This window comes from Glycine max, chromosome 13 (assembly GCF_000004515.6).
Source record: "Glycine max cultivar Williams 82 chromosome 13, Glycine_max_v4.0, whole genome shotgun sequence".
Classification (NCBI taxonomy): domain Eukaryota; kingdom Viridiplantae; phylum Streptophyta; class Magnoliopsida; order Fabales; family Fabaceae; genus Glycine; species Glycine max.
The window spans coordinates 12,239,870-12,311,958 of NC_038249.2; the positions used below are offsets into that span (position 1 = coordinate 12,239,870).

The window sequence follows — 72,089 nt, forward strand, 5'->3', positions numbered from 1 at the left end:
TCAACTTGGAAACTAATCTTGTGCTACAACAATTGCAACAAGATCCACTATCCACAATGAGAGAACAAGTTTTATCTAAAATTTTGCATCTTGTATGAAAGATGTTCTCTCTTTGGGATTGAGATAGATCACAAGATTGACCTCCAAGGAGCCTTCTAACCATTAAGAGGTCACCTTTTTCATGGGGGTAGACTTCCTCACTAGACTCTTCACCCCTTACTTCATCTTCACTTCCACTAGAGGAAGGGCAAGAAGTAGTCTCCTCATGACTACTATAAATGTCTTGACCCCTCATGATCATGGTTTTCTTTGTGGGGCATTGAGAGGCAATGTGACCTCTCCCAAGATATTTGAAGCATTTAATGTTGCTAGTCCTTTCTTGGGAACTAGTCTTAGGGGTGTATTTCTCTATGGTCTTACCCTTATCTTCCTTGGGTTTTGAAGGTGCAGCCCCCAAAATTCCATGGGCTTGGTCCTTCCTTGGATAAGAGTGAGAGCCATAAGATTTTGAAGAAGACTTTCTTTTAAGTTGTTGCTCCACTCTTATACAAAGTTGGACTAGCTCATCTAGGTCCATATATGGAAGGAGTTCAACCTTGTCCCTCACTTCCATATTAAGCCCACTAAGGAACCTAGCTATGCTTGTTGTTTCCTCCTCCCTAAGTCCAGCTCTTAAAAGGAGTAGTTCCATTTGTTGTCTATATTCTTCAACACTCATACTCCCTTGTCTAAGCCTTTGGAGCTTGTCCATAAGCTCCCTTTCATAGTAGGAAGGAATGTGCCTCTTCCTAAGGGCACTCTTAAGATCATTCCAATACTCTACTGGAGGATCCCCATGAATGCTTCGTTCCCTAACAAGGGAAGTCCACCAATAGAGGGCATACCCTTGAAAGCTAAGGGTAGCCAATGGAACTTTCTCTCTTCGCTAATATGATGGCAAGCAAAGAGTTGTTCAACCTTCATTTCCCAATCTAAGTAAGCCTCAACATTATCTTTTCCATGGAAATATGGGAGGCTAATGTTAACCTCTTGAGGCCTTTTATCCTTTTCTTTTCTTTGGGAGTGATGTTTAGTATGTGAACTATGGTGCCCTCTATAATAGTCGCTAAGTTCTTCACTTAAACTCTTGCAAGAGTCATGACTACTATAGGAGGCATGTTTTTCTCTTTTCATTTCTTTTATTATTTTTCTTCTTTCTTCCTCTCTTATTTTCTCTCTTTTTTTTCTTTCCACAACTTAAGGGATCTCAACTCATCTAATATCTTATACAAGGGGTCCTTAGGAGTAGAACCCTCACCATTAACACTAGATGAAGAATGAAGACTCATGTTGGTTCCTAAGTTATGGTTCTTTCTTGTTGGGGGTTTGAAAACAAAAGGTAAAAGAAACTATGGTTGAAACTAGCCAAAATAAACAGTAAAAGAGGTGTGAAAGATAAGGTAAAAACTAATTGGTAAAAGGCAAGCTATCTAGGCGGTTTGACAATGTAGGGTAAAGGAAATAAGCTATGAAAGTAAGCAAAAAATTAAAGTTCAAGAAGTGCAAACTAGGCGGATCCTACGAGTGTTTGGATGACCTCATTTAATGATGGAAGCTTGCTTGTGGAGCTTCTATAGAGGCTGGATCTTTGAGCTTCAATGAGGTCCTTTAATGGTGATTTTCCACCATGGAGATGCAGCGGAAAACAAAGGAGAAGAGGTAAGAGGCGGCGTCATCCACTAGGGAATAAGCCATGGAAGAAGGAGCTTCACCACCAAGATGAGCCTTGGATAAGAAGCTTGGAGAGGATGCTTCAATGGAGGAAAAGAAAAAGGGAGAGAAAGAGAGAGGGGGGAGCACGAAATTGAAGGAAGAAAAAGGGAGAGAAGTTGAACTTTGAGTTGTGTCTCACAAGACTCTCATTCATCAAAGTTACAACAAGTGTTACACATGCTTCTATTTATAGACTAGGTAGCTTCCTTGAGAAGCTTTCTTGAGAAAACTTCCTTGAGAAGCTTCTTTGAGAAAACTTCCTTGAGAAGCTAGAGCTTAGCTACACACACCCCTCTCATAACTAAGTTCACCTCCTTGAGAAGCTTCTTTTGAGAAAACTTCCTTGAGAAGCTAGAGCTTAGCTACACACACCCCTCTCATAACTAAGTTCACCTCCTTGAGAAGCTTCCTAAAGAAGCTAGAGCTTAGCTACACATACCTCTCTAATAGCTAAGCTCATCTCCTTGAGATGAGAAGCTAGAGCTTAGCTACACACCCCCTATAATAGCTAAGCTCACCCCCATGACAAAAAAACATGAAAATACAAAAAAAGTCCTTACTACAAAGACTACTCAAAATGCCCCGAAATACAAGGCTAAAACCCTATACTACTAGAATGGCCAAAATACAAGGCCCAAACGAAGGAAAAACCTATTCTAATATTTACAAAGATAAGCGGGCTCATACTTAGCCCATTGGCTTGAAATCTACCCTAAGGCTCATGAGAACCCTAGGGCCTTCCCTTGGATCTCTAGCCCAATCTACTTGGAGTCTTCTACCCAATGCCCTTGCGGGGTAGGATTGCATTAGCTGTCTTACTGGTTTAGCTTCATCCTCTAAATTTATTCAATGCATACATGTGGATGGGCTAATACCAGGAATGTCCGCCAGGGTCCAGCCTATAGCCTTCTTATGCTTCTTGAGAACAAATAACAACTTCTCCTCTTGCTCATCAGCAAGGGAGGCAGATATAATTACTGGAAAACTTTTGCTATCATCCAAGTAAGCGTATTTTAAATTTGATGGCAGAGGCTTCAATTCTGGTATGGCCGACTGGATAGTGGTAGAAGGAGATGGTTTCTCAGCCTGTACCTCATAAAGAAAGTCAGAGGTATGTGTACTTCCTGAAACATGGTTAGTTCTATCTGACTCTATAAAATCAATCTCAAGAGGTAAAACATCACCAGACATGCAATCAATATCAATTTCAGATTCACTCTTAGCATCAAGTACAGATTCAGACATATGATCAAGTACAATTTCAGACTCAATGCATGAAGAGTGAGAGGCATGCAGATTAGAATAATGATCAATCATGTATTCATCAACAACATGGTCAATTATTTCAGCACGAAATACAGAAAGATCTTCAGATGGGTGTTTCATAGCATCCATAATATTAAAATGAACAGTTATATCACCAAACTCCATAGATAGTGTGCCTGCATATACATCTATCTTAGTTCTAGCAGTTTTCATAAAGGGTCTGCCTAGAATGATGGGAACTGATCCTTGAGAAAATCCCTCCTCCATATTCAAAATATAAAAATCAACAGGGAAGATCAGTTCACCAACTCTAACTAAGACATCCTCTATGAAACCAGCAGGATAGGCAACACTTCTATTAGCTAAATGAATTACCACATCAGTTGACTGCAAGGGACCTAGAGATAGAGAATTAAAAATAGATAGAGGCATAACACTAACAGAAGCTCCTAAATCTAGCATGACATTGTCAAACTTACTATTCCCTATAATACAAGGTATGCTGAATGTACCTGGATCTTTACATTTTTCAGGGATTTGGGGAACAGATTTACCAATCAATGCGGAGACATTTCTGCCCATGCTAATTCATTCACTTCCTTTAAGCTTCCGCTTATTAGTGCACAGCTCCTTCAAGAATTTAGCATATCTTGGAATTTGCTTTATTGCATCCAGCAGAGGTATGTTTACCTCTACTTTTCTAAATGTTTCCAAGATCTCTTTCTCTGCCTCTTCCATTTTTTTGTTGGGAACTGCTCTTGGAGGGAATGGAAGAGGGATATGCTGCTTCTGCAAATAAGAATTACCAATGGAAGATTCACCTGCACAGAAATTGGTAGGTAACTTACTCTTTAAATTTTTGTCATCATCTTTTTCTGGAGTAGAGTGAAGTTGGGCAGGTGAATTTGCGGACGAGGAAGGTGCTACTGGTTGAGGTCCTTGACACTGCTTTCCCGACCTCATTGAAATAACACTCACATTTTTGGGATTCTGGACAGATTGAGAAGGCAGCTTGTCAGAATTCAATGACTGTTGTTTATTTAACTGTGTGGCCAATTGTCCCATCTGGTTAGTTAAGCTCTGAATGGAGGCTCTGGTCTCTTGTTGAAACTGCATGTTCTACATAGTCATTTGCCTCACAAGTTCTTCGAGGGAAGGTTGCAGAGGAGTCTTAATTGTTTGCTGTTTCTAGGGATGTTGCTGTTGTTGGATTGGTGGAGGAATGTATGGTCTGCTTGGGCCAACAACATTTTGGAAGGAAGGAGCAGGCTGTTGTTATTGTTGTTGAGGGCTAGAACATCTGAGATTAGGGTGATTCCTCCATCCGGGATTGTATCTATTGCTGGAGAGGTCATAATTGTTCTGTTGTGGTTGATTTTGCTGCTGAGGTTGAGGAGGTCTGTTGTAAACATTTGCAGCATAAGCTTCAGGCTGCTCAATTGCTCCAGGTTGCTGCATGGAAGTGCAAAGGTCTGTGTGGTGGTCGGTAGAGGAGCATAAACCACAAACTCTTGCAACAGGTACAAATTTCTGATTCAAGGCTAGCTGGGTTACCAGGTTAACTAAGGCATCTAGTTTACCTTCAAGCTTCTTGGTTTCAGCTGCTGAAGATGAATTCGTGGCAACTTCATGCACTCCTCTAATGACTATAACATCATTTCTGGACCTAAACTGTAGGGAGTTGGAAGCCTTCTTCTTAATTAAATTTGTGGCTTCAGTAGGGGTCATGTCTCCAAGGGCTCCACCACTGGCAGCATCTATCATACTTTTGTCCATGTTGCTGAGTCCTTCATAAAAATATTGGAGAAGAAGTTGCTCCGAAATCTGATGGTGAGGGAAACTGGCACATAGTTTTTTAAATCTCTCCCAGTATTCATACAAGCTCTCTCCACTGAGTTGTCTAATACCTAAAATATCTTTTTTGATGGTCGTGGTCCTGGAAGCAGGGAAAATGTTTTCTAATAATACTCTCTTGAGGTTATCCCAGCTCGTGATGGACCTTGGAGCAAGGTAACACAGCCAGTCCTTTGCCACTCCTTCTAAAGAATGAGGAAAAGCCTTCAAAAATATGTGATCCTCTTGGACATATGGGGGTTTCATGGTGGAGCAGACAATATGAAATTCTTTCAGATGTTTGTGCGGGTCTTCACCTGCAAGGCCATGAAACTTTGGAAGAAAATGGATCAATCCAGTTTTAAGAACATATGGGACATCCTCATCAGGGAATTGGATGCAGAAGCTTTCGTAGGCGAAATCAGGTGCAGCCATTTTCCTTAGAGTCCTCTCACGGGGTGGAGGTTGTGCCATGTTCTCAGAATGTTCAAAATCAGAATGCTCAAAATTATAATGCTCAAAATCAGGATGTTCAAAATCACCAATAATAGAATGCACAGACTCACCAGTAATGGAATGCTCAGGATGATCAAAAGGTAAAAAATGATGCCTAACTAATCTATGAAATGTCATATCTATCTCAGGATCAAAGGGTTGTAAGTCAGATGGATTGCCTCTAGTCATACACTACATTCAGCATGCACAACTAGTTGCCTTCTCATGTAAATAAAGGTGTAGGTTTGAACTACAGCTACCCTCAAATGATATCCAAATGACTTGAAATTTTGTGAGCAACCTTATAAAATGATGAGAAGATAGCACATAAAATTTCAAACCAAAATTCAAAGTCTAACTATGAAAGCTAAAAATGGTAGGTTAAGAAAAATAAGTGAATAAAACTTGAAAAATAAAAAACTTTTGACAGAATCACTTTTTTTGGACGATGGAGACCTCAGCCGGCCTACATATATGATAATTGCGATTCTGATAACCAGAGCAAAAGTTATGGCCGTTTGAAGTTTTGACAAAAATCAAATTTGCTACTTTTTTGGAACTTTCAAATCTGACCAAACTAAAGGCTCTAGCTATTTTTCCCACAAAATATAGATTAAAAGAAGTTACCACAAAAAAATTCAGCCAAAAATAACAATTCTAGCTACTAAAACAAAAAATCCAAAATAATTCAGCAAGGGTGGTCGCTAAAATCCGTCGCTACATGATTTCCACTACTACTCTGTTTTGCCGCAAGCAAAAGTGGTTGCTAAATCTGTCGCAAAACACTATTCACAACAAAACACCCAAAACTGAAACATGGGAAGCGCTTAATAGAAAAACTAAAACAGAGCACACACTAAACAAAATACCAAGACACTAAACAACACTAACACATACACTAACACAACACTAACAATTAAACATAAAACACGAAAGAATTAAACACTAACACAACACTAGCTATTAGGAACCTTTGGACATTGCTCCCCGGCAACAACGCTAAATTTGATCGAGGTCGTACCCAAATCAAATAAACATGAAAATGTAGTAACTAGGAAGTGATCCAAGGTCGTTTCCCAACGAGCAATGATAAACCAAATGTTCATAATATACTTGCAGTAACAGTAACGATTGGGGGGGGGTTGTTTGTTTTGTGAAATAAAGAACAAGCGAACTAGAATATGAAATTAATAGTATTAAAAATGGGTTGTCTCCTCTGATTCAGAAGCCACTCTCTTGTCCTAGGTTATGGAAAATTCGTCCCTAACAGTTAACCACTTAATCCAACCCTATTTCAATTTACTAAGCGAAAACCAACTTAGGGCTGTCAATACGTGATTAGGCAACACATACACCAATTAACCCTTTGTCCATTAAGCATGAACGCAAGTTAGGCTTAGAGGTAATTAATCGAACACGAAGCGCACACAGATTAATATTAACGAATGTGGGTTAATTGGTGAAGGGAAAACTGCCAGGAAGCTACATTATAAACAGAACCTCGAAGAGAGTTGAGCTTCGTCCTCAGAAGGAAACAACACCAGAAAACTTAGCCTTCCATAGATTCAATAAAAGAAGAAAATGTAAATGAAAATAAAAGCAGAAATGTAAATGAAGCAGAAACGTAAATGAAGCAGAAACGTAAATGAAGCAGAAACTTAAATGAAGCAGAATGTAAATGAAAGCAGAAGAAGAAACAAGGACGAAATTGTAATTAGAAGCAGAAAATAGAAAATTGCATTACATGAACAGTAGCATTCGAACAGAAAAACGTAAAACATAAACCCTATGCTCTGAATAATAGTCTAACAGAATAGCCTTTCACGAATCCCAAGGCTGCTATTTAAAAGAGTCACTCAAAGTCACTAGGCCCTATTACATTATTCTTACCCAAAACGAAATAAACACTGAACTACATAAAATAAAATTGCAATCTCCTAATTAGAAATTAACTAAGGTAAGCGCTGCTTTATTTGCCCTCTTCAAGTCCATAACCAAAATCCGGATTAAGCCCAATGTTTCATTAATTCCTGAAATTAGATTTAAAAACATCAAATTAGCTAAATGAGCCCAAATAATAAAACTGCCTAATTAATTTGACAATTAAGACTAATTAGTAATTAAAATTATGCAAAAAAGGTTTAAAAAATAGAAGAAAATGATGGCGCATCACTTACAAAATTTTAAGTAATTTGGATATCATTTAATGGTAGCTGTAGTTCAAACCTACACTGTTACTTGCATAAGAAGGCAATTAGTTGTGCATGCTGAATGTAGTGTATGACTAGAGGCAATCCATCTGACTTACAACCCTTGGATCCTGAGATAGATAGGACATTTCATAGATTAGTTAGGCATCATTTTGTACCTTTTGAGCATCCTGAGCATTCTGTTATTGGTGAGTCTGAGCATTCTGTGGTTGGTAATTTTGAACATCCTGATTTTGAGCATTATAGTTTTGAACATTCTGAGAACATGGCACAACCTCCACCCCGTGAGAGGACTCTAAGGGAAATGGCTGCACCTGATTTCACCTACGAAAGCTTGTGCATCCAATACCCTGATGAGGATGTCCCATATGTTCTTAAAACTGGACTGATCCATTTGCTTCCAAAGTTTCATGGCCTTGCAGGTGAAGACCCGCACAAACATCTGAAAGAATTCCATATTGTCTACTCCACCATGAAACCCCCAGATGTCCAGGAAGATCACATATTTTTGAAGGCTTTTCCTTATTCTTTAGAGGGAGTGGCAAAGGACTGGCTATATTACCTTGCTCCAAGGTCCATCACGAGCTGGGATGACCTCAAGAGAGTATTCTTAGAAAAAAAATTCCCTGCTTCTAGGACCACGACCATAAGAAAGGATAATTCAGGCATTAGGCAACTCAGTGGAGAGAGCATATGTGAATACTGGGAGAGATTTAAAAAACTATGTGCCAGTTGCCCTCACCACCAGATTTCTGAGCAGCTTCTTCTCCAATATTTTTATGAAGGACTCAGTAACATGGAGAGAAGTATGATTGATGCTGCCAGTGGTGGAGCCCTTGGAGACATGACCCCTGCTGAAGCCAGAAATTTAATTGAGAAGATGGCTTCCAACTCCCAACAGTTTAGTGCCAGAAATGATGTTATTGTCATTAGAGGAGTGCATGAAGTAGCCTTGAATTCATCTTCATCAGTTGAAACTAAGAAGCCTGAGGGTAAACTAGATGCCTTGGTTAACCTGGTAACCCAGCTGGCCTTGAATCAGAAGTTTGTACCTGTTGCAAGACTCTGTGGTTTATGCTCCTCTGCCAACCACCACACAGACCTTTGCCCTTCTGTGCAGTAATCTGAAGCAATTGAATAGCCTGAAGCTTATGCTGCAAACATCTACAATAGAACTCCTCAACCTCAGTAGCAAAATCAGCCACAACAGAACAACTATGACCTCTCCAGCAACAGGTACAATCCCGGGTGGAGGAATCATCCCAACCTTAGATGGTCGAGTCCTTCACAACAGCAGCAACAACAACAACCTTATTTTCAAAATGCTGCTGGCCCAAGTAGACCATACGTTCCTCCACCAATCCAGCACCAGCAACAACAGCAACAACCCCAAATGACTATGAGGAAAAAACTATGCAAAACATGCAGTTTCAACAAGAGACCAGAACCTCCATTCAGAGCTTAACTAATCAGATGGGACAACTGGCTACACAGTTAAATCAACAACAGTCCCAAAATTTTGACAGATTACCTTCTCAATCTGTCTAGAATCCCAAAAATGAGGGTGTCATTACATTGAGGTCAGGAAAGCAGTGTCAAGGACCTCAACCAGTAGCATCTTCCTCATCCGCAAATGAACCTGCCCAACTTCACTCTACTCCAGAAAAAGATGATGACAAAAATTTAAAAAGTAAGTTACCTAACAATTTCTATGCAGGTGAATCTTCCACTGGTAATCCTGATTAACAGAAGCAGCATATCCCTCTTCCATTCCCTCCAAGAGCAATTTCCAACAAAAAAAAATGGAAGAGGCAGAGAAGGAGATCTTGGAAACATTTAGAAAAGTAGAGGTAAACATACCTCTGCTGGATGCAATAAAGCAAATTCCAAGATATGCTAAATTCTTGAAGGAGTTGTGCACTAATAAGCGGAAGCTTAAAGGAAGTGAAAGAATTAGTATGGCCAGAAATGTCTCCACATTGATTGGTAAATCTGTTCCCCAAATCCATGAAAAATGTAAAGATCCAGGTACATTCAACATACCTTGTATTATAGGGAACAATAAGTTTGACAATGCCATGCTAGATTTAGGAGCTTCTGTTAGTGTCATGCCTCTGTCTATTTTTAATTCTCTATCTCTTGGTCCTTTGCAGTCAACTAATGCGGTAATTCATTTAGCTAATAGAAGTGTTGCCTATCCTGCTGGTTTCATAGAGGATGTCTTTGTTAGAGTTGGTGAACTGATTTTCCCTGTTGATTTTTATATTTTGAATATGTAGGATGGATTTTCTCAAGGATCAGTTCCCATCATTCTAGGCAGACCCTTTATGAAAACTGCTAGAACTAAGATAGATGTATATGCAGGCACACTATCTATGGAGTTTGGTGATATAACTATTCATTTTAATATTCTTGATGCTATGAAACACCCATCTGAAGATCTTTCTGTATTTCACGCTGAAATAATTGACCATATTGTTGATGAATACATGACTGATCATCATTCTAATTTGCATGCCTGTCACTCTTCATGCATTGAATCTGAATTTGTACTTGATCATATGGCTGAATTTGATGCTGAGAGTGAATCTAAAATTGATATTGATTACATGTCTGGTGATGTTTTACCTCTTGAGATTGATTTTCTAGAGTCAGATAGAACTAACCATGTTTCAGGAAGTACACATACCTCTGACTTTCTTTATGAGGTACAGGCTGAGAAACCATCTTTTTCTACCATTATCCAGCCGCCCACACTAGAATTGAAGCCTCAGCCATCAAATTTAAAATATGCTTACTTGGATGATACAAAAGTTTTCCAGTAATTATATCTGCCTCCCTTGCTGATGAGCAAGAGGAGAAGCTGTTATTAGTTCTCAAGAAGCATAAGAAGGCTATAGACTGGACCCTGTCGGACATTCCTAGTATTAGCCCATCCACATGTATGCATCAGATAAATTTAGAGGATGAGGCTAAACCAGCAAGACAGCCATAGAGAAGACTCAACCCTGTGATTCTTGATGTAGTGAAGAAGGAGGTAACCAAGCTTTTGCAAGCTGGAATCATTTACCCTATCTCCGACAGCCAATGGGTGAGTCCCGTCCAGGTAGTCCCGAAGAAAACTGGCCTCACCGTGATAAAAAATGAGAAGGAGGAGTTGATTCCTACTCGGGTGTAGAATAGTTAGAGAGTCTGCATTGACTATAGGAGGCTAAACCAGGTTACCAAAAAGGATCATTTTCCCCTGCCATTCATTGACCAGAAGCTTGAATGCCTGGCAGGTAAATCTCACTACTGTTTCCTTGATGGTTTTTCTGGTTATATGCAAATCACTATTGCTCCTGAGGATCAAGAAAATACCACATTCACCTGCCCCTTTGACAGTTTTGCCTATTGGAGGATGCCTTTCGGCCTGTGCAATGCCCTTGGTACCTTCCAGCGGTGCATGATCAGTATTTTTAGTTATTTTTTAGAATATTGCATAGAGGTGTTTATGGATGATTTCACTGTATATGGATCCTCTTTTGATATTTGTTTGGATAGTCTGGAAAAGGTTTTGAATAGATGCACTGAAACTAACCTTGTTCTAAATTTTGAAAAATGTCATTTTATGGTTGAGCAAGGTATAGTTTTAGGCCACATTATTTCCAATAAGGACATTGAAGTAGATCCTGCAAAAATTTCTGTTATTTCACAATTTCCTTACCCCTCTTGCGTGCGAGAGGTGCGATCTTTTCTTGGTCATGCAGGATTCTACATGCGCTTTATAAGAGATTTTAGCAAAGTAGCCCTTTCACTATCCAACTTGTTGCAAAAGGAGGTGGAGTTTGAATTTAATGATAAATGCAAAGAGGCTTTTGATTGCCTCAAAAGAGCACTGACTACCACCCCCATCATCCAAGCACCCGACTAGACAACCCCTTTTGAGCTTATGTGTGATGCATTAAATTATGCATTGAGGGCTGTCCTTGCTCAGAAAATTGATAAATTGCCTAGGGTGATATATTATGCTTCTAGGACTTTAGATGCTGCCTAAGCGAGTTATACTACTACTGAGAAAAAGCTACTAGCCATAGTTTTTGCTCTTGAAAGATTTCGTTCTTATATGCTTGGTACTCGCATTATTGTTTATACTGACCATGCAGCTCTAAAGTACTTGTTAAAGAAGGCTGATTCAAAGCCTTGATTGATTTGATGGATGCTCTGGCTCCAAGAGTTTGACTTGGAGATCCGTGATAGGAGTGGAGCACAAAATTTAGTTGTTGATCATTTGAGTTGGATCGAGCGTGTGTCTGATGAGGATTCACCCATTCAGGATGATTTCCCGGATGATCATTTGTATATACTGTATAGTATTTCTGATTCTCTTTCTACTCTCTGGTTTGCTAACATTGTCAATTATTTAGTTGCTTCATTTTTTCCTCCCTTAGCATCTAAAGCTCAAAAAGATAAAATTAAAAGTGATGCTAAGCATTTTATTTGGGATGGCCCCTACTTGTGGAAATTGTGCAGTGATCAGGTCATTAAACGATGCATTCCAGATCATGAGACTGACTCAATCCTGCGGTTCTGTCATTCTTCCGCACCGGGAGGTCATCTGGGTGTTCAAAGGACAGCTCGCAAAATGCTTGACTGTGGCTTTTATTGGCCCACCATCTTTAAAGATGCGTGGAAGATTTGTAGCACTTGTGAGCAGTGTTAGAGAGCAGGAAGTGCATTTACATGGCGACAACAAATGTCTCAGCAACCTATGCTATTCTGTTAGGTGTTTGATGTCTGGGGCATAGATTTCATGGGCCCTTTTCCTGTCTCTTTTGGTTATGTTTACATTTTCTTTGCAGTTGATTATGTTTCAAAATGGGTGGTAGCCAAGCCCACTAGAACTAATGATGCTAAGGTTGTTGCAGATTTTGTCAGATCTAATCTATTTTGCAGGTTTGGAGTACCTAAAGCAATCGTTAGTGATCAAGGAACCCATTTTTGCAACAAATCAATGCATGCCTTGCTTAAAAAGTACGGGGTTGTACACAGGGTATCCACACCATACCACCCCCAAACCAATGGACAGGCAAAAATTTCTAACAGGGAGATCAAGAGAATTTTAGAGAAGATTGTGCAGCCAAGCTGGAAAGATTGGAGTACCAGGCTTGATGATGCTCTTTGGGCACATCAGACTGCCTACAAAGCACCCATAGGAATGTCTCCTTATCGGGTTGTCTTTTGAAAGACATGTCATCTTCTAGTGGAGATTAAGCACAAAGCATACTGGGCAGTGAAGACCTGCAACTTCTCTATGGATCAAGCTGGTGAGGAAAGAAAGTTGCAACTGAGTGAGTTAGATGAGATCCTCCTAGAAGCGTATGAAAATGCCAAGTTCTACAAAGAAAAGACCAAGAAGTTCCATGATAGCATGATAATTAAGAAGGACTTCATGGTTGGGCAAAAAGTGTTATTGTATAATTCTAGGCTTGGACTCATGAGTGGTAAGTTGAGGTCTAAGTGGATTGGTCCTTTCGTTGTTACTAATGTTTTTCCTTATGGTACAGTTGAGATCAAAAGCGACTCCACAAACAAGAGCTTCAAGGTCAATGGACACCAACTTAATCCATTCCTCACAAAGCCTTCTTTAGTGGACGTAGTGGTGGAAGAGACTTCCTTACTCCACCCTACTCTTCCTCCACCATGACTTAGGGAGTTTTTCTTTTCCTATCTCCTTCTTTACTTTTATTACATTTGTCCGATTCTATTTGATGGTTTAATTGATTTTAATCTTTTACTTGTGCTGCATTGAGGACAATGTGTTGTTTAAGTATGGGGGGAGTGTTCTTTGGTTTTGCTAGTTTTGTTAGTTTTGTTAATTTTGTTAGTTGTGTTAAATTTGTTAATTTTGTTAGTTTTGTTGGGTTTCTAGTTTAATATTTTAGGTCAATTATGTTTGCATGTACAACTTTGCATATTTTTCTTTGAATTATAGGATATGTTCAAGTAATGGGTAATTGTTTTGAAAATAAAAGTCACTTGACATTTTGTGATTTGAAGTCCTTGTTTTTCCTCTACATGTCATGATAGTTTTGAAAGCTCAATTTGGAAGTGATAAGTTTACCTTTGTGAGAATTTGAGCCATCATCATAATCATTTGGTGTGTTTTGCCCCATTGATTGCTTGCACAATAGCCTTGGCTTGATTCTTGTTGATGCTTCCTAATTCACATGCATATTTGGAAATGATTTAGGCAATTTTGTTCTTATAAGCCTCTAGCCAAATGGACTTACCTTGAATTAATCCCTTTGATAGCCCTTTGAGCCTATGTTTCCCTTTCTTTGTTTTGAAGCTCATTACAAGCCTTAAGTGAAAAACCATGATCTCACCTTAACCTTAAGGAATTTTGGAGCTTTGGAATTGTTTTAGGAATAAGTGTGGGGGGTTTTGTAGGATAACATATTTCGTTGGCTATGCTTCATGATGTATTTTGGGCCATACTTGATGTACATTGTATACTGGTTAAATGCTGGACATACTGAATGATATGCTATTTCTCAAATGCTACAGTGAAAAAAAAATTTAGTTGAATCAATTCGAAAAAAGAAAAAGAAAAGCAATAAAGTTGAGTGAATAAGATCTTAAATGGAAAAATAATGATGAGACTCTTGGCTCTACTCTTTGCGTTTAAATTTTATCTTTAGGTTTTCTTATTTTTTTCTTAATATGCACTTATTCCCCATTGCTCCTCTATTCCTTTGGGATTTAGCTACTTATTCCATATTTTTCCTACCTTGTCCTTGGCCCCATTACAACCTTAAAAGACCTTTTGATCCTCATGTGCTTATGTTTATGGGTTGATTGTCAATTTTAGAATCTTGCCAAGTTTATGTGGTGTTGGTTTTCATGGGTGCTTTGAGGGTAAATAGTAGCCTAGACACTTGAGAGATAGAGTGTATATCTTGTGAGGCTTTATCACTTTTCATTCTTGAGTTGATTAACTATTTTGCCATGATTGGGTTGCTTGGATGATTTTCATGAATGTCTTAACTCTTTGGATCTCTTTTATGTTAGATGTTACCTTTTTTTTTTCATTCCTTGAGATTCATTGAGAAATATGTAATTGTTGTTGTGTCTGTTTGTTTCTCTTTAATGTCTGAATTTGTCCCTTGCTTTGTTTTTTTTTTTATTTTGCCCAGGAGTGCAAAAGGCTAAGTGTGAGGGGATTTGATGTGTCATCATTTTCTCATATTTCTTAACCCTTTTTTGTCACCATTTTAATTACTAATTAGCCTTAATTGTTAAATTAATTATGCAGTTTTATCATTTGGGCCTACTGGATTAATTTTGTGTTTTTAATTTAATTTCAGGAGAATTATAAGCAATTGGGCTTGAATCCAGAATTGGGCTTGGACTTGAAGAGAGAAGACTATTTTATTCTACCAAATTTTATCTTATCTAGATATTATTTAGATTTGATCTCATCTAGATATTATTTCATCTAGATCTTATCTTATCTTATCTAGATTTTATTTTATTTATGGGCTTGGATTTAAAACAGATTTGTAAGCTTTGGGGCTAAAAACTATATAACAGCACCAAGGTTCTAGTTGAGTCTCTTCTCTCTCTCCTCTCCTCTCTCTCTTTTCTGTTTTAGTTTTAGAGTGCTACTCTCAATTCGTTTTATTTTCTTTTCGTTTTGGAGAATAATTCTAGTTTTCTTCGTTTCTACTACAATTTCGTTTTCTATTGATTAATGGAAGGCTAAGTCTCCAACATTATTTTCTCTTGAGGATCAAGCACAACTCTCTTTGAGGTTCTATTATTACCATTAAATTATGATCAATTTTTCCTCTTCACCAATTACTCTGTATTTGTTGCTATTAATTCATGCATGCTTAGTACTTGATTAATTGTCTCTGCGCTTAATTTACGTTCATGCTTAATGATCATTTATGATTAATTGGTGTATGTGTTGCTTAATCACATAATGAATGCCTTATGTTAAATTTCGCTTAGTAATTTAATTTAGGGTTGGATTAAGTGGTTGAACTGATAAAGGATAAACTCTCGTAACCTAGGATAAGAGACTTACTTGTGAATCAAGGGGAAGCAACGTGTTTTAATTATGATATTTTCTCATTCACATATATTTGCTGTTTAATTTACAAAAGCAAACAACCCCCCCCCCCCAATTCGTTACTATTTTCCTACTATTTGTTATGAACGTTTGGTTGACCATTGCTTGTTGGGAGACGACCTAGGATCACTTCCTAGATACTGCATTTTTAATGTTTATTTGATTCGGGTACGGCCTCGATCAGTGGGGCATTGAGAAGTAATGTGTCCTCTTCCAAGACATTTAAAGCATTTTATAGAGCTACTTTTCTCTTGCATACTATCCTTAAGGGGTTGCTTTTCTATTGTCTTCCCCTTATCATCTTTGGGCTTAACAGGTGCTGCCCCTAAGATGCCTAGACCATGGTCTTTCTTTGGATAAGAGTGAGAGCCATAAGATTTTGAAGTAAACTTTCTTTTAAGTTGTTGCTATACCCTTATTTCCCAATCTAAGTAAGCCTCTACATTGTCCTTCCCATGGAAGTATGGGAGGTTAATGTTAGCCTCCTGAGGCTTTCTTTCCTTTTCTCTCCTATGGGAGTGAGGTCTAAGATGTGACATATTCCTTCCTTAATAATAGTCATGAAGTTCTTCACTTAGGCTCTTACAAGAGTCATGACTACTATAGGTGGCATGTTTTTCTTTTCTCGACTCTTTTAGTATTTTCCTTCTTTCTTCTTCCCTTATTTTTTCTCTCTCATCTTGATTTATTTCTACCCTTTCCTTTCCTTTTTCTTTTCTTTTTATTTTTTCTTTCCATAACTTGAGGGAACTCAACTCATCTAAGATTCTAGATAGAGGGTCCTTATGACTAGTACCCTCACCATTAACACTAGATGAATGATGACTCATGTTGGTTCATAAGTTATGGTTCTTTCTTGTTGGGGGTTTGCAAAAAGGTAAAATCTAGGGTTCCAAAAGAACTCAAGATAAGTGAGATAAGCAAGAAGAAAGTATTATGCAATAACAAGAAAAACTATGTGTGACTAGTAAAGAAAATAAGCTATGAAAGTAAGCAAGAAATTAAAGTGCAAGAAATGTAAACTAGGCGGATCCTAGGAGTGTATGGATGACCACATTTAAGGTTCCCAACAAAACACTCACTATACTAAGGGAAAATTGCCTAAAATTATTACACACAAATGGAAGTTTGGTAACCTATTGGAGGCTCCCAACAAACTTCCAATGAAAGACCTTTTTGTTACAAAACTTGAAAGCAATGAAGGTAAGTAAATTGTGAATTACAAAATTACAAAACGGTCCTCAATTTTGGGGGTTGTTCTCTCTTTGGTGATTCACTCAATTTGGACTGCTTCTTAGTCCAATAGCTCTTAAGGTGGTTAGCCCCTCGCTTCTTGACTCAAATTCTTCAAGGGATGCCACCAATCCTCCTTTCCAATTCCCTATATGGCAACACACAAACAAGGAAACAAAGAGACAAACAATAAACAAAGACCAGAAAATGAAATAAAAGTTAAACCAAAAGAGTTCAAACAAGACAAATTTTCAAGGATTATTCAACAATTAAGCAATGAAAAGCACACAAAAGCAAGCTAGGACTCAAAGAGAAACCTAGAATGGCTCTAGAGTAGAGTAAAAAAAACTAAAACAATAAGACTCAAGAAACCTCTAGTTTTGGCACTTGTTTTCACACTGATTTTCAATTGAAATTTAAGAACTAAGATTGGTATAAAATAGGCACAATTATAGAACAAAATTCGAGCCAAAACAACAAGCACACTTCCTTTTCACTTTTTTTTCCTGGACACTGATTTTCCTGCCAACTTGTTTGATTTTTCATATTTTTTCCTTTTATCCAAATCACTTGGTTATATTTAAAAAAAAAATTCCATATGCCTAAAAAATTAAGTAAAATTTTCAGTTCAAAATTCAAAGTGACTAATTCGCAGTAATTTTTATAGGTTCATATGTTCAAGCTGCCAACACCAACGATTTCAACCTAGAAATCAAGAGTAGTGTTTATGTTGCTTAAGGCTTGGATAATTTCAATTTGTGTTTGCTTATGCTCAAATGTCTTGAATAACACAATTCAAGAGAGCTTAAGACTTATTTTGATTCACAAATCCAGCCACAACTCAGCACCACAGCTCAATTTCTTCATAGGCATCATTTAGGAAACTTAGAAAACAAAACAAAGTTCAACAACATGACTACTTCTAGGAATTGATTTAGAACATGTTATGAACTAAATAACATGCATGGATTAGACTCAAAATTCTAAAGATAGGCTAATAATGACAAGAATACATGAACAAATGTATCTAGAATTCAATCAACAAAATCAAAATTCAACACAAACTTAGAACATAATGTGACAGTTATTATAACTAAACATGACTCTAAGACAACATGGAATAAGTGATTTACACTTAGATTTTTGTGTTTTTTTTTCTAATCAATATTTTGGAAGAAAATTTAGATCTAAAGGTTTAGCACAAGAAGATTGTGACTGAAAAATGATAGAACCTAAAATCAACACAAAAACATGATTCAGGAGTAGATCTATAAAATTTGAACCATAGAAATGCAAGAACAAGTGTAGATCTAAGATTTAATCAGTTTATTTTTTTTGAATCTACTCTAAACAGAACCAAACCACAAGACAATGGAGGGTATACATGGAGAATAAGATGGAGAACAAAGAATTAAATTGAATTTGATCGAACAAAAAGATAGAGGAAGCAAAAGAACATCACCTAGATGAAGATGCTTCGATATCTCATGATGTAGCTCCATGTGGAGCTTGTAGGCCTTGGATCTTCTTCAACAATGGAGTCCTTTGCTTCTTGAGGTTTATAATGGTAGTGAAATGAAGAAGGAAGAAAGATGATTGGAGACATCACTTCAAGAAGAAGATGAGTCAAGAAGAAGCTCACCACTATAGGAAGACATGAATAAGAGCTTAAAGGTAGAAGAAGATGAGTGGAGAGAGAGGGAGAGAAGGAGCACGAAATTTTGTGCCTCAAATGAGGTCTGAACTTTGAAGTGTAATTATCAAATGATCAAAGTTGAAAAAAATGCACACACATGGCCTTTATTTATAGCCTAAGCGTCACACAAAATTGGAGGGAAATTTGAATTTCTATTCAAATTTCACTTGAATTTGAAATTGAATTTCAGGAGCCAAATTTTGGAGCTAAAATTTCACTAATTATGATTACTGAATTTTATCTATGGTTCAGCCCACTAATCCAAAATAAAGTCCAAGATTCTCCACTTAGTGTGCTTAGGTGTCATGAGGCATGTAAAGCATGAAGGACATGCACAAAGTGTGACTATATGATGTGGCAATAGGGTGTAGCAAGCAAATGCTCACCTCCCCCTCTAAAATTTAATTGGATTGGGCTTCTCCCAATTCAATTAAATTTATTTTCCAACACACACATCAAATATTCACTGAATGCATGTGAAATTACAAAACTACCCCTAATAGAAAAACTAGTCTAGGTGCCCTAAAATACAAGGGCTGAAAAATCCTACATTTCTATGATACCCTACCTACATTATGGAGCCCTAAATACAAGGCCCAAAAATAATGAAACTTTAATCTAATATGTGCAAAGATAAGTGGGCTCATACTTAGCCCATGTGCCTGAAATCTACCCTAAGGCTCATGAGAACCCTAGGGCCTTCATTGCTTAGCCCAATCTTCTTGGAGTCTTCTATCCAATGCCCTTGGGGGTAGGATTGCATCATTACTTTAGTGAGAAACTTTATGGTGCCACTCTTAACTACCTCACATATGATGAGGAGCTTTATGCCTTAGTTAGAGCCCTCCAAACTTGGGAACATTACCTTGTTTCCAAGGAGTTTGTTATTCATAGTGATCATGAATCACTTAAGTACATTAGAGGGCAATGCAAATTAAACAAGAGGCATGCAAAATGGGTAGATTTCCTAGAGCAATTTCCATATGTTATCAAATACAAAAAGGGAAAGACCAATGTGGTTGTAGATGCTCTTTCTAGGAGACACACATTGCTTTCTTCCCTTGGAGCTCAAATTTTAGGATTTGATAACATAAGGGAATTGTATGTTTCTGATGAGTACTTCTCTCCCATTTATGCTTGCTGTGGGCACAAGGCCCAAGATGGATTCTACATTACGAAGGGGTATTTGTTCAAGGAAGGAAGGCTTTGTATACCCCAAGGATCCATTAGAAAGTTGTTGGTCAAAGAGAGCCATGAGGGTGGCTAATGGGGCATTTTGGAATTGATAAGACTCTTGTCTTCCTCAAGGAAAAATTCTTTTGGCCCATATGAAAAAAGATGTCCATAGGTATTGCACTAGGTGTGTGGCTTGTTTACAAGCCAAGTCTAGGGTGATGCCTTATGGGCTATTGCTCGCATTTTGGTACTACTTGTTTTTAGGGATGTGAAATCTAACCAGCAAGTGCACCGGGTCATCAAGTAAATAATTAAAATGGTGTGAACCGAGTATTGAACTCAGGGAACTTGTTTTACTTGGCAAAGCATCATTCAGTAAATAGGCATTTGCGTAAAGAATTGATTATCATAAAGTAAAAACAGAAGTAATTCTATTCTAAGTAAAAGCAGTAATTGTGAGCAAGTGAGTGTGAAAACAGATATGTAAAAGCGTTGGGTCCTTCTACTGAGGGATACTTGATGCAATTAGGGTTTTTCTCTACTTGAAATTATTTATGAGTTCTATGCTGAAGGCACAAATACTAAACACCGATGTCTCGCAAGTTTGGCCTAATTCAAATTAAACTTTGTTCTCAGATGTCTCTTGTTGAACTTAGCCTAACCGAACATCATTACAATTACAGCATGATAAAAACTAAATTACCACACTCCATGTCCGGTAGTTCGATAACCTAGCCTTGCCCTATCCAGTTCTAAGGATGCAGTACATTTTAAAATGCTACAACTCCTAACCTTACACACAAATGGGAGATCAAGCCACAAGCATGCATAACATAATGTCATACCCTAATTTCGTCCGGGGACCATCTGTTGTTGGGATGCGACCCTCGTTTGACCACTTCGAGGTATTTGGCACCCATCGTTAGGCAATTTGTGAAGTTCTGAGACATGCCGGAAGCCAAAAGAAAAGCGTTGTAGCACAATCCGTGAAGTTCCGTGACATGCCGAAAATTAAAAGGAAGTGTTAGTGCGCAATCCGTAAAGTTCCGTAACGTTTCGGAAGGCAAAAAAGGGATGATTACGTAATCCGTAAGGTTCTGCAACATTACGGGAAGAAAACAAGTATCGTTACGAAATTCGTAAGTTTCCGTAACTTTACGGAAAAAGAATCACCAAAAATAGGTAGGGGTGTATTTAGTAAAAATGGGGGTTCAAATGGCAACCAGGCCCACTTGGGCCTTCCAGGATGTTCCTCCAGAAGGCGGTTGCTTCAGGAGGAAGCAACCTAGCTCGCCTGGGCGAGCTGGGTGGCAAGCATCTCCTTCCTTTTCCTATAAATAGGGGAAGGAGGGAAGAACAAAAATGTTCAACCCTCCTGGTATCTGAGATTCACTTAAAATTAGTGAGAAAAATTGTTTCCGTGAAGAAAATCCAAGCCGAGGCGCTTCCGTAACGTTTCCGTGGGTGATTTCGCGAAGATTTTCAACCGTTCTTCGACGTTCTTTGTTCGTTCTTCGTCGTTCTTCGGTCTTCAACCGGTAAGTTCCCGAAATCGAACTTTTCAATTCATTCTATGTACCCTTAGTGGTCCTCATTTGTTTTCATGCGCTTTTATTTTCATTTCATTTACTTTCCGTACCCCCTTTTGACGTGCTTTAGTCATTTACTTAAGTCATTTTCTCCCCTAATCAAAAATAAAATAAATTTCCACCGATCATTTGAATTGTAACATCCATTAATTTCTGTTAAAATGAAATCCGACCGTTCGGTCATGCCGTAACCACATTGGAAACCAAAAAGAGGTAAAATAATAATATAATAATAAAAAATATCTTTTAGTAAAATAAATCAAAAAAATCAATCGGACGTTTTTCTTTAGGATTTCTCTTTCTTAATCGAATCGACTAATAACCAAAGTGAAACTAAGGCTAAAATCAATTCATAAACCAAACTTTTGTCATCGCCTAAAAAAGCCATTTTCAAAGGTCCAACGCCTTGAAATGGTCTTTTCCGCTTTTATTGGTTAAGTGTAGATTTCTAAAAAGCCTAAAATCAATATGTAACTTTGTTACCTCTTTCAAAAATAAAGAAATCATTAATGGTCCAATGCCTTAATGTTTTCTCACTCTTCAAAAGAATCGAAAGATTGTCTAATGGTCCAACGCCTTAAATGACCTTTCATTCAATAAAAACATATCTTGCAAAAAAGGATAAAAAAATAACTTAACCAAAAGGCTTTGTTCACAAAAGAACTACGTAGGTCTGATTTCCTTATCACAATTGAGGAATACGTAGGAGCAAAGGGAAACACCCTTGTCGACCACAAAAAAAATAAAAACATAAAAAGGCATAAAAAGAAATAAGAACATAAAAAGGGAAAAGAATATAAATTGAAGTCATATTTGCACATTTGATTAAAGGCTGTCGTCTCTTGTGACGGATGCGTGGGGGTGCTAATACCTTCCCCGTGCATAAATACAACTCCTGAACCTTTCACTTAGAATTCGTAGATCACGTCTTTTCCGGTTTTTCCGACGTTTTCCTCAAATAAACATTGGTGGCGACTCCGCACGTATTCCTTTCTTGGAACACGCACCCGCGAGTCACGCGTCGCCCTCTCGCCGAAGGGTAGGTTGCGACAGTTGGCGACTCCACTGGGGACTTTTTTTAGATAGTTAGGCCATTTAATCTTGTGCAAATGTTTCATCATGACTTTCTCCTTTGTTGGTTTCCCTTTATTTTTCTTACGTTCTTTGTATATAACTCTTTGATGCTTTTTAGTGTGTTTTAAAATGTATGCATGAGGTAAATATTTATTCATTTGATGCACACAAACACCAACATTATTTGCACACACTGGGATTTGAAAAAGGGCCCTATACCCGGGTTCATGGGAACATAAGGAGTGGAGGTGAATCTGTGATCATGCTAGGTCTCCGACTTGCTTGATTACAGTGAACCCTCATCTAGAGTTTTTCTCTTTGATAACATATTGCTGCTAGTAGTCCCTACTGCTGCAATATGTTCTTCGAAGGGGATGATACCTCTAGAGACCATCAAGAGAGATACGACCACCTTGGGAAATATCACTAAAAGCCCTATTAGCTCCCTCCCTTGTAGGTCCCTAAAATAGGGGCACGGAGCAAACACGCTGCATGTCATTTTCCACACTGCCATGCATAAGTGTCATGTACCCTTTTTCTTATATTTGTTTGTGAACATTCACGTCTTGTGCCTTTCGCATATGCATCATGCACGGGTTCTGTCTTGATCCCCTCTCTTTGGCAAACCAACGGAGGGTCCGTGTCACCTTCTTAAATACATATGTTGGGCACTGTGCTACCCCGAGACGTTGTATCTAAAAAGGAGACAATTTCCCGGGCTCCCGCATTCATAAATTGCATCTTTGTTTTATGCATTTTTTCATGCATTCATCCATTCCACCCATGATAGATTCGGAGTTTTGATTCGCACTAGATTTTGTTTCACTTTAGTAAAACATGGGATTAAGTCAAACGCCTTTGCTTAAAAAGAGGTTCTATCAAGTCAAGGTCAAGAGCCTAGGAATCACCAGTTTAAAAGAGCTAGGGCAGCTGATGGGTCAGCTCTAGCGGCAAGCTTTTCGTAAAGCTTACGGTAAAATCTGGGACCTAGCCATGGTAGAAGTCTCCACAGAGGCCATTGCCTCCCTCGCCCAGTATTATGATCAGCTGTTGAGGTGCTTCAGCTTCGGGGACTTCCAGCTATCACCTATGGTAGAAGAATTTGAAGAGATCCTAGGATGCCCTCTAGGGGGAAGGAAACCATACCTCTTCTTAGGGTTCTATCCCTCATTAGCTAAAATTTCCAAGATAGTCCAAATCTCGGCGCAAGAATTAGACCGCCAAAAGCAAGTCGAAAATGGGGTGGTTGGAATACCGAGAAAATGTTTGGAGGCAAAAGCAAGAATCTTGGTAGGTAAAGGAGAATGGGCCTTGTTCATAGACATTCTCGCACTGTTGATCTTTGGAGGAGTCCTCTTTCCAAATGTGGATGGGTTGGTGGACCTAGCAGCGATTGACGCTTTTCTTGCCTATCATGACCACAAGGAAAGCCCGGTCGTTGCTATGCTAGCCGACCTCTATGACATCTTTGACCGAAGATGTGAGAAGAGCAATACGAGGATTGTCTGCTATACTCCCACTCTTTATGTATGGTTGTTTTCACACCTTTTTTGCCAAGAGGTGAGGCATGCCTCCCCGTTAGAAAGCCACTGTTCATGCACAGAGAAAGGAAGGGCGAATTGGGACCAACTCTTAGCAAACAGAGAAAGAGCATCTGTCAACTGGTTCCCTCGATGGAAAGAAGGAAGAACCGGAGTTCTTATCTCGTGCGGAGGATTTCTGAATGTTCCCTTGATAGGGACAAGGGGTTGCATCAATTACAATCCCGTTCTTGCGATAAGGCAACTTGGCTACCCGATGAGAGGGGCACCACTAGAGGAAGAGTTCGCACCTGTCATTTCACGAGGGTTCAGTGAGACCAACGTGGAGACGCTTCGAAAGGTCCGCAAAGCATGGGAAGTGGTACAAAAGAAGGACAAAAAGCTCAGAGGCAGTAACAATGGGCCCATTGGTGGCTACCGTGAGTGGTTGAAAGCCCACGTGCAAGGTTTGGATTGGCTCCCAAGTCTGAGAACCGCTAAAAGGGAGGAAGTTGAGGCACCAGAGGAAGACGAAGAGGTGCAGGCTCTTAAGATAGAACTCGAGCAAGCTCAAATAGTCAAAGAAAGGTTCAAATCAGTGGCTCTTAGGATCCGAAAGGAGAATGCCGAACTGAGAGATGTAAATGTAGCTACCACCAAGGCCTTGGAACAAGAGACCAAGAGGGCTCGTAGGGAAGAGCACGGCCAGAACAAGTTCCGAGGGGCTCTGTGGGGTAGTAACAACGAACTTAAACTCCGGAGGGAGGAAAGGGACCAATCACGAGTAGACAGTTTGATCTTGAAAGATGAGTTGAAGGTTTGCTCAAGGTCCAAAAGAAACTTGTCTCAACGGTTATGCGAAACAGAGACCAACATGTTAGCTATCATCAGCAAGTACCAAGAAGAACTAAATCTAGCTACGGCCCACGAGTATAGAGTGGTGGATGAGTATGCCCAAATGTACGCGGAAAAGGAGGCTAGAGGAAGGGTGATCGACTCGTTACATCAAGAGGCAACCATGTAGATGGACCGATTTGCTCTTACCTTGAACGAGAGTCAAGAACTTCCCCGATTGCTAGCCAAGGCCAAAGCAATGGCAAACACCTACTCCGCCCCCGAGGAGATCCACGAACTTCTCGGCTATTGTCAGCATATGATAGATTTAATGGCCCATATAATTAGAAAACGCTAGGAAGCTTGTATGGTCGCTCAGATCTTGACTAGATATAACTTTCTGAATAAAATGAGTTGATCCCATATTTCTACTCCAAAGTTAGCGCGAATCAAATCACTTCTGCATTTTATCTCTAGCATACATTCATTGTTCTTTACCTACTCCTCACATTTGGGTTTTTTTAAGGAAAAACACCATAACTAAACGTGCCACAAGGCATCCCTATCGCACCAGATCCAAATCTAGAACGATGGGTGACCAAGAGGAGACACAGGAACAGATGAAAGCCGACATGTCGGCTTTGAAAGAACAAATGACTTCTACGATGGAGGCCATGCTAGGAATGAGGCAACTCATGGAGAAAAACATGGCCACCACTGCCGAAGCAGACCCAACTCTCCTAGCTACTGTGCACCATCCTCGCCCAAACGCAGTAGGACGAAAGAAGAGTACACAGGGGCACAACAGCAACCCCCGTTTGGGATACAATCGGATGGCTTACCCTTATGGATTACCGCCCAATTACATGCCGCCAATCATGCACGATGACGCGGGTCATGTCTCTTCCCCCATCCTTGAAAGGGAGCCTTCTCAACAGCCCCACGAGGCCCATGAAGATCATCAAGAGCATGTCCAAGGGGATGTTGATTTCTATCACCCGATCCCCGTCGAGGGGCCGACACCCAACACATTGCCTCAGCACAACCTCACAGCGCAGCTAGTATTCTTGTCCACGGAAGGACCACCCCCGGCGGCCGAAGAAAGAAGGAAACTCCATCTCCTTGAGGAGAGATTGAGGGCTGTTGAAGGCTTTGGTGACTATCCATTCACGGACATGACGTATCTTTGCTTGGTACCGGATGTTGTTATCCCCCCAAAATTTAAGGTGCCAGACTTCGACAAGTATAAAGGGACGACTTGTCCCAAGAACCATCTCTAGATGTATTGTCACAAGATGGGCGCGCACTCTAGGGATGAGAAGCTATTAATACACTTTTTCCAAGATAGCTTGGCCAGAGCCGCGGTTGTTTGGTACACTAATCTGGAAGCTTCCCGCATTCATACTTGGAAGGACCTGATTACTGCTTTCCTAAGGCAATATCAGTATAATTCTGATATAGCTCCCGATCGCACTCAGCTATAGAATATGTTCAAGAAGGAAGGTGAGACCTTTAAAGAATACGCACAGCGGTGGAGAGACCTGGCAGCACAAGTGGCCTCTCCCATGGTCGAAAGGGAGATGATCACCATGATGGTAGACACCTTGCCAATGTTTTACTATGAGAAGTTGGTAGGTTACATGCCGTCCAGCTTCGCGGACCTAGTATTCGCTGGGGAAAGAATCGAAGTAGGGTTGAAAAGAGGGAAGTTCGATTACGTTTCCTCCATAAGTGCCAATGTTAAAAGAATCGGAGCAACTGGGGCAAAAAGGAAGGAGGGAGATGCCCACGCCGTCACTTCGGCGCCCGCATGGGTCAAACCCCCGCAGACATCTCATGGTACACATCAGTATGCCAGGAATTCCTCCAGTTCAACACCCGTACAGCCTAGGGCGCCCGCCCCCATCCAGAGGGAGGCCCCCCAAGCTCCGGCTCCAACCACGACTAGCCCGGCTGGCAATGCCCACTTTAGCGCCAGTTCCAACACAATGAGGAACTATCCCCCGAGGCCAATTCCAGAATTCACCCCACTCCCAATGACGTACGAGGACCTCTTACCGTCCCTCATCACCAACCAACTGGCCGTAATAACTCCCAGGAAGATCTTCCAACCCCTTTTCCCAAAGTGGTATGATCCTAACGCCACTTGCGCGTACCATGGGAAAACCCCAGGCCACTCCATCGAAAAATGTCTGGCCCTTAAATACAAGGTCCAGCATTTGATAGACGCCGGATGACTAACATTTCAAGAGGATCAGCCCAATGTGAAAACTAACCTGCTCGCTAATCATAGAGGGGGAGCGGTTAATGCCATTGAGTCAGATAGGCTGCACAGGTCTAAGCCTTTAAGGGATGTAGCGACCCCTAGGAGGTTTATCTATGAGGCCCTACAAAAGGGGGGTGTCATTCCCCACGGTGGGCATGAAGAGGATTCTTGTCTGTTGTATCCCGGCGAGCTACATAACATGGAAACATGTTTGGCAGTGGAGGACCTTTTGCAAAGGATGATAGATCAAGGTCGACTGGAAGTCGGCAATGAGGGAAGGGAAGAGCAGCATATATGTATGCAGTCCGCGGATGAGAGAAGTTTCGGAAGGCCTAAACCTTTGGTGATATACTTCACCAAGGGTGCAGCTTCACAAAAGCCCCGATACCCCTTGACAGCTAAACTTGTCCCTTTCCCATACCAAAACAGCCACGCAATCCCATGGAGGTACACACCTCCGAACAAAAGGGAAGAAGAAGCCACCGACATCAGTTCGTTGTCGGCCAAGGTAACCAATATCACGGGGCTGAGCGGTGTGACCCGCAGCGGTTGCATGTTTGCGCCCCCTGGCCTACCAATTCAACCCGCAAACATTAAGGGGAAGGCAAAGGTAGTGGAAGAAAAAGATGATAAAATGCCCCTCACTCCTAATGAGGATATTCCGGTAAAGGGTCTTCCAGATAAAAGGGATGGTTATGGCAAGAAGGAGGTGTCGCTAGAGGAAGCCAACGAGTTTCTCCGCATAATTCAGCAGAGCGAGTTCAAGGTTATTGAGCAGCTCAACAAAACCCCAGCTAGGGTCTCGCTGTTTGAATTACTCATGAGCTCGGAGACTCATCAGGATTTGCTAGTAAAGGTTTTGAATGAAGCCCATGTGGCCCAAGATATCTCTATAGAAGGCTTTGGAGGGCTCGTCAATAATATCACCACCAACAACTATCTCGCCTTCGCCGAAGAAGAAATCCCTGCCGAGGGGAGAGGGCATAACAGGGCTTTACATGTATCAGTCAAGTGCATGGACCACGTCGTAGCCAAGGTGCTTATCGATAACGGTTACAATTTAAACGTAATTCCCAAGAGCACTTTGGAGAAATTACCGTTTAATGCTTCCCATCTAAAGCCAAGTTTCATGGTAGTCCGCGCCTTCGACGGCACCCGTCGAGAGGTTAGGGGAGAGATCGACCTCCCTGTACAGATAGGCCCCCATACCTATTAGGTTACCTTTCAAATAATGGACATTAACCCCGCTTACAGCTGCCTGTTGGGGCGCCCATGGATCCATTCGGTGGGAGTCGTTCCCTCTACACTCCACCAAAAATTGAAGTTCGTAGTGGAAGGGCATTTGATTATCGTATCGGGCGAGGAAGACATCTTGGTGAATTGCCCGTCCTCTATGCCATATGTGGAAGTCGTGGAGGAGTCATTGGAAACGGCCTTCCAGTCTTTTGAGGTGGTTAGCATTGCCTCTGTAGATTCCTTCTCTGGGCAACCTTGCTTGTCCGATGCGGTAGTAATGATGGCCCGAGTGATGTTGGGGAATGGTTACGAGCCCGGAATGGGTTTAGGCAAGGACAACGGTGGCATAACCAGCTTGATAAGCGCTAAAGGAAACCATAGGATGTTTGGGTTAGGCTATAAACCCACACAAGCGGACATAAAGAAAGGCATTACAGGAAGGAAGAGCGGAGGTCAAGGCTCGCGACTGGGACAAGAAGTCAAAGGAGGCCCGCCCTGCCACATCAGTAGGAGCTTTATAAGCGCGGGTCTAGGACACGAAGGCCAAGTCGTTGCGATATGTGAAGATGATTCGCCAAGTGGGTCGGAGTTGGTATGACCATTCCCTCCTGGTTTCTGACTAGGAAATTGGCGAGTGGAAGAACGCCCGGGCATTTACGCAACAAGCATAATGTAACCCTTTGTGGCTTTTAAACTCTACAGTTGGGCCTAGGATTTAGAGTTTTCTTTTGTTAAGGCTTTATGTCTTTTGTTCCTAGAATTATAAAATAAAAGATCTTTCTTCATTTGTTCCTACGTCTCTACCCATTCTCATCCATTTGCATGTTTATTTCTTTATGTTTAACGCTAGATCCGATGACGAGTCCCTCGAAGGTACTAATACCTAGGACCCGACCATCGATTTCGAGCAAGAAACAAATCAAACGGAGGATAAAAAGGACGAGGATGTGGGACTTCCCCCGGAGTTGGAGAAGATAGTCGCCCATGAGGACCAAGAAATGGGGCCTCATCAAGAAGAGACAGAACTAGTGAACTTAGGAACCGACAGTTGGAAAAAGGAAGTAAAGATAGGCACGGGTATGACCACACCCATCCGTGAAGAATTGACAGCCCTGCTGAAAGACTACCAAGACATCTTTGCTTGGTCGTACCAAGATATGCCTGGTTTGAGTTCTGACATTGTACAACACCGATTACCTCTAAATCTCGAGCGTCCCCCGGTAAAACAAAAACTGAGGAGGATGAAACCCGAGACATCCTTGAAAATAAAAGAAGAGGTGAAGAAACAATTTGACACTGGTTTTCTGGCAGTCGCTCGGTACCCAGAATGGGTTGCCAACATTGTACCAGTCCCTAAGAAGGATGGGAAGGTGCGAATGTGTGTGAATTATCGGGATTTGAATCGAGCCAGTCCCAAAGACAATTTTCCTTTACCGCACATCGATATCCTCGTGGATAATACGGCCAATTTCGCTTTGTTTTCCTTTATGGACGGATTCTCCGGTTACAATCAGATAAAAATGGCGCCGGAGGATATGGAAAAGACTACCTTCGTCACCCTATGGGGGACGTTCTGCTACAAGGTGATGTCCTTTGGACTCAAGAATGCTGGGGCAACTTATCAACGGGCTATGGTAGCTTTGTTCTACGATATGATGCACCAAGAGATCGAGGTCTATGTGGACGACATAATTGCCAAATCTAAAACTGAGGAGGAACACCTTGTCAACCTGCGGAAGTTGTTCGAAAGGCTTAGGAAGTATCAATTGAGGTTGAACCCCGCTAAGTGCACTTTTGGGGTCAAATTAGGGAAATTGCTAGGTTTCATCGTAAGCCAGAAAGGGAAAGAGGTGGACCCCGAAAAGGTGAAGGCCATCCTTGAGATGCCAGAACCCCGTACCGAGAGGCAAGTCCGAGGTTTCCTGGGACATTTGAATTATATTGCCAGATTCATATCACAGCTCACTGCTATTTGTGAACCGTTGTTCAAACTCTTACGCAAAAACCAAACCATCCGTTGGAATGAGGATTGTCAAGAGGCATTTGGGAGGATCAAAAAGTGTCTCATGAATCCTCCTATGCTTATGCCACCGGTACCCGGAAGGCCTCTCATCTTGTATATGACGATTTTGGACGAGTCGATGGGATGTATACTGGGGCAACATGACGAGTCCGGGAAGAAAGAGCGCGTTGTCTACTACTTGAGTAAGAAGTTCACGACCTGTGAAATGAATTACTCCCTTCTCGAAAGAACGTGTTGTGATTTAGTCTAGGCATCCCACCGTCTAAGACAATACATGCTGAGCCATACCACCTGGTTGATATCCAAGATGGACCCAGTTAAGTACATCTTTGAAAAGCCAGCTCTCACAGGACGGATCTCCCGGTGGCAAGTCTTGCTATCCGAGTTTGATATAGTTTACGTCACCCAAAAGGCGATAAAAGGAAGCGCCTTAGCAGATTATTTGGCTCAGCAGCCTCTCAACGACTATCAACCCATGCATCCCGAATTCCCGGATGAGGACATCATGGCATTGTTTGAGGAAAAACTAGACGAGAACCGGGACAAATGGACCGTATGGTTTGATGCAGCGTCAAATGTTCTAGGCCATGGCATTGGAGCAGTATTGGTCTCTCCAGACAATCAATGTATACCTTTCACAGTCAGGCTGAGGTTTGACTGCACCAACAATATGGCTGAGTATGAAGCATGTGCCCTGGCCGTCCAGGCAGCGATTGACTCCAATGTCAAGCTACTCAAGGTGTACGGGGACTCAGCGTTGGTGATCCACCAGCTGAGAGGGGAATGGGAAACTAGAGACCCCAAGCTGATACCCTACAAAGCCTATATCAAGGAGTTGGTTAATTCCTTTGATGAGATCTCCTTCCATCATGTTCCCCGGGAGGAAAATCAAATGGCGGATGCGCTTGCTACTTTGGCGTCCATGTTCTAGCTAACACCGCACGGGGATCTACCATACATTGAGTTCTAGTGTCGTGGCAAACCCGCACATTGTTGCTAGGTGGAAGAGGAACGGGACGGTAAGCCTTGGTATTTCGATATCAAGCGATATGTCGAAAGCAAAGAGTACCCATCGGAGGCTTCCGACAATGATAAAAGGACATTGAGGAGATTGGTGGCCGGTTTCTTCATGAGTGGGAGCATATTATATAAAAGAAACCACGACATAACTCTCCTGCGATGCGTGGATGCCAAAGAGGCGAACCACATGATCGAGGAAGTCCACGAGGGTTCGTTTGGAACGCACGCCAATGGGCATGCTATGGCCAGGAAGATCCTAAGAGCAGGTTATTACTGGCTCACCATGGAAAGTGATTGCTGCATCCATGTAAGGAAATGCCATAAATGTCAAGCGTTTGCGGACAATGTCAATGCTCCGCCACATCCTCTGAATGTCATGTCCTCTCCTTGGCCTTTTTCCATGTGGGGGATAGACGTCATAGGGGCCATCGAACCCAGGGCTTCGAACGGTCATCACTTCATTCTCGTGGCAATAGATTATTTCACCAAATGGGTCGAAGCGGCTTCCTACACCAATGTCACGAGGAGTGTAGTGGTCAGATTCATCAAGAGGGAGCTGATTTGTCGGTACGGACTCCCTAGGAAAATCATTACCGACAATGGTACCAATCTGAATAACAAGATGATGCAGGAAATCTACACGGATTTCAAAATCCAACATCACAATTCCATGCCCTACCAACCAAAAATGAACGGAGCTGTGGAAGCAGCCAATAAGAATATTAAGAAAATCATTCAGAAGATGACAGTATCATACAAAGATTGGCATGAAATGTTGCCTTTTGCCTTGCATGGATACCGAACTTCGGTACGAACTTCTACTGGGGCAACACCGTATTCCTTGGTTTATGGAACGGAAGCGGTACTCCCATTTGAAGTAGAGATCCCTTCTCAGAGGATACTAGCAGAATTAGGTTTAGAAGAATCGGAGTGGGCTCAAACACGCTACGACCAACTCAACCTTATTGAAGGTAAGCGCTTGACTGCAATGAGCCATGGGCACCTGTATCAACAAAGAATGAAGAATGCGTTCGACAAGAAGGTGCGCTTGCGCAAGTTCCATGAGAGGGACCTTGTGCTAAAAAAGATGTCCCACGCTGTTAAAGATAATCGAGGGAAGTGGGCCCCGAACTACGAAGGACCTTTCATTGTGAAAAGGGCTTTTTCCGGAGGGGCCCTGGTGCTTACCAACATGGATGGCGAGGAGCTGCCTTTACCCGTGAATTCCGATGTTGTCAAGCGATACTATGCTTAGAATCTGGGGCAATTGAGGATATCGCTGCATGTTCTTTTATTTTTTGTGTATTCTTCTTGGTTTCCCCCAGGGATTCCCGTCTACTGTATATTTCTCGTCACAGTCTTTTAAAAGAAGAGAACATGAGTTTGAGGTTTCAGTCCTCACTTCGTGCTTTAAAACCATGTGCAGTTTATGGTAACCTGAGCCTTTTTCGCTCAGTCCACGGGATGCCCCAAAGCGCTTAATTAAAACTGAACCTAAACCAGCTTTCACTAAAAATTTGTTGCGTTTGAAAACATTCATGCATTCGCATACACATGCATATTTTGTCATAACAGGGGCAGAATCAACTGGCCATGGTCAGATGCCAGGATGAAGTTGGAGGCCGAAACCCATCAAGGTAAAACGGTAATGCGGCCACGGTTTACCACGCAATGTTATTTCCTACTTTTAGGTATTTAGGGACGGACACAAGTAGAGGCTAGGGTCACGACCGATGGGTCGTTGTCCCTTGCCTAGCTCTGGACAAATGGAAAGCGCCGCTGCAGTGCAGCCTAGTATCTTTTAAAGTATTGGATATCTGCCCTGAGTGAGTTCGAGTAAGCGAACATTGCCCGTAGAAGGTCATACTTATGTCTCCCCTAAAAAAATGTAGGTTAGCTTGCCTGGGCGAGCACCCCTGCACCTGTAAATATAAGAAAACGAGGGAGGGGAGTTTTCTGCACCCCAAAAACTCCCCCCCCCCCCCCTGTGTCTTTAAAGTAAATATTGGATATCTGCCCTGAGTGGGTTCGAGTAAGCGAACGCTGCCCGTAGAAGGCCATACTTATGTCTCCCCTAAAAAAAAAGTGTAGGTTAGCTCGCCTTAGCTTGCTGGGCAGCCCACATTTTTGGTACCATTTTCTCTTGTAGCGTTCATCAATCAGAATTGCCCCCCCAAAAATTTTGCCCCCCCCCCCCATTCAAAAGCAAGACCCCCAGATTTCACGAGTTTGCAGCCCTAGGGTCACCATTTTTCGCGTTTTTGATTCTGTTTTGCACTATTATTCATCTCCAACAAGTAAGTACCTCATTCTTGGGCTCTCTAGCTTTCCATTGATGTATTTTGGTACTCTAAGTTGCATGTATTTGCTCAAAAACGTGAGGGATTTATCCTTGAATTGTTGCTTGTTTTTGTTGAATTGAGGGGTTGTAAGGGATGGCCTTAGGCCTAGGGTGCATTCTGAAGTAATGGGGCATGACACATTGGCCCCATTCTCTTGATATTCATGCCTAAACATGCGCCTACCAAGTGCTCGATGAAATGCCTCAACGACATATGAGCATGGTTTTGTGAACTTTGGACTGTGGGGCTGATTTATATGTATGAGGACAGCACGTAAAGGATAAAATAAGTGTCCGAATGCGATTCTAGGCCTAGGAACCCAAGCTTTTAATTTCAATACAAAGGAGCATGACTTACGCCTAGGAATCTAAGTTTTGGTATTGAATGTAAAAAGGCATGAATATTAGGACATGTTTGAGAGGTTTTTTATTTGAATTTAAATTGGCTGCCTCATGAGGAATACCTTGCACCTAGGTAGCATGGAAAATACCTTTCAATGGTATGTATATATGTGAATATATGGCATAAATACACCTTGCAAAGTGTGAATGTATAGCAAATAATGTATTTCAAAAATTTGTATATGTAAGATAGGTAGCGTAAAAAATGCCTTTCAAAATATGTATATTTGTGGGTAGGTAGCATAAGGAGGCTTTCGAAAAAATGTACCTATGGCGAAAATGGCACGAGAATGCTTCCCCAAATGAATATATGATGTGGAATTGCCTCTCAAGTGTAGATAGATGGCATGAAAACTCATTTTCAAATAAATGCAAGTGTGTGCATGATGTGAGATTGGCTATCCAATGTGCGTATATGTATAAATAAATGTGAATGAAACAACAAAATTTTAATGTTAATAAAATACTTCAAATGTGCGTAGGTAATTTTTGGTAGCAAAATACTTTGAATATGGACATGTGTAATTTTGACACAATACCTTGAGCATGCGTATATGTATTCTTTTCAAAAAAAAATATATGTGTGGTAACTAAAATGTTTTGAATATCCTTGTATGTTGATATAAATAGTAGGATATTTTACGCATATGCACATTCATAAATGTTTTACATTAAGGAAATGTGTGCACAAGTTTGTTCTAAATCGGAAAGATTAGCATGTCGTTTTTGCTTTAAAATAAGCGTTTTCTTGTAAACTAAATTTCCAAATGTTTGTCCCCGCAGGAAATGGCTCCGAGAAAGCTTTCCGCAAAAATATCTAGGAGGGACGCCGCGGCTGAAGGGACCAGCGCCGCTCCCGAGTTTGATAGCCACCGTTTCAGGAGCGCCGAACATCAGCAGCGTTTCGAGGCCATCAAAGGATGGTCGTTCCACCGAGAGAGACGTGTCCAGCTCAGGGACGATGAGTACACTGACTTTCAGGAAGAGATAGCTCGCTGGCGCTGGACATCGTTGGTCACTCCCATGGCTAAGTTTGACCCAGATATAGTCCTAGAATTTTATGCTAATGCTTGGCCCACAGAAGAGGGAGTGCGGGACATGCAATCATGGGGGAGGGGGCAGTGGATTCCCTTTGATGCAGATGCCCTCAGCCAATTCCTGGGTGACCCGCTGGTGTTAGAAGAAGGCCAGGAGTGTGAGTTTAGTCAGAGAAGGAACAGGGCCGACGGATTTGATGAAGAGGCCATTGCCCAGCTATTATGTATACCGGGTCAGGATTTTGCCCGGCCCGCTGCAGGGAGGCGGGGGCGGATCATGCGCACCAGTATGACCACCTTGACACAGATGTGGATGACGTTGCTGCTCAGCAATGTCCTGCCCAGTGATCATAACTCCGACCTTCCGCTGCCGAAGTGTCAGCTGGTGTATGCCATCCTGACACGGATGAGCGTCCATGTGGCTTAGTTGATTGCTTACGCTATTTATTTATTTGCAGGTATGCCACCCACCAGGCACCCTCTAGACCCGGATAAGTCTAACAGGGCCTTGGGGTTTCCAGCATTAATCGTGGGCCTCTGCTGATCATTCGGGGTTCCCGTCACACCTAGTAAGGTGATCCGACCGCCGATCACCCGGGCTTTCATTGAGAAGTATTGCACTCCTAGGCAGGCGCAGAGGAATGCACCACAGGCCGCAGACGCACCACCACCACCTCATCAGGCAGATCCCGCTGGGTCATTAGGCACGGAGCGTTATTTACGACACTTGGTTCGCCAGCAGGCGGCCAACCACCGGGGGCAGGTGCAGATACATGACTGCCTCTACCAGCTCAGCCTGAGTCAGCAGGGCCAGGGTTTCGCTCCTTTCGCATGCCCTACTCCAGATCAGTTTAGGGCTGAGGTCGCATGGCCTGGAGATTGGCCCGAGGACCAGACGGAAGAGGCACCTGCAGTAGCTCCCGACGATGCAGAGGACGCCCACATGGATGAGGAGATGACAGACTTGCTCAGCTTCTTGGGAGGAAGCGGAGCCACGTGACCGAGGTCACCGCATTTTTTGACATTACTGTTTTTTGATTAGTTTGCTATTTACGTTTTTCTATTATTGTCTATATTGTTGTTGACATTATTGTCTTCTGTTTTTGTTCATATGGTTAATAACATTACTATCATTATTGTTCATTTCTGTTAGAAATTTTCGGCGTTATGGCTCTCAGTTATTTCGTCACCATTTTGCGACTTACCATTTTCGTGCGTTTCTCATTCACCTTGTGGTTAGATGTAAGTAGGTAGTGTGCGCCCTCGTCCGCACGACCTTTTCAGAGAGAAGAAGAGAAAAAAAGAAAGAAGAGAGAGGAAATGAACAAATGATAAATAACTTAAAAAAGAAAAAAAGAGCAAAAGGAAAAGAGAGCAAGTAAGGAAAGAAAAAGAAGGAAAGAAAAAAGAAAATAATAAGAATAAAAAGTTGTCTAGCTAAAAAACAACATGCTCGTGAAAAGAGATAATTTCCAACTTTTATTTGAAGGAAAAAATTTGCTCATCATAGCTAGTTTTTGAAAAAAAAATGTGTGTATACACCTGGAGGGTGAATGCTGTGAAAATTTTCCCGAATGCCCAAAATGGACTCGGATGAATGCACAAATTGATAAAATAACATATTTTGGAAACACTGGGTTGACTAAAATAGAGAAAATAAATTATGAGCCCTAGCATCACATGACCAAAATTTTTCGACATTTGAGTGTCCACATAGGTGCATGCATGACTAGTTTTGCATAAAATTTCCAAATCATCATTATTGCATTTTTGTCATGGAAATAATGTGGGACATCCCCTTTTATCCTGGGACCAAACCAAACCCTGACATATATCAAGTCCAGCTGTGCTACAAGCCTTGAGCCAAAATCTCAACTCACCATAAACCTTGCCCTCAAAAGAAAACAAAAAAAGAAAAGAAAAGAAAAGAAAAGAAAGTTCTTGATCAAAGAATCGGAAGAAAGCAAAAAGAGAAAATTCTCAATCAAAGATTGAGAGAAAGAAAAAGAAAAAATAAAGGAAAGAAAATTCCCGATCAAGGATCGAAAGAAAAAGAAATATGCAGAAAGGTCTTTTGGACCAGACAACATCTGAACAAATACAGAGTTACTACCAAAAAAAAAAGAAAGGAAACCACGACCTGAAGTGGTCCTCTCCCTTTGATTGCCAACCAAAATCATGTGTGTCAGCGACTTTTTCGCCCCGCACTAAACAAAAACAGAAAAGGTAAAGGCCAAAAACATTCAAAGCCAAAATTCCCACAAAAAAACAACACCATTCCCAAGAAAAATTCCTACTGATCCATGACCACACATGTAATCTTTGATTTGATAGGAAATGATTTGCAAGATCAAGTCATGGCATATCTATGGTTTGGAATTAGGATGAAACACTTACCTATGTGAGATCAATACACTTTGAGTGATTTTCTTCTATTTTTGTTGAACCCAGTGTTTCCTCTAAATGGTCATTTAGAAACGAAATGCTAACATCCAAAATCTCATTTGTGGTTATGAGAAGATTTCATCAGCATACTCCCCTTCCCCGGTAGACACATTGTTTTTCATCCGAAAAGCATATGGTGCTCTGATTAGTTGGAAGTTTTCTCTCTTTACTAAAGCATGTTCGCATTTTAGTGAAGAAAACACCGAGACTATTTTTAGTCTCACAAGTTATCTAGAACTACGTAGGTCTGAGTTCCTCATTGAGGATACGTAGGAGCAAGAGCCTCGCTTTTGTCGACCGCCCCACAATCTCTGTCATACTGACCTTGGAGTCATGCGACAAGCAGAAATACCCAAGCGGTTATCCGTATAAACTTTTTTCTATCTATAAGACTCAAAGCATGATAGCACGCAGAGACTAACGTCGTCTTCTGCGCCTTTTGTCATCCAGAGGCGGCGGGCCCGATGACATGCGGGAACCATTTGGTCCCGCACTTTTAAAATACTTTTGCTATCTATAAGACTCAAAGCATGATAGCACGCAGAGACTAATGTCGTCTTCTGTGCCTTTTGTCATCCAGAGGCGGCGGGCCCGATGACATGCGAGAACCATTTGGTCCCGCACTTTTAAAATACTTTTGCTATCTATAAGACTCAAAGCATGATAGCACGTAGAGACTAACGTCGTCTTCTGCGCCTTTTGTCATCCAGAGGCGGCGGGTCTGATGACATGCGGTTATCCGCACGCTCGCAAATTGGGTGATAAACGCGCATAGACGAATTCTGCGCCCTTTATCATTCAGAACCAGCGAGTTGAGTGGTTAATGCGCATAGACGAATTCTGCGCCCTTTGCCATTCAGATTTCGCAAATTGGGTGATAAATGCGCATAGAAGAATTCTACGCCCTTTATCATTCAGGAACAACAAGTTGGGTGGTAAACACGCAAAGACGAATTTTGCGCCCTTTATCATTCAAGAGCAGCGAGTCGAGTGGTAAACGCGCATACACGAATTCTGCGCCCTTTGCCATTCAGATTTCGCAAATTGGGTGATAAACGCGCATAGATGAATTATGCACCCTTTATCATTCAGGAACAACAAGTTGGGTGGTAAACGCGCAGAGACAGATTTTGCGCCCTTTGTCATTCAGATTTCTCAAGTTGGGTGATAAACGCGCAGAGACAAATTCTGCGCCCTTTGTCATTCGGGGACAGTAAGTCGAGAGGTGGGCGAAGACAAATTATGGTCATTCCGCGCACCTTTTCGCCATCCAGAGGCTGTCGTGTCCGGTGGCACGCAGAGACAAATTATGGTCATTCTGTGTCTCGCCGCCCAGGCTCGATCGTGTCCAACAAAATGCAGAGACAAATTATGGTCATTCTGCGTCTTGTATCAACCAAGAGGAACAAATTCGACAGTATCAGGATGATGTGCCAGTACTGATCATTTTCAAATTTTTGCAGGTTCCACTGGCAGGGAGGTTCACTGGCCGAATGGTGTTTCGCTCGAACAAAATTAGTGTCTTATCTTTACTTCCCTTTTATCTCTAATAAAAGACAAGGAAATAGGGGCAACTGTCATACCCTAATTTCGTCCAGGGACCATCTGTTGTTGGGATGCGACCCTCGTTTGACCACTTCGGGGTATTTGGCACCCATCGTTAGGCAATTTGTGAAGTTCCGAGACATGCCAGAAGCCAAAAGAAAAGCGTTGTAGCACAATCCGTGAAGTTCAGTGACATGCCAAAAATTAAAAGGAAGTGTTAGTGCACAATCCGTAAAGTTCCGTAACGTTCCGGATGGCAAAAAAGAGATGATTACGTAATCCGTAAGGTTCTGCAACATTACGGAAAGAAAACAAGTATCGTTACGAAATTCGTAAGTTTCCGTAACTTTACAGAAAAAGAATCACCAAAAAAAGGTAAGGGGTGTATTTAGTAAAAATGGGGGTTCAAATAGCAACCAGGCCCACTTGGGCCTTCCAGGATGTTCCTCCAGAAGGCGGTTGCTTCTGGAGGAAGCAACCTAGCTCGCCTGGGCGAGCTTGGTGGCAAGCATCTCCTTCCTTTTCCTATAAATAGGGGAAGGAGGGAAGAACAAAAATGTTCAACTGTCCTTAAAATTAGTGAGAAAAATTGTTTTCGTGAAGAAAATCCAAGCCAAGGCGCTTCCGTAACGTTTCCGTGGGTGATTTCGCGAAGATTTTCAACCGTTCTTCGACGTTCTTCGGTCTTCAACCGGTAAGTTCCCAAAATCAAACTTTTCAATTCATTCTATGTACCCTTAGTGGTCCTCATTTGTTTCACGTGCTTTTATTTTCATTTCATTTACTTTTCATACCCCCTTTTGATGTGCTTTAGTCATTTACTTAAGTCATTTTCTCCCCTAATCAAAAATAACATAAATTTCCCCCGATCATTTGAATTGTAACATCCGTTAATTTCTGTTAAAATGAAATCCGACCGTTCGGTCATGCCGTAACCACGTTGGAAACCAAAAAGAGGTAAAATAATAATATAATAATCAAAAATATATTTTAGTAAAATAAATCAAAAAAATCAATCGGACGTTTTTCTTTGGGATTTCTCTTTCTTAATCGAATCGACTAATAACCAAAGTGAAACTAAGGCTAAAATCAATTCATAAACCAAACTTTTGTCATCGCCTAAAAAAGCCATTTTCAAAGGTCCAACGCCTTGAAATGGTCTTTTCCACTTTTATTGGTTAAGTGTATATTTCTAAAAAGTCTAAAATCAATATGTAACTTTGTTATCTCTTTCAAAAATAAAGAAATCATTAATGGTCCAATGCCTTAATGTTTTCTCACTCTTCAAAAGAATCGAAAGATTGTCTAATGGTCCAACGCCTTAAATGATCTTTCATTTAATAAAAACATATCTTGCAAAAAAGGATAAAAAAATAACTTAACCAAAACGCTTTGTTCACAAAAGAACTACGTAGGTCTGATTTCCTTATCACAATTGAGGAATACGTAGGAGCAAAGGGAAACACCCTTATCGATAAAAAAAAAAAAACATAAAAAGACATAAGAACGTAAAAAGGGAAAAGAATATAAATTGAAGTCATATTTGCACATTTAATTAAAAGTTTCCATCTCTTGAGACGGACGCGTGGGGTGCTAATACCTTCCCCGTGCGTAAACACAACTCCCGAACCTTTCACTTAGAATTCGTAGATCACGTCTTTTCCGGTTTTTCCGACATTTTCCTCAAATAAACGTTGGTGGCGACTCCGCGCGTATTCCTTTCTTGGAACACGCACACGCGAGTCACGCGTCGCCCTCCCGCCGAAGGGTAGGTTGTGACACATAAGCACAGGCAGAAACATTGAACACATAAAAACAACTTCAAATAGATAGTAATAATATTTACATCAAGCACTCAGTGGAATTTCCCAACAAAGGATTCTAACCCTCCATTACAAGGGAGTACCTTTCACAAATAGGAGAAGGGTTTCAGAGAAAATACCAGATTACAAAGCGGTGGGGATGTCTCCTCCACCTCTAGGAACCTAGAAATCACTCCTAAACCTAAAATTTACCTAAAAATTAGGGCTTTTTTCTTCCTTGCTCAGCTTTTCCTCTGTTCTTCATTTAGCACTAGGCTCACATAGTCTATTCAGACCTTTTTTATCATTCTCTGCAATTCAGGCTTAAAAAAGGCTTTTTGTCCACAAAGGCGCCCTTAGCGCGAGTAAGTGAAATTTGGCTTAGCGCCATTCTCGCGCTAAGCGCAGAAGAGACAATCTTCTCGTTAAACGCATTAAGCGCGTGGTGACATGGTAGACTCTCTTCAATATTCATCTCACTCGCTAAGCGGCTGATGTCTCACTTAGCGGTTGAGTCTCACAAAGCGCATGGTCCAGGCTTAGCGAGACAACAGCTTTTGCACCTTCAAATTTTTCTCCTTTTTACATGAAATTGAAGTGAAATTTACATTAAGTTCATATGGAAAGCTTCTACTGAGCAAATATAAAAACTAAACAAGAAATATTTACAATCCTACCAAAAAGAACCATATATTGGGAGAAATATATACATTTTTGAAAACTTTTCTATACAAAAGTTAGTCATAAAAGACGACTAACAGCTATACACACCCGTTCCCATTCCATTTGCACACTCGGTAGATATAAAGTATGGACTTTGTCCTTGGGCTTCCTAGGACCCAGAGGGGTGTAGACTTTATCTTTGTGGTGATGGATAGGTTTAGCAAGATGGCATATTTCATACCATACCACAAGGTAGATCATGCTAGTCACATCTTAAGATTTTTTTTTTAGAGAAGTTGTGAGGCTTCATGGTTTGTCTAAGACTATTGTGCATGATAGAGATGCTAAGTTCCTTAGCTATTTTTGGAAACTTTATGGGCTAAGCTAGGAACTAAACTCCTTTTCTCCACCACTTGTCACCCATAGATTGATGGGCGGACAGAGGTAGTGAATAGATCTTTATCCACATTGTTAAGGGCTCTCTAAAAAGGCAATCACAAGTCTTGGGATGAGTACCTTCCTCATGTGGAGTTTGCCTATAATAGGGGGGTTCATAGATGTGTGTTTGTTGGGAGAGAAATTTAATTGAATTGGGAGAATCCCAATCCAATTAAATTTTGGACCATCCTAAGGGGGAGGTGAGCATTTGCTTGCTACACTTCATTGTCACATCATACACTCTGTGCATATCCTTCATGCTTTACATGCATCATGACACCTAAGCACACTTAGTGGAGAATCTTGAACTTGATCTAGGATTAATGGGCTGAACCATAGCTAAAATTCACTAATCATAATTAGTGAAATTTTGGCTCCAAATTTGGCTCCACATATTCAAATTCCAATTCAAGTAAAATTTTAATAGAAACTCAAATTTCCCTCCAATATTGTGTGACACTTAGGCTATAAATAAAGGCCTTTGTGTGCATTTTTTTCAACTTTGATCATTTGAGAATTACACTTCAAAGTTCAGACCTCATTTGAGGCATAAAATTTCGTGCTCCTTCTCTCCTTCTCCCTCCACTCATCTTCACCTACCTTCAAGCTCTTATCCATGGCTTCTTATGGTAGTGAGCTTGTTCTTGACTCATCTTCCCCTTGAAGTGGCATCTCCAATCATCTTTTTTCCTTCTCCATTCCGCAACCATTGATCTTCAAGAAGTAAAGGACTCCATTGATGAAGAAGAGTGTCAAATCATATCATCATCATCATTAAGTAGAGTTGTATACGAATGTATGTATGGAATGCACTACTTCTTCCTAATACAATGCAATATGCAATGCACTACTTCTTCTTAATGCAATGTTTCTCCCCCTTTTGGCATAACAAGGCCAAAAAGTCACAACTACTTGTAGAGTAAAAAAACAAATATATGATGCGAATAGGAAAAAGATCAAAGCATTTCATTCATAGAAAAACATTACTACTAATATAAGAAAGCATAACTACTTAATCAAACATCATAAAACAAGTGATCAAAGACCCAAAAATATAATTAAACATAATCAGAAAGGACAATCAGAAAGAAAAAGCAAGCACTTAAAACACAACCAAGCTTCTTCCCACCAAGGTTAAGGAGATTGCTAAGGGTTAGCCTAGTCTCAATGTTTTCCAGACGAACTATGAACTTCAGTTGAGTGCTCTTGATTGAGGTGAAGCATATCGTCCATCTTCTGAATTATAAGTGACTCAAAAGGACTTCATTGATGTGCAGGCTCTTGTGGAGCTTCAACTTTAGCATCTTCTTCCATTTGGTCAAAGTTTCTAGCTACCGGCTCTCCAGCCATTATCCATTCATGATCAATAAACCTCATTCTAAGCTTCTTGAGATGCCTTTCGGTAATCCCACTAAACACTTTGGTAAATTCCACAACTCATTAAAGACATGAACATTTAAGTAGTCAATGAATCTTAAGGCAAGCACAACATAAGGAAATTCATAATCCACCAGGCAGCAATTCTTTAACATAATGTCTTCAATCAATAGTACCCAGTTCATCTTGATACCTAATTTCAAACCATAAATAATCTATAGACCATCATTTGTTTCTTGAGCATGATTGCTTAACCTCGAAGTGAGAATGTAGGTGATAAGGTAAACCAACATTCTGTCTTCTACAGTCAGTCCACCAACTCCTAAGTGATTCCTCAAGTTCCTAGCTAAATCAAGAAGCATTCCCCTATAAGTCTGCATCATGCTATACCCATCAAGATTTTCATCAAACTTACAGACTCCACCCATGTCCAAACTAACTACTTCCTTCCACACAACAGCATCAATGACCATATCTACTCTATTTACAATAGAGAAGAGGTTACCTTCAAGGTCAGCATGTGCACAAGAGTAGAAAACCTTGACTAGCTCCAGATAAAAAGTTTTTTTCATCTGCACCAGCTTTGACAATCCTTGTGCTTCCAGCAAATTAGGAAATTTGAACCCTTGTTGAGAGAACCATTCCAAGTCCAAATACTTGGGGATCCTCACATTTTTTATAGCATATATCATCTTGTAGCCATTCTTCTTGCTTTCATCGGTGAACCATGTGTCTAAATAGTTGAGAGCAGCCTATGAGTATTCACCTTGCTTCCTCTTCGAGTTTTTTGCTTTCTTCTATGCTCTTTAAGGATTGCTCACCATCTTAAAGATGAGTTTGAGAGCAGAAGATGTTTGGGTTCAAAGAAGGGTGGTACCAGGAGGTTTTAGAGGAGGTGTTGGTGTGATTTGTGGATAGGTTTGGGCTAGCTTATCAAGAGAGGCTGAGGCGCTTTGGTTGGTTGAGATGGGTGGCGGGAGTAAATGCAGAAATAATGGTGGTAATCGATTACACACAAAAAACACGCAAGTAATCGATTAAAATTACATAGTAATCAATTAAATTGGCCCTTGTTTTCACCCAAAGCCAAAAGCTTATATAAGTAATCGATTAAAATGCAGGTGTAATCGATTAAATATGCTAGAAAAACTCCCCCTGAGGCCTTTCTAATCGATTAAAACATAAGGTAATAAATTAAAATAGAACACAAAGCCAAAAGAAGCCATAAACCACAACATGTAATCGATTAAGACAAAGCACTAATTGATTACAATAGAGAACCTTAAACCATAACACCACAAAAGCAAGTATGGTGATCGATTAAAATATGGGGTAGTCGATTAAGGCAGAAAGATTCAAAAACTGGTAACCACACAACAACACAGTGTAATCGATTAACATGATAGAGTAATCGATTAAAATACACGAAATGACAAAGTAAAACATGTATTTTTTTTATAAAAAACAATATTCAACCACATATCAACATATCAACATACTAAGGTATTGAAGAAAATAACAGACATAGAGAGCATATATAGCAAGCTACATGTACTAAAGCATAAGATCATTCAATACTAGATCCATCTAAGATACCTAGTTCATTCCTAATAAAGAAAAACCTATCTCTAGCAAGAGGTTTAGTAAAGATGTCAACTAGTTGATGTTCACTATCAACAAACTCAATGCAGCAATCATCTTTTGATACATGATCTCTAAGAAAATGATGTCTTATCTCTATATGTTTGGTTCTAGAATTCATGATAAGATTTTTAAACATATTAATAGCACTTGTGTTGTCACATTTCAAGGGAATGTGATCAAGGATTACTCCAAAATCTTCCAGCTATATTTTATCCAGAGACTTTGGGCACAACAACTTCTAAATATATTATGCTTCTATAGTGGATAGTGCTACACAAGCTTGTTTCTCACAGTTCCAAGATATAAGAGAGCTTCATAAGAGATGGCATGTCCCACTTTTGCTTTTCCTATCTAGCTTGCATGCACAAAGTCAGAATCTGAAAAGCCAATTAGATTTAAGGAGGTACCTTTGGGATAACACATGTGGCATCCCTAACTTAATGACTGTTTTAATAGTAATAAATTAAATAGCAGAAACCATGGAAATTTTTTTTTGCACTGTTATTTATTTCACGATAATTAATTTCAGAAGGAAAATTATCACTATAGAGTCCTGAGTGGCCAGTTCACAACTCTATTCGGATTCATTTCTTTCTGATCACTCATAACCTCCAAACTATTTTTCTTTTTCTAAAAAAAATACCAGCCATCATTTTAGGTCATCACGTGAGAAATAATAAGGTGCGTTCGGTAAACTCTTTTCAAATAAAGTTCATTAACATTCTTTTTCAAATAACAAGATAAAACATAATTGTTTTCATCATCGAAAACTGTCCAAAACATGGGAGTTTGCAAAATAGTATAGTGACATCCAGAGCAAAGGTAATAATTGTGGTGGCTTCAACCACAATATATACAATCATCAAAATTTCTATACAAGAGGTCTACCCACCCAAAAATCAAAAGAGTAAACCTAGTTGCCTGAACTAGATACACCCACCCACAAAAGTATATACGCTTAATCTAAGGAGTCATCTACTGTGATGAAGAGTCGTCGCTATTCGCCATCCCTCCAGGACCACTCTCCTTTGTAGAGTCTGCCTTAGGTGTTGGCATAATATCCTCTGGAGAATCAACATCAGGAAGTGGGTCCTCATCATCCTCTGGTAAGTCAGGGGCATCCATAGCAGGTTCAGGAGATAACTCCTCTAGGTCCCCTTCAGGATCCTCTTCGGAGGATGACACCTCTATCAATTGAACGGGCTCAACTAGTCGATATGGGGTAGGCGCAGGTAGTATCCACTCCACAGGCTGCTGAAGTGTGCATGCGGGTTGCTCTGGATGTACAAGCGATGTAGCAGTGAGTCGAACTGTGCCACAGAATTGGCACCTCTCGTAGCCCTTGAGGGTCTCCCAAACACCCTCTAGGCATTCCATCACGACGCGATCACGAATCAGCTGCGCTGCCATCGCGATCTACAAGAGAGAAAAGAAAGGGGTAAACTCTTTCACAAGAAATCTAACTACACAGGCAAACAATACAATGCGACCTATGACTACTGCATATAGTCAAAATGTCTTTTTCAAGAGATTTACTCTCTGGTAATCGATTACCAGTGGCCAAAAACGATTTACAACAGCCATTACAAATTGGAATTTAAATTTTACACTGTGTAATCGATTACACATAAATGGTAATCGATTACCAGCAGTTACTGAACGTTTTGATTCAAATTTTAAAACATGTAATCGATTACACAAGTCTTGTAATCGATTACCAGAGGGAATTTTTTTAAGATAATTATTTCCAAGATAGTTAGCTGGCCAACTGCCACGCAAGCCTCCCTGCCTCGTGGACTTTTGCTCCTTTATTGGTTGACTGCCAGGAGCTCGCCTGCTGAGGTACATCACAGGTTCTCACTGGCTGATTATGCCTGGGTTGGGTCGAGATTGGTCAAGCTTGGTTTTGGGAAATAACACCCCATCTAGCGTCCCCAAGGTCTCCTGACCCCCACGACATATCCTCAGGTACCACTCTGTGGTCAACTAATAAAATTTGGAAGACTGACTCTTCCATACTTTCTCACACAAGGTTTATTGGATTATGGGGCACCCATCATATGTGGTACTAGGTGGCGGTCGGGCGATGGCGCAAAGCAAATATTCCATTTCCACAAGCCCAGGCATAATCACACCATCCCCAGTTGCCCACCTTTAATTTGAGCTCATGTACGCGTACGTAGTTCTTCTCCTCATTCCTCTCAGTACCGGGTTCCCATCAATCCCTCAAAGCCTTAACATTGTCAACCACCGCAATGCATCATCTCTTATAGTTGTAGTCTCCTCCGGTTTCTCTCTCGGATTACTCTCAACCTCACCGTCAATCAATTCAATACACACATCAACAAGACTTAATAGTGTCCTTGGGAACCAATACAATTCAATTTGAAATGAAACTACCATGAAAAAAAACCAGATTGGAATCAGAAATTTTTACACAGGATTCACTCAAATTTCAATGGGTTTTTCGTACAAACATACTTCAGTAAAGTCCCCATCCCCAATTCAATAACCGTTGGATCTCATTTAAATTTTAACTGAAGGTTCTTAATGCAGAAATCTAAGTTTTGACCGTTGGAATCTGCGAAAAAATGTCTAAAACGCGAGATATAAATTTTTTTTCCGCAATAGTGAAAACTGGTACTGCACAATCAAATTTTCTGCATAATTTTACAGCTTTTCTGCATAATTTTGCAGATTTTTAAAATCTAACTTATATACATCCAATTCCACTCAAATTTGATCCTACAAGTCCGAAGCCATGTATAAATCATGTTCAAACTAATTACAAACCTCAAACAAAGATAAATCAAAATATAGGTATCCAAAACCAACAAAATTTAGTGAGTTTTCAAGGTTTGAAAGGTGAAAATTAGAATTGGGTGATTTTGGGGTAAACTCTCATCTTCATCAAGTCTATAACATTGAATTAGACTTGCTCAAACTGATTTTAGAGTAAAATCTCCACCTATTCAAAATTGGACCTCTCAACACTCAATTTACACTATAAATGACTCTCTTTTCACATTTGCTACTAATTTTTCTCATTTGCTCTCACTAAGCTTCCCTACAAGTCCTAATTGACATTGTAAACTAGAATCAACTCACTTCAAACTCAGATTTCCACTAACACCAAATTTGACCTTCTAAACCTCAAAATCTCACACTTTTCCACCTGCAACACTACCTTCCTCACATTTAACTCTAAGCTAACTCTACCAATCTTCTCTACCAGTTTACTAACTGCATTTTAAGCATACATATACATCAAAACATCATTATTTAACCATCAATCAACATGGGCAGTTTTGCTTAAATTAAACATATCAAGTTTTAGCATGATTTACAACAATTTCCTTCACAAACAACTACCTAAATGCGATAACCTAGTAGAACTACCCATTATAGCTCCCAAGAACCCAACACCCTCAGATTTCAAGTGAGGAGAAGTCCACCCGTACCTGGAATTGAAGGTCCCTTGATGTAGAGGTAGGTTCCTAGGCTCCAAAAATAGCTTTAGCTTGAAATTTTGTGTGGAATTGAAGAAGAATTTGAAGCTTGAAGAAGGCTAACAACGGTGATGGAGGAGCAACAAGAAAACATAGGGGAAGAAGGAGAAGAGGCTTGAAATTTCTGGAGGAAAGAGAGAGAAGGTTTTGCTTTTAATATTTTTTTTCTTTTTTCTTTTTCTTTTCCTTTTTAATTGCATTTCCACATGCAATTTTGTGATTGGAGCAATAGGGGCCCACCTTTAATTTGACTTTGACCACGTGCTCATCCATAAGAGAAGAAAAATATGGACCTTTTTTGGATGCTGAAATCTTGCCTCGATTTGCATGTCGTCTCCCCGATTCCAGTTCTTCGCGTTTCTCTACAACCGTCGAGGCCCGATTTCAGAATGAGGCCCTGAGCATGGTTCAGAGGTTGGTTTTGTTTAATTATTAGTTGCACGCAAAATGATAATTTTTAGACTAATTAATTGTAAATTAATCCATAACCGTCCAGTTACGGGTTACTCTTCGTTAATTAGTCTAACCCGCGTATTTTCCCCCAATGTACATATTTCTACCAAGAATATATATATATATATATATATATATATATATATATATATATATATATATATATATACACTGAATAATATATATTTATTAATTATTTAAATGTAATATTTACAAAAATTCTAGGTAGAAATTCCAGGATGTCACAACACAAATCAACATTGGTTGTGCCCTTAAGGTACTTAATGATCCTTTTAATAACTATTAAGTAAGATTCCTTAGGGTTAGCTTAATACCTTGAACACATGTAAACACTAAGCATAATATCTAGTCGGCTTGCAGTTAAGTAAAGAAATGAGCCAATCATACCTCTATACTTTGATTCATCAACTGATTTACCTTTTTCATCTAAGTCAAGATAAGTGGATATTGTCATTGGTGTTGATGCTTCTTTGCACTTTTCCATGCTAAATTTCTTAATTAGTTCTGTATAGTATTTTGTTTGACATAGGAAGGTTCCATGTTTCATTTGCTTGACTTAAAGTCCAAGGAAGAAGTTCAAATCTCCCATCATAGACATCTCAAATTCTTTCTGCATAGAACTGGAAAATTCCTTACACAAAGTTTCATTAGTGGCACCAAAAATTATATCATCAACATAAATTTGCATAATCAAAAACTCATTGTTTAATCTCTTGATAAACAATGTTTTGCCAACTTGACCTCTTACAAAAGACTGTTCAATTAAGAAATTGCTCAATCTTTAATACCAAGATCTAGGTGCTTGTTTCAAACCATACAGAGCCTTTTTCAGCTTGTAAACATGATTAGGGTGTTTGAAGTCTACAAAACCTGGAGGCTGGTCTACATATATCTCTTCTTCAATGTATCAATTGACAAAAGTGCCCATCACATCTATTTGTAATAACCAGAAATCCATAGTACATGCAAAAGCAAGCAACAACCTAATGGCTTCCAACCTTGCAATAGGTGCATAGGTTTCATCATATTCAATGCCTTCCTCTTGGTTCTATCCTTTTGCAACCAATTTGGCCTTGTTCCTATGATGCCTGATTCATCAAGTTTGTTTCAAAACACCCATTTGGTTCCTATTAAATTATGAGAGGCAGGTTTAGGAACTAAATCTCACACTTCATTCCTTTTAAAATGATTTAATTCTTCATGCATATCTAGCAACTAATGTTCATCATACAAAGATTCATGTATGTTTTTTTGGTTCAATTTGAGAAACAGAAGTCATGTTATTGCATAAAATCTTGAGTCTAGATCAAGTAGATACTCCCTTTGATATTTTGCCAATAGTGTTGTCCAAGGAGAGGTCTTTTTGAGTTCTCCATTCTCTTGGGAGGTCTTTAGGAGGTGTGACAGTGATTTATTTGCTTTGTTCTAGCTCTCCAGCTTTGGTTTGATCTTTAAATGCAGTATCCTTATCCTGAAAACCCGCATCTTCATTTTCTAAAGAATTTTCTTGAACAATAGAGTTAGTTTCATCACACACAACATGTATAGATTCTTCTACACACAAAGTTCTCCTATTAAACACTCTATGTGCTTTGCTTTGCAATGAATAAGCAAGAAAAATAGTCTCATCAGCTTTTGCATCAAATTTGCTAAGAGATTCATTTCCATTGTTTAAAACAATAAAACATTTACATCCAAAAACCCTTAAATGAGATATATTTGGTTTTATTCCTTTGTAAAGATCATAAGGAGTTTTCTTTAGAATAGATCTTATAAGAACCTTATTTAAAGTATAGCAAATAGTACTCAAAGCATAAGTCCAAAAGTCCTTTGGTAGCTTTATTTCATTTAGAAGTGTTCTAGCTCGATCTATTTTTCCTTTCCACAACACCATTTTGTTGAGGTGTTCTTGGGATAGAAAATTTTGGTGAATTCCATTTTCTTCACAAAACTTTTCAAAATACTCATTTTGAAATTCACCTCCATGATCACTTCTAATTGAAACAATGTTAAGACCTTTCTCATTTGAATAACCTTGGCAAGTTTGCAAAAATCATCAAAAGCTTCATTTTTGGTTTTCAAAAACAAAGTCCAAGTAAATCTTGAATAATCATCTATAATTACTAAGCCATAGATGTTAGATATTATTTTACCTATGTGAACAACCTCAGCAAATATAGCTTCACAAATGAGAAAATAATTCATGTTGAATTCAATTTTGAAGCCTTTGTCACATAGTTGACTTATGCTCAAGAGGTTGTGCTTGACTCCATTAACATATAGAACATTTTTTATTTGAGTCTTGTGCTGATTTCCAATGTTTCCTTCTCCCATAATTCTTCCTGTGACACAAAGTCAGTAAGTCTGGACTTGTCACCCATCATGTGCCTAGAGCAGCCACTATCCAAGTACTATAGTGAGTCTCTTGCTTTTAGGCACACCTACAAGAAAAAATCAATTAGAGAGAGGTGGTACCCAATTAAGGTTGGATCCAATGGGATTAATTTCCATAATTAAATCTTTAAGAATCCAAAAATATTTACCTCTAGGAACGTCAAATCTTCTAACATAGCATTTATAAGATGTGTGTCCTCTTTTCATGAAATAATGACAAGTCTTTGCTTTAGGCTTAGAATGCACTATGTTTTTATTTTTGGAGACTTTGTTTAGGTTCATCTTCTTAGAGGATGCAAACTAGCCTTATCGGTAGTATGCTTTTGCATACTGCGCAAGTGACTATGATCACTTTTTCCTTTGTTCATTTTTCTAAAAAGATCTTTAAGATAGAAAAGCTCAATTTGTAACTTCATGCATTCTTCATAGTGATCCTTTTTTAATTTTTCATACTCAATTTGCAAAGATTTGTAATCATCCATATTAAGAGAAGTAGAAGCACAAACACAACCAGTGGTTTTATAGCTAGAAACAAGTTTTTCATTTTCTTATCTCAATTTATCCAACACACTTTATGTTGAAGCCAATTTGGTGATATGAAATTTTAGATCACTTCTCAACTTATTGTTTGAAACAGCAAGCCTTTGCGCTTTTTCTTGCATTTCATTAAATGTTTCCCACACTTCTTTGAATTCAGAATTCACCTCAGTTTCTTCAATGGTTGAGGATTCATCCATTGAATCTGTCATCAAGAACACATTTGCAACTTCTTCTTCACTAGAAGAGTCGAAGGATGTGGATGCAATATCCTCACAAGCTATGTAGGCTTTTTTTGTTTTCTATTCTTCTTTCCTTTCTTTTCAACAAGTCTAAGGTAGATAGGACATTCAGATTTGATATGACCTTGCTTCCCATATTCGAAGCATGTGAAGGTGTTGTTGTTGCTTTCTACCTTCTTTGAAGGTTTAGAGAATTTTCTATCATTGGATCTTTTGAGAAATTTTCCAAACTTCTTTACCATCAAGCTTAAATTTTCTGCATCTTCGTCATCACTAGAGCTTTCTTTTTAATCTTCCTTTGAAGAACTAACTTTGAGTGCAATGCCTTTTCTTTTCTTTTTTGTTTCTTCTGTGTGAGATTGTTGAATTAACTCATGTTCATATGCAAGCAATTTTTCAAAGAGAGCTTCCATCGACATTGATGCTAAGTCCTTGGATTCCTTGGTCGGTGTGATCTTTGGTTCCCAAATTCTTGTAAGACAGTTGAGGATTTTGATGTTTAGCTCATCATCTTCAAACATTTTTCCAAGATCAAGGTGATTCACAATATAGGTGAATCTTGTTTGAAGTTCTAAAATGATTTCTCCATTCTTTATTCGAAAAGCTTCATATTCGGATACAAGAGTCTTCTTTTTTGCTCTTCTTACATCCGTAGTGCCTTTATGAGTGACTTCAAACATTTTTCATATTTCCTTTGCACTTTTGCAGCTTGCAGTACGAAAAAATTCATTAGAAGATAAACTAGAAGTTAAAATGTTTTTAGCTTTTTGATCATCTTGCACTTTTCTTTTCTCATCATCTTTCATCTCATCTCATTCCTTGGGCACCAATTCACCATTCACTTCAAACATTTTTCCAAGATCAAGAAGGTGATTCACAATATAGGTGAATCTTGTTTGAAGTTCTAAAATGGTTTCTCCATTCTTTATTCAAAAAGCTTCATATTTGGATACAAGAGTCTTATTTTTTGCTTTTCTTACATCCGTAGTGCCTTTATGAGTGACTTCAAGCATTTTTCATATTTCCTTTGCACTTTTGCAGCTTGCAGTACGAAAAAATTCATCAGAAGATAAACTATAAATTAAAATGTTTTTAGTTTTTTTGATCATCTTGCACTTTTCTTTTCTCATCATTTTTCATCTCATCCCATTCCTTGGGCACCAGTTCACCATTCACTTCTTTAGATGGTATAAAAGTTCCTTTAACAATAGCATTCCATGCATCGAGATTAATTGACTAAATAAAGATTTCCATTCTTTTTTGCCCAAACGAAAAATGTTCTCCCTCAAAAAATAGAGGTCGGTTGAGAGATGCACCCTCTTTGAACGTGATTTGTTTAGAGCCCATTTTAGAAAAATTGTGACCTTGAGCAACTTTCATGATGTAGCTCTGATACCAAATGAAAAAAAAATGATGGAACCCACAAACCAAGAGGGGGTAAATTGGTTTTAAATCAAATAAAAAATAGTTTTGAAAAACTTTCTTTCCCAAGGATCGTATCACAAATTTTTGTTAAAACCAATATTTAATCAATCACCCTTAACACAAAATCCTTTTTTTAAAGTTCTTATTCAAAAAGATAATTTCTTTAACCTTCATCAAATTGATCAAGAATATAATGAAAAAGAAAGATAAGATCAAGAGAAGATATACACCAATTTTTATACTAGTTCACTCTCTTTCTCTAGAGAAGCTACTCCTATTATCTAATCCAAACCGAATTAGATTTTCACTATGCATATAGAATTCTTACAAGTAATTACAATCAATCTTAGTTCCTACCCCAGAAAAAGAGACCAAGGTACCTAACCCTAGGGTCCTTTGTGAATAAGAGCCTAAGAGAAACCTACAATTAGCCCAAACTAGAAAAACTTATTTTAGCATGCCTTCAGAAATTCATGCATATGCTAACAACATGTAAAACACATGAAAAACTTGAGTCAAAGAGAGACCCAACATGATCAATCACATGCAAAAACCTTTGCTTGAGTGAATGAGTGTCTTCTTGATCTCACAAGTAATTCACAACTCATTTTTTACCATGAGAGCTTTAGAAAAAACAAAGTTTAGAAGTTGTGAGTCGAACATTTATTCTAAGCACTTTTTCTTCTCTTTTTTTTTCATAAAAGTGAGAACACAAGGTGGTTATTTACAGAGAAAAAAGTTGTAACCGTTTGTAATCGATTAAATATCCAGTCTAATCAATTATTTCGAAGAAGTAATCGATTAAATTATCATTTCAATCGATTAAAGTGTTATTTCCAATATCTAGAAAACTTTCAAGAACAATATAATCTATTAGATTCTTGATGTAATTGATTAAAGTGTTGTTGATCACTTCTGGGAACACATTTAAGAACGAAGTAATAGATTACGATCACCTAGTAATCGATTAAAGTAGAGACTCATGAAAAACCAAACATGGTCTCAACTGAACTATGTAATCGATTACGGTTAATTGGTAATCGATTAAATCGAAACTAGAATCTTTCTGCAAGCTACAAACACTTGTGTAATCGATTACGATCTGCCTTGTAATCGATTAAAACAGAGAGTTTTTTGCACTAAAGAAGTTTCTAACTTTGGAAATAATCTTCCTACCTCTACATGATGATGCATGATGTACATATGAAAAGATAGAGACTAAGATGCAACAATCAATACAAATGTCACCCAAAGAGTTGGGCATGTAAAAAAATAAAACTTTTTCAAGCTCCAAAGTTTAGTCTTCATGTTGCTCCCCCTATCTCTAACATCTACTTAAACATTACATTGATCCAAAAGATTATCAATATTGTCCTGAATATTTATATATTTATTAGTATAAAACTACATATCATGGTGAGTTGCTATGTGTACAATTTCCTGAACATTTAAAGTGTGTTTCTATTTTAATATTCTGCATATGCTTGTTGCATTCAACTTAGGTTATCTTCTAGATGGTGATAATTCTAATGCTTTACTTTGTGTCATTAATATATCTTTGAATTGCCATATTTGCCAATTTTCCATCAATGTTTTGAATTATCTATGACTCTTTGAAGCTTCACTGGCTTCAGTCAAACCTTAAGCATCTCAACTTTAATTTTTTGTGATTTAAAAAAAAAACATTCTAAGATGTGACATTCCAAGACGGTTTCTAACTAGAAATTATCTTAGAATCTACAAAATTTAAGACGATTTTCAGTCAAAATCATCTTAAAATGTCATGTTTCTATGAAAATTGTCTTAGAATCTACAGAACTGAAAATGGTTTTCGTCTTTCACTGAAAAACGTCTTAGAATGTCACTTTTCTAAGAAAACAGTCTTAGAATCAACAGAAATGAGCAAAAATCATCTTCAAAATGTGACATTCATAAACGATTTCTGATTGAAAATCATCTTAGAAAATAACATACGAAGACGGTTCAAAAACCGTCGTGGAAAGTATTCACTTTCCACGACTACGGTTTCAAAAACAGTTTGGGAACTGTTGTTGAAAATGTTTTTTCTAGTAGTGATGTATAAAAAAATTTCCATGACGACGATTTCAAAAAAAAAATTTCTAGTAGATTAAATCCTAAAAAATATGTATAAAAAATTGTTGGGATGAAACAATCCACTTATAAGTGTCAATAAATCTTATGAAAGAGATAAAATATTTTGGTGACCAAACTAAATACTACTTTAGACTTATAAAAAGGAAAAAATATGTTTAATGGATTCAAATATAAACAAATTTTAATTATTTACACTCTGATGCAATCCTCCCAAGGAGGGGATCCATCACTAGAGTCATGGCTAGGAGACTCTAGGAAGATTGGGCTGAGTATGAACTCACTTATTTTTGTACATATTAGATTAGGATTTCATTATTGTTTTGAGACATATATTTAGGGCTTCATAGTGTAGGGAGGATACCCCACAAGTTTAAGGTATCTTAGTAATATAGGATTTTTCAGCCCTTGTATTTTAGGGCACCTAGACTAGTTTTTGTATTATGATAGTTTTGTTATTTCACATGCATTAAGTGCACTATTTGATGTGTGTGTTGGGAGAGCCTAGTCCAATTAAATTTCAGACCAACCTAATGGGGAGGTGAGCATTTGCTTGTTACACCTCATTGTCACATCATATAGTTACACTTTGTGTATGTTATTCATGTTTTACAAGCCTTGTGACACCGAAACACACTTAGTAGAGAATCTTGGATTTGATCTTAGATTAGTGGGCTCAATCATTGCTGAAATTCACTAATCATAATTAGTGAAATTTTGACTCCAAATTTGGCTCCACAAATTCAAATTCAAATTCAAGTGAAATTAAGTTATAAATAGAGGCATTGTGTGAGCATTTTGCAACTTTGATGATTTGAGAAATTAAACTTCAAAGTTCATATCTCATTGTTCCTCTTTTCTCTCAAAATTTCGTGTCCCTCTCTCCTTCTCCCTCCACTCATCTTCTCCTACCTTCAAGTTCTTATCCATAACTTCCTATGGTGGTGAGTTTGTTTTTAACTCATTTTTTCCTTGAAATTGCATCTCCAATTACCTTTAATGATATTATCTATTTAATGATATTATCTAAAAAATATCCTTCAACTAACTGAAATTTTATTTTTAATGATTCTTTTTTATTCTTGAAATCAAGTTCTAATTTAGGAAAAAGTTCATTTATATTTGAAATGTGATTAATATAATTAAATGATGTTGACTAATTTTCTTATATTTGAGTCTAAATGGAATAGTTCTTTTTTTAAAAGAAAAAAAAGTCCAGATTTAGTTAAAAGATGAGATTTCAATAATTGAATTTCGTTGAAAACTCTAAAGGCTATGCGAGAGCCTTTCAATTTTCAAACACTTAAATTGGCTAACCACTTTAATGTCTATATTTAAATGAGAAAATATAGGTGAAAACATTAAAACAATTGTCCTTTTAAAAAAAGCATTAAAACAATTGCGAAAACGCTTTACCAAATTTTGTCGAAATTCGAAACCTAAACTAATTAAATTGGTAATTAATGCTTATTAAGGTAATTATATACGCAGGGCATTAGAGATGAGAAAAATTGCATTGATGAAAAGGAAAATAATTCAAAAGATGTTTGGTTAGAAGTTTGTATACCTAATTAAACTATATTTAGTATCTACTGTATCGTGGATTAATACGGTGTTGTGGCTGCATGTCATATGAGTTTGTTTGGCAACAGACTGTAAAACCTACAATAGGTATAGGTGGGCAGGCAAAGAAAGAAAAAATACATGTTCATTTTTATTTCATTTTATATTGTTTTTTTTTTTCATTTTGTTCTTTCTCGTTCTTTTACTTTTGTATTGTTTTCTAATATATTTAATAATTATTTAATATGATGTTAACATTAATATTGTTTTGGTTATGCATAATGTACAATGTTTTATACTAAAATAAATAGTAAAATTCACTTGAACTTTTTGTAATTGCCTAATCAAAAGCATCAATTTTAAAATATTAAAATAGTGGTTGATTTAATTGTCACTTAAATCATTGAGAGTCGTCATATCAAAGCACTTAAATTTTATAATAGTCGTTGATATGATTTTATTTTTATCTGTTTATCGTATTTAAATTAATTTTATATATTATTTTGTATGTATTTTCATCCTATCTACTATGATTATTATTATTATTATTATTATTATTATTATTATTATTATTAGTTAATGTTTTGATCATTATCATTCAACTATTTCATACATGTTTTTATATTTCTCCTTTTTTGCTATATTATAAATAAATAGTATATACATTTTTACCCTTTCTCATTTTTAGCAACAAAAAACCAATAATTAACTTGACTTATACTTTATATCTTCAACTTATAATATTATGTTTTTAACATGACATGAAAAAGATCTTATTATAGGCTATGTTTAGAGTAGTAGTCCAGTAGTAGTAGGTTCACTCAAGTGTGTTTCAAATTATTTTCTCAATGCATATGCAATACTTAAAAAAATATAATTAAATTGATGCAAAAACCTCACTATGGTATTTTACAGGAAAAATTATGTTAAAAAGTACATAATTTACAATACTAAATAAGTTTAATAAATAAAAGTATACAAATAACACAATAAAAATAATATTATTATTATTCTTTATATTTATCATACATAATAAATATTTATTAATCTTTAAGATCTAAATTTATACGGATAAAAAATCCTAATGTCATATAATTTATCATTGTGAAAAAATATTATTATTTTTATTATTAAAAAATTAATGTCATAGTTGTAAAGCATTGACTAATACAATAGTTATAATTATTAAATAATATTATCTTTCCAAATTCATTAAAAGAGAAAACAAAAGTAACATATAAAAAGTAAAATGTAATTAATAATATAAAAAAAATTAGGAGTACATACAAATAATAATTCTTATATAGATAAATAATTCTAATAATAAATAAATTAGAACATATAAATTCTCAAATATATAAAAAATACAGATAAATAAAATTAAAAGTAACATGTAATTAAATTAAAATCAAAGAAAAAATAGTAATAGTAATAGTAAAAACTAATTCTCTTATAAAAAAAAACCTAAAAAAATATCTTCAAAATAATTAGAATATTAATTTAAAATAAATTTTAAATTTTTACAACAAAATTATTTAAAAATTATTAACTATAAACACTCAAAATTTAACTACATATAAACATATTATTCACAATGAAAAAAAATGAAAAATAAAATTTAAATAATTAGACATTTATTTATTTATTATATATTTTTTAATTTATACATCTCATACAAGTCTTACTTCGTTATTACTTGGTGAAAGAACAATCAATTTTTTGAAAATAGGCTTAATATTTTTTAAAACATCCCCTCAATAAAAAAATATAATCAATTATCTTTCTAGATATTAATATATAATATTTAATATCTTACTAAATATTTTAAAAAATATATTTATTTATGTGTATATATTTTCAATATGTAAATACTATATATATATATATATATATATATATATATATATATATATATATATATATATATATATATATATATATATATATATATAAGAGATCAAATTATACCCGTGTAACTTTGCCAACTATTACACCATTTTATAATCAACTAAATAATGTTTTCGTAAAATTTACTATTGAATTGAAAGTTTTTTTAAAAGAGATTACACATGCAAAATTTCATATTAATCCAAAATCATTTACTGCCTCGTTCGTATAGATTAAAATAGACATAATATATACATTTAAAAATATACTAAATATGAATCATTTGATTACTTTCTTGTTGTTGTTCAATTTTGGTAAAATTTTACACAAACGATCTTAGTAATATGAAAATATAATTCAACGGTTATATCAATAAAACTGACATTTTATATCAAGTTATAAAAATAATATAATAATTGTCAAAGTTATATCAGTGTAATTCGACCAGTGCGATATTTGAAATCTAGTGTATAAATAAACTTCACTAAATCAAGTATTAACAATTGATCAAAGATTTAATTTTGTAACAACCATTAGATTATTATTTTTTTATTTGTAAAGGAAACTTCACTTGAACAAATATTAGTCATTAATCAAAGATTCAATTCCATAATAGTGGTTAGATTATTATTTTTTTTTGTTTATGACAATTGTATTTAATAAAAAATTAAATTTCTCACATTAATGAGGTTAAATATATAATTTTGATAATTAAAAAATATCTTTTATATTTTATATATTAAGTAATAACATGTTATTTCTAATATAATTATAGTAATTAAATATTAATTTTAATCATTTTGATATTACATAGTAAAATTAAAATTATATTACTACCTATGCACATTTTTAAATTAGTTACTTTAAGACATATTGGACAAAAAATAATAATTTTTAACAATTGTATCATATTTACTTTTTTAACAATTGTATTTATGGAAGAATTAAGTTGCTTACATTAATTCTATTTAATAAAAATGTGATAATTAAAAAATAATTTGATAATTTTGATATTAAGTAATAACATGCTATTTATTATATAATTTTAATGATTGAATGTTAATTTGAATAAATTTGATATTAAGTAATAATATTAGATGTTATATTATTACTTATATTTTATATGTTAGTTATTCTAGAGAGTTTAATAGTGATGCACTAGTAGTATAAAATAATTTTTTTGTGTCATTCAATCACAAATAACTATTGGCTTGTCTTTTAAAATACTTTTGTAAAAGTAATTGAATTAACCATATATGATAGTTTGCGATTGAAGAACATTATAAAATTATTTTATATTTTCAATGCGTATCATAGTCTTTTATCTCTATTTTAAAATATAATACTTTTTTATTATTTATAATAATATTTTTTATTTTTCAATTAAAAAACAGTAATATATGAAAATTAAAATGTAGTGATATTAAAAAAATAGTAATAGATATGATTTTGTCACTTGAATCATTAAAAGTGACAGCCTCAAAACCTGAATTAACCATATATGGTAGTTTGCAATGGTAGAACATTATAAAATTATTTTATATTTTTAATGCATAGTCTTTTATCTCTATTCTAAAATATAAAACTTTTTTTATTATTTATAATAATATTTTTTCTTTTTAAATTAAAAAGCAATAATCCATGAAAATTAAAATGTAGTGATTATTGTGCTATTTTATGTTTTGATTATTATTGTTCAATGAAGAAACATATTCTTATATTTTTCCATTTTAGTACTACTACTATATTATCTTTATCATTTTGAAAAAAAAAATCAATAATCTAAAATTTTAAAATATATCTTCAACTTGCATATTTTTTGTTTAACAAAAGATTTTTACTTTGTATATATCTTTAACTTACAATTATTTTTTTTGTTTAACAGCATACAAAGGAAGCCTATTATTGTTTCAATTTTACTTCTTTTTCATTAATTTTTTTATAATTTATTTATGTGATTTACTTAACACAATTTATTTTTTCTACTCAATTGTCTTCTTTTGTTTACATATATTCATTATATATCATGCGGTCTAGTTTAATTGATTGGACTTATTGAATGAATGTTATAAATCTCCTAGTAATAATATATTTCATTTTTGGTACAAAGTTGATTATACTCTCAATGTTTATTAATAGTTACAAATCTATTATGATTTAAAAAATATATAATTATTTATTTTTATAATTTTTTAATTGGTGTACTAAAAAAATATTACAAAGAAGAAAATCATTGTAAGGAAGCATCGATGATGCGTGAAGAAGAATCTCTAAGAAGCTTCTTTGAAATATAGGTTATAAATTTAATAATTATCATTGATGTAGTTAAATTAATTATTATATTTTGATTTTGAAATATCTATTATTAACTTACAATAAAAAATAAATATTGATGATACTTATTATACAATTTTTATGATGCTAAAAAACACATTCTAATTAAATTCATAAGACTAAATTTTTTATTCTTATAAATTAAAAAGTTAATAATAATAATAATAATAATAATAATAATAATAATAATAATAATAATAAAATTTGTTTCATAATGATAAAATTATAAGATATTATGTTTTCTTTTATTTTCATAAACTCATACCATAAAAAATAATAAATACCCATTAATGCATATAAATGAGACGTAATCACATTTGTAATGAATTATAGATTCGTTTTAAATTTAACAAAATGTTTGAAATATGTTGTCTTAATTGTTGTTATACATAAAATATATAGTACTTTCCCACTCAAAAAAGACTTAAAATATATAGTAAAATAGAATTGAATTTGAACTTTAATGTCATATTTAATGATTTTAATGCTTTATTTATATGTTTTTAAAAAAATTATCGAACAAAATTATTCAAATTCAATTAAGTATCGAAAAAAAAACTTTATTTTCATAAAGCCACTAAATTAAAAATAAAATAGAATCATGTAATTAATATATTATATTTTCAATATCTATCAATAGTTCAAATTAATTATTATAAACTCAAATATTTATGTATTAAATATTTTATTTAATAATTTTTATTTTTATTAATAATTTTTTTAACAAAATAAATTAAAAAATTAAATAAATTTGGCATAAGTATTAATATATTTATTTTATATTTATATGTAGAAAAAATGATCATTTTTTTCGCTTAGACTAAGAATATAAATCACGTCAATTTTTTTTCATTTATTAAGATTGTATTAATATTTCAAATTTTAGCAATAAAATTTATTATTTTATGAACTTAAAACTCAATAATAATAATAATAAATATTTTATAACAGTTAATTATAAGATATATATAGCTTTTTATCTATATAATTTCAAATCATAAAAAATAATAAATATTCACTAGGCATAAAAATAATAATTTATATAATAAAAATTACATTAAAAGTATCATATTCATTAGATGTTTCTTCAACTAGTTTCCCGCGTGGTTTCTAGTCTTTTTCTGGGGAGTATCCCCTTCCCCTAAAAAAAACAGTGAGATTAATTATAAAAATAGTGTCACCTTCTTTATTTTACATGGAATGAGAAAAACATTTAGTATCTTATGGAAAATAGCATGAAATGATTAGTTACACGCTAAAAAGTTAGTAACACAAAAATAACAATTTTTAATGATAAATAATTATTATAATACTTCAAATATAAGCATTAAAACATATAATAATCCTTATAATACCAATCATTTAAAATGATTTTTTTACTAAAATCATTTGTTCAAAATGTTTAAAACTATCTGTTAAGTAAAAAATTAGTTTATAACTTAAAAGACCAATCAGATTCTTATTTATTTTGATTAAATAAAATAAATATAAATAATAAAAACAACGTCTAATATATTTCGGATGATAGCAAGCACAAGTTATGATATGATAAGACATTTAAGAGAAGCATTTAAGAAGATCATATATTTTTCTATGTTTGAGTTTTTCCTTGTAGAGACATTTTTATAGGATTTGACAAAGTCCTATAAAGAATAAATGAAATTTAAGATATGAAAGTGTTGATCATCATCAAAAGATAAACTCTACTATGTAGACCTGCTCTAATGAATGTGAAGTGACTTTTGTTGGAAATTTCTAAAATAATAATTAATGTGGGCTGTTGGACCTTGTGGCCTCAATAACTTAAGAGGGATAGACTCAGAATGCAGAAGAAACAACAATCAATTTAATAATGTTCTTTAAACATGCAAGACACAATTGATTGCAACAAAATAAATAAGATAAGGGAAGAGAGAATGCAAACATAGTTTTATACTGGTTCGGCAAATTCCATGCCTACGTCTAGTACTCAAGCAAACCCACTTGAGATTTCCACTATCTTTGTAAAATCCTTTACAACTTCTGAACCACACAGGGACAACCCATCCCTTGTGTTCAAGAATCCTTACAACACAAGAGATCCTCGGTCCCTTAATCAATCTCATTGAATGAGAAGAAAGAAAGAAGAATTCTCTCTTGAAGAGAAGGATATTACAATTAAAGTCCATGGAGAAACTCTTAATGGATTTGCAAGTGTTTGTCCAAGAGTTTCTTTTGAGAGAACATATGGCAATGAAGTTCTCTTGGAATCTCTCATTTCCTTTTGTTAGACAAGTGACCTCAGATATCTTAAGAAGGGGGGGGGGGGGGGGGGTTTAAATTAAAAATTGGAAAAAAATTCCCCAAATAAAAACCCATTTTCCTTTTTATGGAAGTTACAAATTTCCTTAAAAAAGAAACCTTTAAAAAAGAATTTTTCCAAAAAAAAAATTTAAATATAAATATAAAGCAAAAATAAATAAAAGAGTTTAAGGAAAGAGAAAGTGCAAACTCAGATTTATACTGGTTCGACCACACCCTTGTGCCTACATCCAGTCCCCAAGCAACCCGCTTGAGAGTTTCACTATCTTGTAAAATCCTTTTACAAGTTCTGAACACACAAGGGCAATCCTTTCTTTGTGTTCAGAATTCTTTTACAACAAGAGACCCTCGGTCTCTTAATCCCTTAGAGAATTTAGAAAGAAGAGAAGAATAAATCTCTCTTGAAAGAGATAGATTTTACAATCTGAGCACTCAATTGATTCCTTATTGAATTGCAAGTGTATTGGCCAATGAATTCTTAAGAGGATAAAATGCTTTTGCTCTTTGAGAGAATAAGACTTGTTGTTCTGAAAAACTTTTTGCAAATTCGTGTTTCAAGTCACATATATATAGACCTTTGGTGGTCATGTAAAAACCATTTGAGAAGATGTGACTCTAAGAAATATTTTTCTGAAAATCTCCTCTGGTAATCGATTACAGGATTTGTGTAATCGATTACAAGTTTTAAAATTTGAATTAAAACGTTTATTAACTGTTGGTAATCGATTACCAATATTGTGTAATCGATTACACAGTCTAAAATTTGAATTCAAATTTTTAATAGCTGTTGTAAACATTTTTGGCCACTAGTAATCGATTACATCCTCTGGTAATCGATTACCAGAGAGTAAATCTCTTAAAAAACATTTTATAACATTAATTACTTGGCCAAAACCTTTTGCTATATCAATTAGGAATTTCCTTCCTAATGTACTAGTGATCATCTTGATGTTGTGTCTTGTATTCTTGAATCATTGTCTTGAATTTAAACTTGAAAAGCGCATTTGCATCCTTTGCATCAAATCATCATGATCATCATCAAAACATCAAAGTCATTTGCTTCTACAATCTCCCCCTTTTTGATGATGACAATATAAGTCCTGAAATCAAGATACAAGCAAGCAATGTATATGTATAAAATTTGTGTTCACTCCCCCTATGTTTTGGAATTAATGATCACTTGATTTCTAAGCTTTTTCTAAGCTTCTCTACACCCCATTTTTCTCCCCCTTTGGTAACATCAAAAAGCCAAAGATTGTGGGAACCAAAAATAAATAATATAATGAAGTGACAAAGATCAATCAGAAATCATAACCAACCAAAATCATAAATAAGTTATAACTAAAATGAAATCCAAACAGTCACAATTCAGAACCACATAGAATCAAAACATAAAAGACTAAAGTCCAAATACTAAAAGATAAATAATGTGCTGAAAACAATAATCTAAATATCATAGCCAAAATACACGGCTTATAAGAAACATAGAATTATAAACTAAATTCTAAGAAGGTCGAGGTGGTGGTGGAAGATCGAAACTCTGACGAATGTAACCCACATCTTCTTCAAGCTATGTGAGGCGAATATCCATTTCGGAAAAGCGAGTATCCAGCGAGTCGAAACGTTCACCAACATAAGAACGAAGACCCCGTAACTCGGAAAGAACTTCAGTCATGAGGGCTGAATCATCTGGCTGAGGAGGAGGAGAAGGAGTACACTCATCTTGAGGAGGAAGTGCATCTTTCTTTAGCCATTGACCATTCCGATCCTTACGGTATCCAAAAGAAGTCACTGCACCAGCACCAATAGCAAAGGAACGCTTGACTTGAACAAATGGTTCATCATCAAGCGGAATTTGAAAATGACGCAGAAACAGAGTTATCAATTGAGGGTAAGGGAGAGGTGCATTGGCCCGTAATGCCTTATGCATTCGGTACTGAACCAAGTGAGCCCAGTCGATCTAACGACCGGTAAGGAAAGCCCACATCAAAATCAAGTCCTCCTCAGAGGCTTGAGCCAAATTTGAAGACCGAGGAAGCAAAATTCTAACAATTATATAGTGCATGATGCGATTATCAAATGTCAATGATCCGACCAGCAATCTACCGGTCATTTCAGCTTGGTCATTGCAAACCATACGACGAGCATCATGACTAGAATAATCAAATTTCCAGTCATCAACAATAGTGCCCTCAAAAGGTGCACCTTGACTAAGTAAGTGAGTCAAAGAAAAGAACAATGATTGATCAATGATCATGGGAATACCATGCACCTCAGAAGAAATAATGTCATCCTGAATTTTTAAATTGTAGTAGAAGACCTTAACAAGTTCAAGATAATATGACAATTTTAAAGACATGAAATCAACCAAGCCAGAATTTTGAAACACTTGATAGCAATCAAACGTCTCATCATTAAAGAAATCTACGTCTAGGTACTTAGGGTCTAAAATGATCCTAGAAGAAAATTGAGAAAGGTACCGTAGACGCTGATCATCGGAAGAAAACAGAGTGGATGATCTTGGAGATGAAAAAGAAGGATGGATAGGTGTTGTGGGTGCTTCGGATGGTCCGTGGCGGTGATGGGCAGCAGCAGTGGCGGTGGAGGATGATCCCTTTCTCTTTTTCGATGGTTCTGCCATTTGATGAAGTTTTAGTGAATTTCAATCGGTGGAAGTGAAAGAGGAGTGAAAAAGAGGAAGATTGGGCTTTACGGGACGTGTTTTGGTGAAGAATTGAGGAAGATATGAAGGTTTGAAGATTTAGGGATGAAGGAGGCACGAGGAGGAGCTTTGGCTGCGCCGCAAGACTGGTTTCGTAGGTATTTATAGACGAAGACGAGTTGTAATCGATTACAAGGTGTGGTAATCGATTACAGGAGTAATAGCCTTTTGGTAATCGATTACATGATGTTGTAATCAATTATAGGCTGTCTGTTCTTGTGTAATCGATTACACTGAGTGGTAATCGATTACCAGAGCATAAACTAGGCTAGTTCCTCTAAAATAACCTATGTCTATGCTAAATACATCTAATACTATCAATCATTACTACTAATGCATTTAATTCAATCATTCAAACATCAAACACACAATAATTTATAAATCTTATCATAATAACAAGAATTTAAACAAAATAAATCAAAATAACATACTTAACTCAAACAATCAATCATAAAAATAAATTAATCAATCAATCCTTATTTATCTAAATCACTAACATCTAAGAGGCCTATTTCCCTTCTAATAGAGAAGAATGTTTCTTTGGGGAGAGGTTTTGTGAAGATATCAGCAAGTTGATTCTTAGTATCAACAAACTCTAACACACAATCTCCCTTTAGAACATGATCTCTTAGAAAATGGTGCCTAATTTCTATATGTTTAGTTCTAGAGTGTTGTGTTAAACCTTGATACCTCAATAATATTAAGAGGGATAGGCTTAGAATGCAGAAAAAGCAACAACAATCAATTTAACAATGTTCTTTAAACATGCAAGACACAATTGATTGCAACAAAATAAATAAGATAAGGGAAGAGAGAATGCAAACACAGTTTTATATTGGTTCGGTCACAACCCGTGCCTACGTCCAGTACTCAAGCAACCCACTTGAGATTTCCACTATCTTTGTAAAATCCTTTACAAAGTCTGAACCACACAGGGACAACCCATCCCTTGTGTTCATATGCTTTACAACAAGAGACTCACAGTCTCTTAGCCAATCTCATTGAATAAGAAGAATGGAAGAATAAATCTCTCTTCAAGAGAAGAATATTACAATGAAGATCATGTAAGAATCCTTATAGATTTTGCAAGTGTTTGGTCAAGGATTTCTTTTGAGAGAGCATTTGACAATGAAGTTCTTTTGGAATCTCTCTCATTGTCTTTTGAGAGGATAAGACATTTTTGCCAAGCAAAACTCTCTTAATCTTTTGAGAGGATAAAACATTTTGATCAATCAAAACACTCTCTTTAATTTGTGCCCAAGTCACCTATTTATAGGCCTTTGATGGTCATTCACAAATCCAATGAAAAGATGTGACTGTTGACAGATTTTCTGAAAACTCTCCACTGGTAATCGATTACAATGTTTGTGTAATCGATTACACAGTTATAATTTGAAGGGTCATGACTTTTGAATTTGAATTTCAGAAGTTTCGTTGCTGGTAATCGATTACAGACATATGGTAATCGATTACATGTTGAAAATTCAAACTCAAAATCCTTTTCAACAGCTATTTCTCAACCCTGTCTTCTGGTAATCGATTACACTTCCTGGTAATCGATTACCAGAGCCTTGCATGTCTTGAAAGCACTTTGTTTTAAGGCAAGGCTTGGTCTTTAGTGAATCTTGAAACAAGGCTTTGTTTGTTGAAGCAATCTTGAATTATTCTTGAAGTAAATGCTTATCATTTGAAGCAGCCTTGTTAGATTCTTCTTTGACATCATCAAAATCATGTATACATACATTCACATTCTCCCCCTTTTTGATGATGACAAACATGTGATTTCTTCTCGATATCATCAAAGCTTGCATGATTCACATTCTCCTCCTTTTTCAAGCAAATTCTTCTTGACATCATCAAAATCTTCATGATTTACATTCTCCCCCTTTTTGATGATGACAACCACCTGTAGGTTAGGAGCAACAACAAAGAAAAAAATCTATTTGCATATAGTTTACTCCCCCTTGGTTTTGCAATGTTTGCTTATATGAGACAATTGAAGATTTCATATTTTTCATGTATAAAAAGTTGTCTCATAAAGAATAGATAAATTTTCCTTACTATTTTATCTTTTATCTTTCTCTCCCCCTTTGTCAACATCAAAAACAAATCATGAATAGAGAGGAGAAAAATGTTACCACTTGTTGTAATGTATAAAAATCAAGTGATACCAAAAGGCATTAAAACAAACTATTTTGCACTCACAAAAACACAATCAATCAAACACACAATCAAAAGCAATTAACAAAACATAATCAAAAACAATTATCAAAGACAATCAACATAACTATCAATCATAATCATCAATGACAATAAAAAATTTAAATAGAAAACAAGCATCAAAACTCAATCAAAAGTTAACAATCATAGACAAAAATCATCAAAAGTAGTCAATCAAAGATAAGTGACCTATTGGTATCATTTGATATTACTTGTTGGGCTTGTTGATCAAGTGGCCTTTGCTTGTTGTCTCCATAAATCGCATATTCACTTTTCTTGGGGAGAAATGTGGCCTTCGTTTGTTGTCTCCATAAATCACATATTCATTTATCTTGGGGAGAAATATGAATAAACTTTGATGCATGCCATGTATTTGGAGAAATTGCTATCAATGTATCGACTTTGCTCTTCTCCATTTTCATAGTCTTTCATCATGATATCCAGACTTATGATTTTCTTCTCTGAATCACTTGAATAATTTATGACATTATCTTCGCAAGTGATATATCCTTTCTTTTCTTTCATCTCTTTGAAATTCATCTTGTCGGATTTTTCCATTCTTCTTTTAAACACAGGACAATTGAATCTCATGTACCCAAGTTGATCGCACTCAGCATTTTGGGGCTAAAGAGGAACCTTCTTCTTTCTTCTTTCATCATCATCTTCTTTCTTCTCTAGTTTTTTTTATGTAGTTGCATTTCTCTCTACCATTGTAGGAATAAATGAATCAAATTCAATGGCTTCCCATATCTTTAAATTTATGGCTTCTATAAAGATCTGCATTTGGGTTTTCCAATAATGATAACCCTCACCATTGAGCATAAGATAGATGAGGCCATATTTATTCTTGAAGTTTCTAAACTTTATACAAGAATCCTGCTCTAATACCACTTGTTGTGCTCCCATCTATTGTGGTTCTTTCTACTATGGTGGGTACATAAGGCCCTATTTATATGGCTTCCCAAATATTTAAGTCTATTGCCTCAATAAAAATTTGCATTCGGGTTTTCCAGTAGTGGTAACCTTCTCCATTAAAGATTGGAGGTCTATTGATTGAATTTCCTTCTGGAAATAAGAAGTTTGCTGAGGCCATTTTTCTTGAAGCTTCTAAACTTTATACAAGAATGAAGCTTTGATACCACTTGTTAGACCTTGATACCTCAATAATCTTAAGAGGGATAGGCTTAGAATGCAGAAAAAGCAACAACAATCAATTTAACAATATTCTTTAAACATGCAAGACACAATTGATTGCAACAAAATAAATAAGATAAGGGAAGAGAGAATGCAAACACAGTTTTATATTGGTTCGGTCACAACCCGTGCCTACGTCCAGTACTCAAGCAACCCACTTGAGATTTCCACTATCTTTGTAAAATCCTTTACAAAGTCTGAACCACACAGGGACAACCCATCCCTTGTGTTCATATGCTTTACAACAAGAGACTCACAGTCTTTTAGCCAATCTCATTGAATAAGAAGAATGGAAGAAGAAATCTCTCTTCAAGAGAAGAATATTACAATGAAGATCATGTAAGAATCCTTATAGATTTTGCAAGTGTTTGGTCAAGGATTTCTTTTGAGAGAGCATTTGACAATGAAGTTCTTTTGGAATCTCTCTCATTGTCTTTTGAGAGGATAAGACATTTTTGCCAAGCAAAACTCTCTTAATCTTTTGAGAGGATAAAACATTTTGATCAATCAAAACTCTCTCTTTAATTTGTGCCCAAGTCACCTATTTATAGGCCTTTGATGGTCATTCACAAATCCAATGAAAAGATGTGACTGTTGGCAGATTTTCTGAAAACTCTCCACTGGTAATCGATTACAATGTTTGTGTAATCGATTACACAGTTATAATTTGAAAGGTCATGACTTTTGAATTTGAATTTCAGAAGTTTTGTTGCTGGTAATCGATTACATACATATGGTAATCGATTACATGTTGAAAATTCAAATTCAAAATCCTTTTCAACAGCTATTTCTCAACCCTGTCTTCTGGTAATCGATTACACTTCCTGGTAATCGATTACCAGAGCCTTGCATGTCTGGAAAACACTTTGTTTTAAGGCAAGGCTTGGTCTTTAGTGAATCTTGAAACAAGGCTTTGTTTGTTGAAGCAATCTTGTATTAATCTTGAAGCCATGCTTATCCTTTGAAGCAACTTTGTTTGATTCTTCTTTTGACATCTTCAAAATCATGTATACATACATTCACATTCTCCCCCTTTTTGATGATGACAAACATGTGATTTCTTCTCGACACCATCAAAGCTTGCATGATTTACATTCTCCCCCTTTCTTAAGCAAATTCTTCTTGACATCATCAAAATCTTCATGATTTACATTCTCCCCCTTTTTTATGATGACAACCTCCTGTAGGTTAAGAGCAACAACAAAAAAATATCTATTTGCATATAGTTTACTCACCCTTGGTTTAGCAATGTTTGCTTATATGAGTGATCGAGACCGTAGCCGAATCAAATAAACATTAGAATGCAGTAACTAGGAAGTGATCGTAGGTCGTTTCCCAACGAGCAATGAATAACCAAATGTTCATAATATGCTTCGTTATAACAACAACAATAACAATTGGAGGGGAGGGTGTTTGTTTTGTGAATTAAAGAAGAAGCAGACTGAAATAGAAAATTAACAGTATTAAAAATGTGTTATATCCTCTTGATTCAGAAGCCATTCTCTTATCCCAGGTTATGAGGATTTCATCCCTAACAGTTAACCACTTAGTCCAACCCTAATTTAATTTACTAAGCGAAAATCAACTTAGGGTTGTCAATATGTGATTAAGCAACACATACACCAATTAATCCCTCGTTCATTAAGCACGAACGTAACTTAAGCACAGAGGCAATTAATCAAACACGAAGCGTGCATAGATTAACAGCAACGAATGTGGGTTAATTGGTGAAGGGAAAACCGATAAGAGAGCAACATTAAAAACAGAACCTCAAAGAGAGTTATGCTTCATCCTCAGAAGGAAACAACACTAGAAATTTAGCCTTCCATAAATTTAACGAAAGCAGAAAACGTAAATGAAGCTAAAGGCAGAAAACGTAAATGAAGCTAAAGAAGGAACAAAAACGAAATTACAATTAGAAGCAGAAAATGGAAAAATGCATTCACGTGAACAGTAATACAAAGCTAAAAACGTAAAACCCTAAAACTGCATGCACTCAGCTTAGGTATTCTCTCATGAATAATATAATAGTATATAATACAATAGTCCCTCACGAATCCTAAGGTTGTGCTATTTATAAGGGTCACTCAAAGTCGTTGGGCCTGATTACATTATTTCGGCCTAAAACAAAATAAAAAC

At 37.0% G+C, this 72,089-nt stretch overlaps 2 non-coding genes across 2 annotated transcripts; one reads left to right on the forward strand and one right to left on the reverse strand.

Annotated features, from left to right (window-relative positions):
* The first annotated feature begins 4,840 nt into the window (after positions 1-4,840).
* LOC112998915 (small nucleolar RNA R71) lies at positions 4,841-4,947 on the forward strand. The gene has a single exon (XR_003264094.1). It is a non-coding gene; the product is annotated as a small nucleolar RNA R71 (small nucleolar RNA).
* A 3,252-nt stretch (positions 4,948-8,199) lies between these two features.
* On the reverse strand, positions 8,200-8,306 carry LOC112998931 (small nucleolar RNA R71). The gene has a single exon (XR_003264110.1). It is a non-coding gene; the product is annotated as a small nucleolar RNA R71 (small nucleolar RNA).
* Positions 8,307-72,089: the final 63,783 nt, after the last annotated feature.